Here is a 72,089-nt window from a genome sequence, read left to right as displayed (position 1 = left end):
GTTCACTTGAATGATGATTCTTAGAATTCTTGAGTATGGAATCTTAAATCTTGAATTAATTTAGAAAAAGGATAGTGGAATCTTGTAATTCTTGAGGTTGATTGTTGAAGCTTAGGGTTTTGGTTGAGAGGTATTTTTGAAGAATATGAGAATAAAATTCTTGTAATAGGTTTAAATCTTGTGTTTGGATGGAATTGGGGGCTTTGAAATTGACCAAAATACCTTCTTGGGCTTTTAAACAAAACTGGAAAACATAATTTTTTTCTGATTTAGTTGGCCACCGTGATGTGCTATTATCGCGGTGGATCACTGTAAAAGGATGAGTAGGAACTAGGCTTTCTCCTCAACGCGGAGCTATCACGGTGCCCTATAGTTTTGCCATTTTGGCCACTAGCGCGACATGCCATTATTGCATAGGCTTGCTGGAAATTAACAAATGTGAAATAGGACTCCTTCGCGATGAGGTGGTATCATGGAGTCTCACGGGAATTTGACAACTGCCAATTTGCTTAGCTCCGCAACACACTGAGAGGCCGGGTGACATACTATCAACTTAAAAATGTCATAACTCCTTCACCGAGTGTCAGATTTAGGTGAATTTGGTATCGATGAAAAGCTTGTTCAATTTCTCATACAATGAAAAGTTTAAATCTTGAAAATTCTACATAGAATAAATATTTTTTATTTTTGAAGCTATCCCTTAACATTCTAGAAACGAATTTAAGCTAGGAAAAATATGGGGTATTACAATGATAATCTAAGAAAGGTTGCATAATGTTTCCACCATCCTTGGTATTTATAGACCTACATGAGTCACGCATGATCTTCTAGAATGTTCTTTCTAGAACCTTCTAATAAATGCTTTTAATAACTTATGTAACTACTCAACTAACTAATCGACTAGAGTAGCTAAAATAGAGAAAAAATTGATGCTACAATACACATTTTAACTGACTTTGGTAGTTATGTCCTATCATCTAATAGAAAGAAAAAAGGATGAGTTTTAGGTCTTGGCCTCTAGGGTCATTATGACAATGTGTGTAAGCAATCAAAATCTGTATTTTCAAAAAGAGTTGATGAGATTCGATCTAAACTTTATTCTTTAAAGAGATAAGCATCTAGTACCCCCTCAAACTATGGTCAAAGTTGATAGGACACACTCTAATTCACATGGGTCCTATTACCCCCTAAACTCAATTATAGTATATTTTTGCCACCCTTTTGTGCTAACATGGCATGTTTATTACATAAAAATAAGGCCCATATCAAAGGTGTCATATTAGCTAAAAGGTGCCACATCAGCTAAAAAGGATGAAAAAATACACAAAAATTGAGTTAAGGGGGTAATAGGACCCTTGTAAAGTTGGAGTGTGTCATAGAAAATTTGGTCATAGTTCAAGGGGTTACTAGATGCATTTATCTTCTTTAAATTCTAATTTATATAAATGAATAGATGAAGCGTAATGTGAAAACAAATATGAAGCACCAAACAAGAATATGAAGAAGGAGTTAGGTGACATAAATGAGAAGTTAGAAACATTGATAAAGCATATGGGTTTCTTCAAATTTAAGTCCATGATATGCCATAGTTTCATGGTACTTTCGACGTTTAAAATAACGAAATATGCAAATACTAGGTATTTTTGTTAGATGTAATGTGCTTTCATGCTGTTTTTGCTGGAAAACAGAGTTTAGAGCAGAGAACAAGAAAAAAGTGATGAAGAATAGCATGAAATCTACCTATAAGCCTACCTATAGGCCCATAGGTGGCCCACATAGGTTGACTTCTGCAGATTCTTCAAGTTGATATTGCTTTTTGATTTCTATGAAGACTACCTACTAGGTGTAGGTACTACCTACGGTCTATAGATATACCTAGTAGGTAGGTTTTTTGAAGCCTAGAGATTCCTACGGACCTACTTGTGTCCAATAGGTACTACCTATGGCCCTTAAGCTGGGTCGTAGGGTGGTGGCAACTCTAATTTCCTACTTTGTTTAGGATAGGTTTTTGGATGTAACTATAAATACCCATTGGATGTTTCTTTGTTATGTTATGCACTTTATATACTTATTGCATTATTTTGAGTTCAGAGATACACTTTTGGTCTTGGAATTCTTGTTCTTGCTTTTTAGGGTTTGATATTAATATGAGATCTTTGTTTTAATTTTTATTATTTGTGAGATCATTTGTATGCTTTAAATTATGAATTTTATGTGTGTTCTTGCAATAGTGAGTAGCTAAACTCCATACCTAGTGTTATGGGAATCTTTATGGATTAACAAAGTAGAGAAAGTACAAAGTTATTCTTTATTGGTGTTCTTACATGTATTGTGGTTTTGTTCGCTTTGATTGCTTTCTTAATGTTTGCAAATGCTAGGAACTCGCATGTATTCGATACTAACTCAAGAGAGAAAGAGATTCAGAAAAAAAAAATATCACAATAGTGATTTAAAGCTACAAACCTTAATCTAATTAACTTGAGACCGACAGGAGATAGTTAATTTAAGTTCCAAAACAAGGGTTAGTTATGCAATACTCAAAGATCGAGAGGAGATAAATGAACTTCATCCAAACCAAGGTTGAGAGACGGTTAGGTCATACATAAATTTTTTGATTTTACATGCAAGACACCAATATAATTCGATTAGTATGATAAGTATGCAAAGTTAAGAAGTTAGGGGGAGCACAATCCAAGTGATCGTCTCATATTTATAACAACACTACTTGATGGAGCACTATTACTATTACTTTTGTTCTTCCCAAAACCCTCCATTTAGTTCCTGCACTTTCCAGCTACATTATTAAGTTCTTGACAGGCTTCTATCCTATTCCCTATGAGATCGACCCCAACCTTGTTGCATTCTATATTTGATAAGAAACCACATTATACTATCTTAGAGGTGTAATTTAGGCAACATAAAATTTGGTCATTATTGCTAGGTAATATGGTTATGAACTGATTGATTGAATTTGTTGAGGTTGCTAGTTTTTGGTTTTCTACTTTTCTTCGGTATATGCTGGTGAATATCTAGTACTCAAAGTTAAGGAAATCCCCTAATTTTACATAACTTGAGATTAAACGTACCTTAAGATAGAATTGTAAGATGGAAAAAGGATAAGATCTTGAGTATGGAGCTCAGCACGAAGAGGATCATAATGACCTTAATGTATTGAATCAACCATCTCAGCATTGTGTTCAAGAAATTATCATGAAAAACCACTGCTTGGTTAATAGTTGAAGAAAATATGAGATAGACAGCTGCCCATCATGTAGCTATTGAGAAGGAAAGAGTTGGACAAGAATAAAATCTTTGAGCAAAACTCAACAGAGATAGAGCTACAAAGGACAAAGTTTAACCACCTACTTATAAATACTTGTCATTTTATGATAATCCAAAAGAGGATATGGGGTATATTGAAATAATTGAGATGGGGCTATTATTTCTCTAGAGTTTCCCTAAGGAACGAAGTTTGGTATTACAAATTCACTTTATACAATCTATCGGGGGCTTATCCAAAAGTTATATGACTCAGGTTGGTCACATTTTCTCTCACAGGTGAAGTGGCATTATGGTCAGGATAGCGGCCTCATGGGTCTATTACTACTTGGAATAAGCCAAGGACACAATTCTTGGATCGATATTTCCCACTATATATAATATTGCAATTAAATGATGAGATTTATGATTTTTCAGATAGTTACATTCAGAGGTATTGTATGAGAATAGTTGAGGTTCAACAAAAAGTTGATGAATATTTCAAATCACAGAATTTTAAGAAGGAACTTACTAGCGATATTTTATAGAGCCTTGAATTCAAACACCAGGGATTCTGTTGATACTATCGGTGGTGGGGCTTTCATAAGTTTTTGTTGGGAGTTAGTTCTTGAAATCCTAGATTGAATTTTAAAAACCAATCAAGTGTGGCATACTCAAAAGATGGATCGGTCAGTCGGTACATATGCCATTGGTGATTTTAGTGAGTAGAAAGCCCTAGATGAGACAGTGGTTCAAGAGGTATCATAGCTAAGGACTAAGATTGGGTTTCTTACCAAGCAATTTACAGCTATTAGAGTAGAAAAGGTGAATGGTGTGGGCACACAAGGTAAATCTTCTAGACATTATGAATCTGATACTAAAGAGAAAGTGAAGTGATTGGATAGAGAGATGGCTGGTTTTCGAGCCAAGGGCCAAGGGTCTTCTCAAGACACTTGAAACTCGAGGCAGGGGAATCAAGGTTAAAACTACTATAAAGACATGTATAGGGGTAGGAGTGGAGACTATGATGGTGACTAGAAGAGAAAGGGTGATTATAAGAAAAAGAGTGGTTTGTATGCTCTACTAGGGAACCATGATGCTGACTCTAGAATAGAAGTGTTGCTTACCAAGCTTGTGATGGGCTTAGAGAGCTACGAGAGCTACCTTAAGGAAATTAAGGCAGATATATCAAGATGGAGCCAGAAAGTAGAATTGTAGGCTACCATAATTAAGAATACTGAGCAGCAATTAGGTAGATGTCAGCTATATTAAATCAATGTTCATCAGGAGCTCTTCTAAGCAATAATGTTTAGAATTCAATGAACGATAGTTACTACCTAGCTATCACCACTTAAAGTGGTAAGGCTACTATTAATTCTTCTATGCATGTGGTTAATAAGATAAGGAATGATACCATAGATGTTGATGATGCACCCAAAGTATTAAGAAGTTGGTGACTAAGGGTGAGACATTGCAAAAATCAATAAGTGCAAAGGAATGAGCTGAAAATGATAAAGAAAAGGGTAAAGTGTTTGAACTAGTATTGAAACCTATCTCATGACCTCCCTTATGTTTTTCTCAGATATTGAAAAAGAAAGTAAAAGAAGGGAAATATAGTAAATTCATGTCAATATTGAAGGAATTTTCTGTGAGTATCCCTCTTATGGAATCTTTGGAGAAGATGTATGGTTATGTAAAATTTATGAAGGACTTAGTGACTAAGAAGGGAAGGGTGAGTTTTGAGACCATTGATAACATGCACCACTACAGTGCAATTACTTCCTGATATTTGGTTGAGAAAAAGTAGGATCCCTGAGCTTTTACTATTTTATGTGTTATTGCCTACTTTTATTTTGCATAAGCATTATCTGATTTAGGAGATAACATAAATTTGAGATCACTAGTTTTGTACAAGCAATTGGGGTTAGAAGAACCCAAGATGACCTGTGAATTGATGGTTGATCACACTATAAAGAAGCTAGTTGGCATATTGTGTAATATATTGGTTAAGGTGGATTCTTTCATATTCCCAGCTAATTTTGTGATTCTTAATTGTGAGGTAGATTTTGACAACCCTATAATTCTTGGAAGGCCCTTTCTAGCCACAGGTAGGACATTGGTTGACATAAAGATGGGACATATGTAATTCAAGTTTAATAATGAATAGATTACCTTTAATGTATGCTAGTAAATATGGTAGCCAAAAAATATGTGGGTAGTTTTTTTGATAGGCACAGTGGATGAATATGCATTGATCGGACCCATTGAGGAGAAATTTAGTGTAGAGGCATTAGAGGTAGTGATTATAAATTTTGACAGTGATGATATCGATGAGTATGATGAGATGGTGAATGCACTTGTTGGTAGAGGTTCTTAATCTTATGAACTAAAGAAGTTGGATTTTAACTTGAAGAATAGAGCAACCCTGCCAGCTCGACCATCTATTGAGGAGCCATCCATACTGGAATTGAAGGCCCTCCCCTTTCATTTGTGTTATGAATTCTTGGGGGACAACAATAAATTATTGGTTATCATCACAGGAGATTTACTAACATGCAGGTTGAGGCCTTGATTTTAGTATTTGTAAGGTATAAATAGGCTATTGGTTGGACTATTATAGATATTATTAGGATTTTATCTAAAATTTACACTCATAAGATTCAGCTTGAACCGAAGTGTGTTCCTATCATTGAGCATTAATGTCATTTGAATCTACCTATGCAAGATGTGGTGAACAAGGAGGTTATATAGTTGTTAAAAATATGTGTGGTTTAACTTATTGTTGACAGCAAGTAGGTGAACCCAGTTCTGTGTGTGCCGAATAAGGATGGGATCACTGTGGTCCCTAATAAAAAACAAGTTAGTTTTCATATGACCAGACACATGATGGTGAATTTGCATGGATTATCAAAAGTTGAATACATAGACACAGAAGGATCATTTTCCAATAACATTCATGGACCATATGTTAGAATATTTTGTAGGTAGAGGATGGTATTGCTTTCATAATGGTTACACGGGGTACAATCAGATCAATATTGCCCTCGAGGACCAAGAGAAAACCACTTTCACATATCTTATTCAAGAGGATGCCTTTTGGTAGTTGAAATGATATTGCTACTTTTCACTGTTGCATGATGTCTATCTTTTTTATATGGTAGAGGATACTATCAAGGGCTTCATAGATTATTTCTCTATTATGGATGATTCATCAAATGACTATCTTTTCTTACTTGGCTAATGAATTTCTTGAGGGTGGAACCTAGTTCTGAATTAGGAGAAGTGTCACTTTATGGTTAAAGCGGGGATCATTCTTGGGCATAAAATTTTGAAGTAGGGGATAGAGGTTTACAAGGCAAAGATTGAGGTTATTGAAAAGCCTTCACTAATTTTAGTGAAAGGTATTCAGAGTTTATTAGGTCATACAGGTCTTTAAAGGTGGTTTATCAAAGACTTCTCTATGATTGCAAATCCATTATATAAGCTGTTAGAGAAGGAGGTGAAGTTTGTTTTTGATGATGCTTAGCTCAAGGCTTTTGAGTGCCTTAAGGATTGATTCATCTCAATTCCCATTATTGTGTCTTTGAATTGGACCCTTCTAGTTGAGGTGATGTGTGACGCCAGTGGTGTAGCCCTAGGAACTGTCCTAGGCCTAAGACAAAAGAAGAATCTTCATCTCATTTATTACGTGACTAAATCACTCAACACTGTACAGAATAAATACACAGTTATTGAGCAAGAGTTGCTTGCGGTGGTGTTTGCTTTTAAGAAGTTCTGGTCCTATTTTATTGGTAACAAAGTCATTATGCATACTGATCATGCAACGCTTAGGTTCCCTATAGCGAAGAAAGATGTTAAGCCTAGATTGTTTGATGGGTACTATTGGGGCAAGAGTTTGACTTTGAGGTTAAGTATCGCAAAGGCATACAAGATCATGTTACAGACCACCTATCTTACCTTAAAGAAGAGGAAAATTAAACTTGGAGATGATCATAAGATTGATGATATTTTTCCAAAAAAAGTGTGTCTTGGCAGCATCAAAAAACTTAATCCCCTGGTTTGCCAACTTTGCCAATTATTTGGCAAGTGATAGCATCCTAAAAGACATGTCATTTTAGCAGCAGAAATGTTTTATGCATGAGGTATGGAAGTTCTTTTAGGATGATACTTACTTATTTTGGGTGTGTACTGATGGTGAGATTCATAGGTATATTCTTGAAGTTGAGATAATGAGTATTCTAGAAGCTTATCATTCATCTACAATTGGGAGTAACCATAGAGGTACTCGCACTGCCCATTAGATCCTACAATGTGGTTATTACTCCTAACAATTTATAAAGATGCATATGTCTAGGCTCGGTCTTGTGATCAATACCAAAGTCAGGGCAACATTTTCATGAAAGAATAACACTTATTCTTGAGCTTGAGTTGTCTAATATATGGGTTATTGACTTTATCGGTCCATTTGTAAGTTCACATTGTTTAAAGTTCATATTGGTGGCAGTTGACTATGTCTCTAAGTGGGTGGAAGTAGTTGTGCTTCCCAATAATGAAGGTCAAAGTGTCACTGTATTTTTAAAGAAGATGATGTTTTCTCAATTTGGTACTCCATGAGCTACCATTAGTGATGGTGGGTCCTATTTTTTTAATCTTCTATTAGAGGCTCTACTTGAGAAATATGGTGTGAAACATAAGCTTTAAACACCTTAACAACCGCAGAAAAGATGATAGGTTAAGGTCTCCAATTGTGAGATCAAGTCCATTTAAGCAAAGACTATGAATGCCAACTGGACTAATTGGTCAAGAAATCTAGATGATGCACTCTGATCCTACCATACAGCTTATAAACCCCCATAGTACCTCACCTTATAAGCTTGTGTATAGCAACGCCGGCCAATTTCTCGTTGAACTTGAGCAGAAGGCATTATGGGTGTTAAAGAAATTGAATTTTGAGTAGGGTGATGTTGTGCACTTGAGGTTGGATAAGATAAATGAGTTAGATGAATTCCACCTTTATTCCTATTAAAGTTCAGCCTTATATAAGGAGAAGATGAAGTTGTACCATAATAATAAGATTGAGAACAAAATATTCCAACCCGGTGATGTGGTCTTGTTTTATAATTCAAGACTTCGCTTATTTCCTGGCAAGCTAAAGTCTAGGTGGTCTAGACCATTCATCATGGTTAGAATATTTCCACATGGTACAATTAAGCTAAAGCGAGATGGAAATTCCCCATTCAAGTTAAACGGTCATCGTTCTAAACATTTCATAGGAAGCATTGAGGAGTTGAAAGTGTGTGAGAATATTAGCCTTGGCAAAGTCTGAGAAGCCAAGGCAATTAAATCGTGCCACGACATTAAATTAGGAGCTTCATGGGAGGCAACCCATGGTTTTTTTGGAGAATTCTGAGTACCAAACATATCCACGTTGTGTTTCCCACTGCTTGGGAGACAACCTAAGGTTTTTGTATTCACTTTGATTCTATTTTTTAGATTAAAAGCATGGAGAAGGACCTGGAGAATGTAAAAATTGCAAATTTCAGACTAGTTTATGTAAGTGGACCTACAACTCTACCTACAAGATCGTAGGTCTAACCCATGACATGTAAGTTGAGTTGTGGGAATCGGATAAAATGTTGGGTCACTAAAGTTCAACCATCGGCACCTACCTAAAGCCCCATAGGTACAACCTATTACCCCTACCTATGGCCACATAGGTATAACCCACGACCCCGTAGGTTGGGTCATAGAAATTAGAGTAAAAAGGGTTGTAGAACCCTAACTACAGGCCCACGGGTTCGACCTATTATCCCTAATAAGGCCCGTAAGTAGGGTCACTACTTGGGCAGGATTTTATTGAATTTTAATGTGTTGGACCCCTTAAGATCCGACCTGATCAGGCATCTCAATGCATTTAAATCCAAAATCCAACCCTTTTAATCCCCACCTCTTCAGTTACCAAACTTTCACCTGAATTTAAACTTGTGATCTCCCATTCAAAAGCTTTAAAGGCAAACCTTACCCTCACCGTACCATACTTATACGTAGTATACTCAGAGTTTGGACCTAAACCACTTGTTTATCTTTGTCTACTATAATCTTCATTTTAGTTAGGGTTTTTCATGATCCAAACTTAATTAAAAACTTGATTTTAATTGAAATAACCTATGCATGCACTTCCAAGTAGAGTACAAGTTGAGTAATTTGAATAACTCTTGAAATACATAGGAAAACTAGATTGTTACAAGTTGTAGTGATCGAATTTCGATTGAAAATTGAAAATTTATCTTAGTTGAAGGGAAATTCAGAAAATAAAATTGAAATACCTCAGCTTGAACCCACAAAACCTACCTATGAGTTCGTAAGTTGAACCTACGATCCTGTAAGTGGTTATATAGGTGTTAGACTTGAAGCCATGAACGTTTAGGGCTTTGTTTATTACCTACGAGGTTACCTACGGCTTGGTAGGTAGGGGTCATAGGTATCCCCTGAGGTGAAAACTTAAATTTTATTTTCGTGTCATATCTTGATATTGGTATTCAAGCACTAACAACTCTTATTACAAGTACTATGGCACCCAAGGCAACATAAAAGAAAGGAGTCCAGTCTAGGATGAAAGATGAGTCTCTCGAGTGGAATGAATCCATGAAGAAGTACCCCATGAGATAAGACAGTGTACCCTTATCCCCATGACAAACTAGGTTCTAGATACAAAGACAGGCAAGTACCCAGGGCTACATCCAGGCACTCATCCCATACCATCACCGTTATCTCAGGTCAACTCCAAGGCTACTCAACCATATGGTATCCAGACTATACTGATGTGTCATGGAAGTAAGGAACTTTTAATGCTTAAAATCATGAATTTATTTGGGTACTTAGGTTTTTTTAATAGAAATGAAGAACTTTTGTGTTTATTTCAGGTAAAACAGATCTACAGTAGTGTTGGGATGAAAATAGAAGAAAAAGACCTGGAATGAACAATTATGATCAATATACGAGTTACCCCAAGATCCATCAACACTCGATACAAATCATAGGATGACTCATAAGAACAACAGAACCCAAAGCCAAACATAGAATCTAAGAATGGACAAGATACGACTGGAGGATCTGAGTCGTACACGAGGGTACGAGCCGTACCATGAAGTCATAAGCATAAAAGAATCTAAAGCTTCCATTCAAATTTGATGTCTTAGAAGTATATGAGTTGGATTTCTGAGTACGACTCGTATAGGGAAACCATAAGTAGACTAGTATTCAAAGCCTGGAAAGATAGAAGTCCCACGTAGATACAAGTGATGGACACGAGTCATGTGAGTATGTATGACTCATGAGCAGAAGTTGTATGATGAATAAAAAGTTGAAGCCTTGGGATATCAGACAATAGAATGGATACGAGAGGCCCAAGTACGACTCGCATGATGATGGTACAAGTTGAAAAACAAGTCATACCTTGTACCAATATAACTTTACCTTTTCTATTTTTATTAGGATTTTTGAGTATTTTTAAGATATTATAGATATCCTAGGGTTTATCTTTTATTTAGTGACATACTTTGACATTATTCTTATTACTATTCATATAAGCCGGTGTATGTCAAACACTAGGAGAAGAGGCAATCCCTTACTCTTTTTTAGTCAAGAGCTAGAAAGAATTCTTCAAACACCACGAAGAATGGCAGAACAAGTTTGTAATGGTGTTCCTTCTAAGGGTTAAGACCCTCAACCTTTTGATCCAAATGCGGCAATCCTGCTTGCTCCACTTGATCCACAGAATGTTGCATATATACAGATGCAACAACTTCTAGAGTGAGAGAGATAAGAAACTAAAGAGGCTAGGTTAGATGAAGAGGCTTGAGAGCTCCGAATAGAGAAATAGTAAGGATGAGACAAGTGGGTGATAGAATTCAGAGAGGTAGAGTTCCAGTGATCCCTACATATCAGCCTCTGCAACTATATTGAAATTCAAGAGAGGGTAAATTTAAAATTTTCTATGAGTCGACTACTTGCTCCTCACAGTCAACTCTCCTATAGATCTGTACACTTCAAAAAACATATTAGACTTGAAATAATTAAGAAAATAAATAATCAAACGTAAAGTAAAGGCACAAAAATTTATCATAGTTCGAAACACCAATGTGGTGCCTACTTCTAGTCTACTTGGGCTTTAATGTTTTATTAGATTATTTAATGTCAGGCTCGAGTAAAATGATGGGAAACAAGTTTCAAAGACTTATTTTGTTCTTCAGATCTTGTGACACAGCTTCAGTTAGTGTTATAAAATTTATTCGATCGTACTCTTTACGCAACAATTGTAAACTAAAGTTTACAAAGCTTCATGAGACTAAGATTGAGACACTTTGATATTCTTCTTGAAGTTGTGTAGTGTCTTCTTTCTTCCATTTTAGACTTTATAGTCTTCTATTGTATTTGCTTCTTTTCTCCATAAGAAAACCAAAGAGATTTTTCCTCAATCAAGGATTTAAGTTGATTCCTTTATTGAAGGAGTTTTCACCTTATGGTATGTCCATATCATATATGTCCATACATGGTGCAATTTTTCTTTCTTACATATATACATGTCCATATCAGATATGTCCATATAAGTAGTGAGATCTTCTTTTCCCTTTGATCTAATCGTGAGGTTCGTCCAATTGCCCTGTGTATTGAGATCTTTAATTGATATGATTTTTGTTTCCTTATCAATTGATATTCTACTTTTGATGTGGCTCTAGATTTAGCACAATATTTTTTGAGAGAATATTACTTGCCTTGTGCAAGATATCCTCCTATGATTTGAGATCTTTAATGTTCTTTGTGTGAGATCTCCTTTCATCTTTAGGGATCTTTAATATCTTTAATGTGGACTCATATTTGGTACGATAATATTTGAGAGAATATTCCATGCCTTATTTGAGATATCCTCCCATGATTTGAGATCTTCAGTGTCCTTTGTGTCAGATCTCTATCCATCATTAGGGATCTTCAATATCCTATAAAGTTCACTTATTAGTTTATAATTATTAAAACATAAAATATAAATATAGGAGGCTAATAATCTCCCCTATTTTGATAATGACAAACAAGTATAAACATCAGTTGACTTTCCTGTCTGTCACTGTAGTCAGCTTGCTCCCCCCGATTTGTAGGCCCTTCTGATGTTCCTATCATTTTCCCCCTTTTGGCATAATCAAAAAGAACCATAGAGTATCAAAAAGAGCAGTAGACAAATAGTAGAGATTTAATCTATTAACTTACTAGTACTAGGAAAAAAAATAGCATGGCAGATAGTGTATTAAAAATTATTTTACAACCCAAAAAAAAAATAAGGGACAAGACCCTCTTTTGAAAACCAATTTTCTAGTTAAAAATAGACGAAAAAAATTGGGAAAAATAAATGACTTTTTTGTCCAAAAATAAAACTCATAATTAATTAATGCTGAGAATACCAAGTCTTTTTCTAAGGTAACAAAATCTTTCTTCTAACAGGGGTTTTATAAAAATATCTACCGGTTGATTTTTGGAGTCAACAAATATTAACAAAAATCAGCATTTTTTACATAATCCTGAATCAAATAATACTTAATATTAATGTGTTTGGCCCTAGAATAATGCATTGAATATTTTGATAAACTAATGGCATTGGTGTTATCATACAATATGGGAACAAATTTAAAGGACAAATTAAAATCAAGTAGTTGATGTATAATACATAAAATTTGAGTACCACAACTTTCAACGGCTATGTATTCAGCTTTAGTTGTTGAAAGAACAACTAAAGTTTGCTTCTTGTTGTGCCATGAGATCAGGGAATCACCAAGAATTTGACACATTCCACTAGTACTTTTTCTATCACTTTTATCACCTACAAAGTCTGCATCTGAATATCTAATTAAATCAAAATGGGAAGAACAAGGGTACCATAGACCAATCTCTTGAGTTCCTATGAGGTATTGGGTGATCCTTTTGATGGAAGACAGCTAAGACTCAGTGGGAGTCGACTGGAACCTAACACACTTACATACATTAAACATGATGTCTATTCGATTTGTGGTCAAATAGAATAGTGATCTAATCATTCCCCTATACATTATTTCATCAACATCCTTCCTAGACGAGTCTGAATCAAGACTTATGGATGGACTCATTGGAGTTCCATAGGCCTTTCTTTTTTTCATACCAAATTTTTTTATGAGTTCCTTTGTGTACTTAGCTTGAATGATGAAGTTACCATTGGGAGTTTGTTTGATTTGTAATCCAAAGAAGAATATGAGCTCTTCCATAAGACTTATTTAAAATTCTCCTTTAATCAAATTGACATAATTCTCATATAGAGAGATGTTAGGACTACCGAAAATGATATCATCAACATAAATTTAGACAGTAAGAAGATTTGAATCAATCTTTTGTATGAACAGGTTTGTGTAAATTTTACCATTTTTGAAAATTGTTATTTAGTAAAAAAGTACTCAATCTCTCATACCAAGCCTTTGGAGCTTGTTTTAGACCGTAGAGTGTTTTTGATGATTTGATAACTTGATCAGGATAGATGGATTTTCAAACCCGGGGGTTTATTTTACCAAAGCATTCTCATGAATGAAAAAAATTTAAGAAGGTGCTTTTGTTATCCATTTGATATAACTTAAAACATTTGAAAGAAGCAAAAGCAAATAAAATTTGAATTGATTCTAACCTTGCCACAAGATCAAAGGTTTCATCATATCAATACCTTCTTGTTGGAAGTATCCTTTATCTATAAGTCTTGCTTTGTTTCTGATAACCTTACCTTCTTCAATCAATTTGTTTCCATAGATCTATTTAGTTCTAATTACTGAGCAGTTCTTAGGTATTTTAATTAGAGCCCAAACTTGATTTCATTTGAATTGGTCCAATTCATCCTTCATTGCTTCAACACATGATTCATTTTTAAGGCCTCATCGGTCTTCTTTGGTTCAATTTGAGATACAAAGGCAACATACACTTGCTTTCTCAATGATGCATTTGTTTTCATCTTATTATTTGGATTTCTGATAATAAATTCATTTGGATATCTAGAATTGTGTTTCCATTCTTTTTGAATAGTAGGTTTGACTATTTCTGCTATGGAGTCAACTCCTAAAGTGGCATAGATAACTCATCTTATGTGAGTCAGAGGTTATGCTAGCATTGGCTCCAGATTAAACATCACTCACCTTTTCTTCATCAATATTCAAACTCACAGAAGGGTGATTAAATTCATCAAATACAATATGCATAGATTATTAAACACATAAGGTTCTTTTATTGTAAGCCTTGTAAGAACGACTAGTGGGAGAATACCCAAGAAAAATACCTTCGTCACTTTGTGGATCGAATTTTCCCAAGTTATTCTTATCATTATTATGGATAAAGCACTTGCATCCCAAAGGATGAAAGTAGCTAATGTTAGGCTTCTTTTCTCTCTATAGTTCATAAGACATGTTGTTTCTACCCAAAAATAATCTGGGAGAATCTATTCTAACATCGTGGTCCAGACAGTTTGTTGGAGATACCAATTCTTTCTCTCCACAACACCATTTTAGTATGGATTTTGAGGAGATAAGAAGTTCTAGTAGTAGCCATTCTGAGAACAATATTCCTCAAATTCCTTATTTTTAAAATTCTTTTTTGTGATCACTGAGAACATAGGTGATAAGTGTCCAACTTCTCTTTGTACTTTTCTAAGAAAATCTCAAGGTTTGTAAAAACCTCGTGTTTATGAGAAAGAAACATCACCCAAGTAAAACATGAGTAATCATTAACTATAACAAAAACATATATTTTTCCACCAATACTTGCGGTTTTGGTAGGGCCAAATAGATCCATGTGGATTATTTGAAGACATTTGGCAGTAGAGACATTACCCTTGACTTTGAATGATGCCTGGGTCTATTTACCCAATTTGAAGGCATCTTAGATGTGATCCTTTTCAAACTTGAGTTTTAGCAGACCTTTTACCAATTCTAGTCTGGATAATTTCTCAATGATATGCATACTTGCATGCCCAAGCTTTCTGTGCCACAAAAAAATATCATTGGTTTGCACAGTGAGGCAGGTTATAGTAGAAAATTTAGGACTATTTAATGCATAAATATTATCAACACATTCAATGATGAGAGAGATGTCTCTTTTTTCGTATTAGATTAAGTAATTTTTTGGCTTTGAAGAAGACTCCAAAACTGGCATAACACAGCTCACTGATGCTAACCAGATTATGTTTGAGGTCGTCCACTAGATATCCTTCAGTGAATTCCTATATTGAGCTAAGTTTTACTTAGTCGACTCAGATGGCATTACCTCTAGCATTGGCACCAAATTTGACTGATCCCTCATATATTTTCTTTAGAGTAGAAAAATTTTCCTTATATCTGGTCATGTGTCTATAAAATTCTCTATCAATGGCCCATATTCCCTTCTTATAGCTCTTGCGGACCTATTCCTCACTAGATTTACCAGTTGCCATGAAGCACATATTGGCAGCCTCTACTACTACTTCAGCTTCATGTTCATCACTCCAGGTTCCAAAGTTTTGATTCTTTCTAGATAGTCTTCTTCTTAAATCTGGATAGTTTTTTTAAAGTGTCCAGGAATTTAACAATGATAACAGTTATTACCATTTCTAGTGGAGTAATTATTTTTTATTTCTTGGGATCTTTTGGTCTCTGTCTCATGATCTGCCTTACTCCACGGTTTAATAGGGTCATTCCTTCTCTATGGGCATCATCCAAAATGTCCTCTTCTTTAGTTTGAGCAGTATTGAAGGCTACTGATTTCTTCTTTTCCTCCTTGTGGTACCTGTTGATATAATTTCTTTCATATGTAATGAGGTTACCTCATAGTTTGACATATGTCATATTATATAGATCTCATTTTCTAAAATGGCAGCCTTGGTTTTCTAAATTTTTGGAAGACTTCAGACCAACTTCTGGACTCGCAGGATATATGGATAGACCATCCCCAGAGGTTTCAGTTCACATACAATCTTACTAAATCTGCCAAACATTGTTTCAATGTTCTTATTCTCTTCCATTTTGAACAGTTTGTATTCATTGACCAGGTCAGCAATTTTGGACTTTTTGACTTTTGTGGTTCCTTTATAGGTTACCTCTAATTTGTCCCACATTTCTTTTCAAGTCTCCCAATTTGATATCTTGTCATATTCTTCACCACTAACTGCATAAAGCAGTAAGCTTATAGCACGTGCATTAGTTTGGATTATCTCTTATTGTTCTATGGTGACCTTAAAACTTTCAAGGTCTTCAATGTCAGTACTGCTAGATTCTTTATCTTTTTCCTTTGGCTTCTCTTTAAGCCATGGAATCGGCTTTAGACCCCTCTTGATGACAACCTAAGCTTGAAAGTCATTTGATTGGACAAAAATTTTGAACCTATTTTTCCAGTAAGAGTAATGTTGCTTATTAAAGTATGGTGGTTAGAGGAATAAACATCCTGGATATGAGCACTGGTAATTTGATAACTTTCCATTTGATATTTGCTCACTTATGGTTAAGCAACACTGGGGGTGAGACCCGCTCTGATACTAATTAAAATTCAAGAGGAAGGGTGAATTGAAAATTTTTTGTGAGTAAACTACTGGCTCCTCATAATTTACTCACTTGCAGATTAGTACACTTCATAAAATAGATTAGACTTGAAATAATTACGCAAATAAATAACCAATCGCAAAGTAAAGACACAATAATTTATCATGGTTTGGAACACCAATATGGTGCCTACTTCCAGTCCCCTTGGGTTTCAGTGTTTCTTTAGATCATTCAATTGGCTTAAGTACAATAATTGGAAACAAGTTTCGAAGACTTATTTTGTTCTTCAAATCTTGTGACACATCTTTAGTTGGTGTTACAAAGTTGACTTGATCTTACTCTTTACACAACAATGGTAAACTAAATATTACAAATCTTTGTTAGACTAAGATTGAGATACTTTGATATTCTTCTTGAAGTTTGTAGTGTCTTCTTTCTTCTATTTTGGACTTTATAATCTTCTGTTGTATATGCTTATTTTCTTAATAAGGAAACTTAAGAGATTTCTTCTCAATCAAGGATTTGAGTTGATTCCTTGGTTTAGGGAGTTGTCACCTTATGGATGTCCATACTTGGTGTGATTTTTCTTTCTCACATCTATACCTGTCCATATCAAACATGTGCATGTAAGTAGTAAGATCTTCTTTTCCTTTGATCTTTTCATGAGGTGCGTCCATTACCTTGTCTATTGAGATCTTTCGTTGATATGATTTTTGTTGCTTTTTCAAGCAATATCCTACTTTTGATGTGGCTTCATATTTAGCACGATATTTTTTGAGAGAATATTCCTTGCTTTGTGTGAGATATCTTCCCATGATTTGAGATCTTTAATGTCCTTTGTGTCAGATCTCCTTCCATCATTAGGGATTTTCAATATCCTTGATGTGGATCTATATATAGCATGATATTCTTTGAGAGAATATTCCTTACCTTGTGCGAGATATCCTCCCGTGAATTGAGATCTTCAATGTACTTTATGTGAGATCTCCTTCCATCATTAGGGATCTTCAATATTCTGTAAAGTTCACTAATTAGTTTGTCATTATAAAACATAAAACATAAATATATAAGGCTAACACATATGAGAAAGATGATGAGGATATGGTATATATTGTACCGGATGAGATAGGAGTGATCATTCCTCCACCTCTACCCCTCAATGTGAAGTTTGACATTACTAATGCTATGATCCAGCTGTTGAACTTAATGGGTGTGTTTTTAGGAGCAGCAACTGATGATGTGAATCTGTATTTTGATAACTTTATTAGGATCTGCACATCTTATACCATTTTAAGGGTGGACCAAAAAGCTTTGAGGTTGAGTTTGTTCCCATTTTTGTTTATTAGAGAAGAATTACTATGGTTAGGGAAACTTCTAGGAGGTTCAATAACTTTTTGGAATGAGTTGTGACAATAGTTTCTTAATAAATTTTTCCCTCCTGCAAGGATGTTACAGTTGAAATATGAAATTTATAACTTTAGACAGTTACCTGCAGAATCCTTGTATGAGGCGTGGTTTAGATTCAAGAAGAAGTTGAGCATGGCACCTAATCACCAAATTAGAGGGTCAAATTTGCTTGAAATCTTCTAAAAATCACTAAATGTCAGTTCGAGAGAAATTGTAGATACTATTTTAGGAGGTGGATTTATTCAACTTCGGTGGGATTATGTGCAAAAGATGCTAGATGATATTTTAGTGACCAATAGAGGATGGCATGCGAGAAATGATGAAAATGGTGCAGGATAATATGCTATTTGAGAAGCTGGTGATTATGGAGTTAATAATGATTTGGTAGCACAAGAGGCTTCTTAACTTCAAAGATATATTAGGATTCTTACTAAGAAATTTGCAGCAATGGGTGCTGAAAAAATAAATATAGTTGGGGCTCAGGCATCTACTTTGAAAACTTTTGAGATTGAATCTAAAGAGGAAACAAAGTATCTTAATCATAGGTTGGAGGATTTTTTAGCCCAAGGGCAAGGGAATCAAGGTTGAAACTATTATAATGATAGATATAGAGATAGAAGTAGAGAGAGATGGTGATTGGCATCGAAAAAATGACTACAAGGAAAAAAGTGATAAGTATGTTCCACCTGGAGGTCATGATTTAGAATCCAAAATGGAGATTCTTTTGTCAAAATTAGTCAAAGGACAAAAAACTCAATTAAGTTCGAGTTAAGAAAATTATGGCAGGTCTGTCAGGACTAAATTAGAAATTTGAATCACATACTACAACAATCAAATAGTTAGAGAAATAATTTGGTCAAATATCAGCCATAGTAAATCAGAGATAGTTGGGAAATCTCCTTAGTAATATAGTTTAGAATTTGAAGAATGATGCTCATTGCCATGCCATTACCACTCAAAGTGGTAAAGCCACCACAGACCCACCTATTCCCACTATAGATGAGCATAAAAATGATGATGATCCTATTGATGTAGAGAGCAGTAGTAAAGAGGACAATGAAAAAGACAAGGTTGAAAAACCTATGTTGAAGCCTATTTCGAGACCTCTATAAGAGGGTAAGTATTATAAATTTACTTATATGTTAAAGGATTTGTTAGTAAATATACCATTTATAGAGGCATTAGAGCAAATTTTAGGATATGAAAAATTCATGAAAGATTTAATCACCAAGAAAAGGTCAATGAGTTATGAGTCGGTCAACAATATTCATCACTACAGTGTTATAGTTACTCGATCATTGGTAAAGTAGAAGGACAATCCTGGAGCTTTCACCACATCTTGCAATATTGAATCCTTCAACTTCACTCAAGCATTATGTGATTTGGGGCCTACAATCAACTTCATGCCCTTTGTAGTATTCACACAGTTGGGGTTGGGAGCCCCCAAAACTACAACCATCAGACTAGTGATAGCGGCTAGGATAGTGAAGAATCCAGTTGGTACTCCATATGACATATTAGTAAAGGTGGCTTCTTTCATCTTTCCTGGTGATTTTAAGATCTTGGACTACGAAGTGGAATTTCATGTCACAATCATTATGTGATGACCATTATTGGCTACAGGTAGGACATTGATTGTTTTGGAGAAAGGACATTTGATGTTGAGAATCAATAATAAACAGGTGATATTCAATATATGCAAATCTATGAAGCAGACAGATGAGTTAAAAGTGATATCTACGATTGATATGTATGATAAAGCGATGGTTTCATTTTATGATGTTGACTCAGTTTTATTTTATGATGTTAACTCGATGACTATTTGGAATGATGATGTTGATACTATTCCTATTGATGAGAGGTTAGGCGTTGAAGCTTTTGTTGTCCTGATAATGAACTTTGATAGCGATGGTATTAATGAGTATGATAAGATGGTATGTGCATTGTATAGGACTGGTTTGTATACTTATGCACTAAAAAATCTTGATTTGGATCTAAAGAATAGAACTAGACCACCTGCTTGTCCATTTATTGAGGAGCCAATTGTCTTAGAATTGAAGACTCCCCCTTTTCATTTGCGATATGCATTTTTGGGAGAAGACAACACTTTTTCGATAATCATTTTAGCTGACTTGAGTGAAACAGAAGTAGAAGCTTTGTTATTAGTATTATAGAGATTCAAGAGGGCTATAGATTAGTCCATTGCAGATATTTTGGGTATTTTGCCTGGAATTTATACTCATAAAATTCAACTTGAACCAGACTGTATTCTAAGTAATGAACATTAGTATCAACTCAAACCTCATATGAAGGAGGTAGTGAAAAAAAAGATAATTAAGTAGTTGGATGTTGGTGTATTGTATCCTATTGTTGATAGTAAGTGGGTCAGTTCGGTACAATGTGTTCTATAAAAGTGTGATGTTTCTATTGTGCCTAATGAGAAGAATGATCTAGTGCCAATAAGACCATTCACAGGATGAAGAGTATGCATAGACTATAGAAAAATTGAATGCATAGACTTACAAGGATCATTTTCCCATGCCCTTTATGTACCAAAAGTTATATAGGTTAGCCGGCAGAGAATGTTCTTGTTTTCTTGATGGGTATTCATGTTATAACTAGATTATGATTGCACCTAAAGAACAAGATAAGACCACCTTCATATGTCCTTATGAGACCTTCATATTCGGATGTATGCCATTCAGCTTATGTAACGCTCCAGCCATATTTTAGAGAAGTATGATGTCAATTTTCTCTGACATAGTAGAAGACACCATCGAAGTCTTTATGGATGTTTTTTCAGTTGTTAGTGATTTTTTTATACTACTTAGTTCACTTGGAAAATTCTCTAAGAAGGTGTGAAGAATGCAACTTGGTACTTAATTGGGAAAAGAGCCATTTTATTTCCAAAGAAGGTATAGTTCTTGGGAATAAATTTCAAAAAAAGTTTTTGAGGTAGATATAGCATAGATCGAAGTGATTGAAAAATTAGCTCCACCAATTCCTATGAAAGGTGTTCGTAGCTTTTTGGACCATGCTGGATTTTATAGGCATTTCATCAAGGACTTCTCCAAGATAGCCAATCCACTTTGTAGGCTTCTTAAGAAAGAGATGAAATTTGAGGTTACAGAAGCATGCTTGAAGGCTTTTGAATGTCTTAAAGAGAAGTTGATGACTGTTTCTATTATTGTATCACCAGATTAGTCCTTGCCTTTTGAAATTATGTGTGACACAAGTGGTTTGGCCTTAGTGTTTGTACTAGGTCAACAAAAATAGAAGATCCTTCATCCCATAAACTATGCTAGCAAGGCACTAAATCCTTCTCAGAAGAACTACACCGTGATGGAATAAGAGTTGTTGGCAGTAATTTTTGCCTTTGAGAAGTTTAGGTCTTATTTGATTGGGACGAAGGTGATTAGCTCACTGATCATGCAGCACTGTTGGTACTTAGTGGGAAAAATAATACTTAGCCTAGACTCATTAGGTGGGTGCTATTTCTAAGGAAGCTTATGCATAATATAAGGAAATTTTTCTAGGATGAGCCTTATTTATTTAGAATTTGTGTGGATGGGATTATTCATACATGCATACCTGAGGTGGAGATGATGAATATACTTGAGGCTTGTTATTCTTCACCAGTTGGGGGTCATCATAGACGAATCAGCACAGCCCACAAGATCTTGCAACGTGGGTACTATTAGCCAACAATATACAAAGATGCACATGATTTTGCTTCTACTTGTAATCAATGTCAATGACAAGGTAACATCTCAAGATGACATGAATTTCCTATGACTCCTATGTTATAATTGGAAGTGTTTGATGTATGGGGTGTGGACTTCATAGGATCTTTTGTGAGTTAGTTTGACATGAAGTATATACTTGTGGCTATGGATTATGTTTCAAAATTGGTGGAAGTAATTGTGCTTCCCAACAATGAAGCACATAGTGTCACTGCATTCTTGAAAAGAATATCTTTTCTCTATTTGGAATGCCTCATTCTATAATTAGTTACGGAGGGTCATATTTTTGTAATTATCTATTCAAAGGTATTCTTGAGAAGTATCGAGTGAAACACAAGGTGGAAACACCTTATGATTTATAGACTAGTGGACAGGTGAGGTGTCCAATAGAGAAATCAAATCAATCTTGGCAAAGATAGTTAATGCTAATAGGAATGATTGGTCATGAAAGCTAGACGGTGCATTATGGGCTTATCGAACAGTATTCAGGACTCCAATTGGGGCTTCACCATATAATTTAGTGTATGGAAAGGCTTGTCACTTGCCTATTGAGCTTGAACATAAAGCACTATAAACTTTAAAGAAGCTAAATTTTGAGTGGCAAGATGCAGCCAAGCCAGGGATAAAAAGTATAAATGAGTTGGATAAACTCCAACTCCAGTCATATGAAAGTTCAGCACTTTCCCAAAAAAAAGATGATGTTGTATCATGACTACAAAATTGAAAAAAGAATCTTTGAAAAAGGTGACCAGATATGACTCTACAACTCAAGAATTTTATTGTTTTCAAGTAAGTTGGGGTCTAGATGGATTGGTCCATTCATGGTTCTAAAAGTTAACAACTAGAAATTACCATGAACTTTTTGGTAAAGGTTAACAAACCATTACAATAGGTGTTCTATTACAATGGTTTCAAACATTGCCAAAAATAATTGTTCTATTATCTATAATTTAACACTATAAGCGTCACTTTTGAAATTAACCATTGCAATAGATAAATAAAATAAGTTATAGAAACACTTATTTTATTCTCTTAAATTAAACCTACTACACTCGCTAAAATCACTACAATTGCTACAGCTTGTGTAGACAGCCATGGAGATCGGCGGTCTGGTAGTGAGCTCTATCGACTCTTCTATAACTAATGTGTTCTTCCAAGGAATTTGTGTTGTTCATTATTAGTAAGTTCTTACATAGCTTCTTTTTTCTCCTGTAAAAATTTAGGTGTAGTTTGGTTATTGTTAAGGAAATATAGTGTTTGGTTGGTCATATAAGAACAAATAATTACCATTTAGCTTTAATTTACTAGTTATAGGGATATTCAGACCAAATTTGCACTTCAATTGCTTCAATTTGGGGATTTTAAGGTTAGTGTGTTCTTCTACGACTTTGATCGAATTTTTAGGGATTTTGGGTTTTTCTTCTCCTTAGAGAATATTTGATTGCTGGGTTCATTTGATTGCATGAGAATTTTTTATTTCTCCTTGATTTATTTTTTGATTTCAGTGGGTTTAGCTTCTTTTGTTGTTTCTCTATTATTCTTGAATCTAATGCAAAAATATTCTAAGATAGGTGAGGTTGAAGATGACCAGACATGGCTAGTGGATGGTGAGGTTTTACTATGAAAGTAGGACATAGGATATAGTACAAACAACATGGAATTAGTCAAGGTGTGTTCAAGTTAACTTAGGATTTATAACAAGAAGAAAAGAGTCCTTGTTTTTTGTTCTGTGCTTGTGAATGTTTAAAGTTTTTTTGAATCTAACAAACTTTGATTTGTTGCTCTAATAACATGATGAGTTTTAGAGAGAAAATTTGCAATTAGAAAATTTTCATTCAACTGAAAAACTGAAACTACAAGTGTAGAATTGAGTCATATATACAAGAATCTATAATTAGTTTCTTACCTGGTAGCTTAGCAGTCCTATCAACTGTACTAACGAAGGTATCAACTAACTAATCAACTAACTACTAATTATGTCTCAAATACATTGATTAAATAATATAACTACTACATCTAACTGTTGCTATCTCTAAAGAAATTTATATGTGCAAACATTTTATTTGGCTTAACAAATTAAGAGTTAATTAGGATCGATTGGTAGGATGTATTAGAGATATAATATGTATTTTTAAGATAACATTCAATATCTTGTTTGATATTATTTTCAATGTATTTATATCTTTTTTAGTTAAAAATATATTGGAAACACTACCAAATAAGTTTAGTAATTAATTGGAGAAGGGCAGATAGGCGAAAGCGTTGTCCAACTTTTAAGCTACTATTCTTGAGCAGGGTTTTCCCTGTGCGCACCGAAAGAGTAGTTGCTACGGTTCCCTTGTCATAATAATTCTAGAGTTAATAAATACATGAATAATCATGGTTAAATATAAAACTGCCTTTGAATACACTAGACCAAATAATAGCTAAGAAAATATCTCCACATAACTAATTTCAAAATTAATCTCAACATTACTAATCCTCTGTGCACTTTAGGTGTTTTTGTTTTGGTATAAGTTCTTTGAATTTTTCTTATCTAACTGCGTTAAAAAGTTAGTTGTTTAGCTATAATTTGTGTCCACTCTTCTATATAATTTTTTTAGTTTCCAAATCTAAAGACAAGCAAAGAAAAAGAAGGAACAGTGCAATGGATAAGAAACTTACAGTTACTTCACTTTACATTTGAATATTTTTTCTTTATTTTTGGATTTCAATATTAACTTCATATTTTAGCTTAGCATGAATCATAATTTTAGTGATTTCGTTGTGTTATGTAGGATTTTAATGGATAGTGAATAAAAAAATTAGATGAATTGTTTAATATGGTCTGATGAGTTCGAGCGTAGAGTGAAATATTCTTTAAAAAGGCGTTTGAAAGAGCTGGTCAAGGAAATAAGATATTATGTTCTTGTAGAGACTGCAAGAATCAATATTGGTGTTATATAGATGTGGTGGAGGATCACTTACTTTCTAGAGGGTTTCTTCCTAGTTACACCAAATGGACTTTCCATGGAGAAAGTGCTTCCTCGAGAAAGACACATCATCAAATCAATGATGATGAAGGTTATAATATGCATGATGATATTGATAGACTACTTCAAGACACATTTAGAAATGTAGATATTGAATCGAGGCATAGAGAAGGAGTTGGAGAGGGATTAACTGAAGATGCGGCTATATTTTTTAAATTATTGGAGGAAGGGAAACAACAATTATATCCAGGGTGTGAGACTTTTAGTAAGCTGAGTTTAACCATTCAGTTGCTCTTGTTTAAATTATTACATAGGTTGAGTAATTTATCATTTTTAGATCTCTTGATGTTGATAAAAGAGGCCTTTCCCTTTGCTCAGATACCAGAGTCTTTCAATAAGGCTAGAAATGTGATAAGAGATTTGGGTCTTGATTATGAAAAAAATACATGCATGCTGTAATGACCCGATTTGCTGAACCGGGGGTGCTCATGACCCCGAAGGACCACAAGCTAACCCATGACTTATATTTATACTTGTATACTGCATAAGATAACATAATAATGCAGAAACATGCACTGAAAGGCCATAAAGTTCAATCATGAACATAACAAAATAACGTAACATCTATGAGGGGTAATAGAGTACCCAAAAAAAACTTAAGTCTAAAACATGATAGTTTATATCTAGTATGCATCTAATTTGAAAGCCTCCACTGTCTGAAGAATCTGAATAAGGAATTGATGGGACATGTCCCCAACTAACTCTAACTAATAAGCTAATAAATGAGATACTAAAAAAATCACAATGCCCTCGAAGGATGAGGACTCACTTCTACTCTGACTGTTGAATCTAGAATCTACTACTGATCTGAAACTCGTGTCTCTAAACCTATGGTGTAACATAAAAAGAAAGCACCATAGTAAAAATACATCAGTACAATGGAATGTATTGAGTATACATGTGAGGTAGTCTATGTGCAAGGGTTTGCATTCATGATCAATACTAACTGACTGTCTAATATGAACATGAGAATACATACATAAATACGCAACTATAATTGACAACATGATAACATGATACTGATACCATGGTAGTATAACTACTGAGTCTGGATAGTGATAACATGACATAACTGATAACATGAATGACTGTATCTGAATATAACTGATAACATGGGTGATTGTGTCTGACAGTCCTGAATCTGATAGAACTATCTGAGTTTTGTACTATGTTTGAGTTGACTGTGTTTGACAGTCCTGAAATCTGAAGAACTATCTGAGTTCTATTACTGAGACTGATTGACAGTATTTGACAGTCCTAATTCAATAACATGAAACTGTAGGAAGTAGTATTTAACTGACATGCCCTAAATGTACTATAATAGCTGAGCTAGGGCCCAATCTATGCCTTGATTCGTGGCTGATGGAATACTACTGATATCTCATAACTGACTAAGTCATGAGATCATGGAGATTTTTCCTGAGTCATAAGACTATCTGAAGTCTAAGAGTTCATAGATTGACTTAGAGTATCATGAAAACATGAGATGGATCTAGGCATACAGCTAATATTTTGGGTACGAGTACTCCCAGGACTCGATAGAAGAAAACTGACATAACATGATTTACTTGAAGACTTGACTATCATGATAATACATACTACCTTCATAGGAGCATTTCATCAAACATGTAATAGGCATGATCTTGTGCATACATGGGGATTTCATGATATCATGCTAGTTAGATAATATTCCTTCATCTAGGCATTTAATCAAACATATGACAGGCATGGTACATGTAAACATCATTATTTAATTCTAATTTTATCATTCAAGGGTTTAATCTTAGGGTTGCATGAATATATGGCTATAGTAATTAAACTCACATCGAAATTATCAACAATCATGGAGTAGAATACAATTTCACATCTATCAAACATGAACATGAGTAGCCAAAACATGAAAACATATAGAAAATCCATAACTTGAGTTTAGAAAAAGGATTCTTGATCTTCATGACCGAAAAGAGTACATGAATGAATACTATGCATCCCTTAGTTCGTGATTTCGTGAAGATCGATGGAGAAACCTTCTTTAAATTGGACCATCAATGAAAATCCTAGCTTGAGTTCTTGAGAGTATTTGAGAAAAACATCAATATTTTGGATGAATAAGGGCTAAATCCCATGTTTGGAAGTTTATATAGGGGGGAAATTGACCCTTTTAACCCCGGACACATAATTTAATTTTCAATGAAATATCCTGAAATGGGCCCTGGCGCGACGTGGCATTATCGCGTTGTGTCACTGGAAATTGATAATTGGGAAACTGCACGGTGGCACCATGCGAAGCTATCACGTTGCCACCTTGTCTATAAATTGAAAGTTTGGCGCAACGCACCAGTATCGCAGAGCACCACTGGAATTTGACAATTGACATTTGAGCTATCTCCACGACGTGCTGAAGGCTCTTGTCAAACACTATCTCACTAAAAGGACCAAACTCTTCGTCCGGGTGTTGGATTTAGGCGAATTATATATCGATGGAAAGCTTATTCAATTTCCCATGTAATAGGAAGTTAAAATTATGAAAATACCATATGTATAAGAATGAATTGTTATTTCAAAGAAAGTTCTAACATTCTTGAGAGGATTTTCAAGATAAAAAAAAGCACGGGTATTATAATATCTTTTCCTTGAGAACATTCATCCTCGAATGAGACTGAATGAGAAGGGAAACAATGAGATAAACATGAATAACTGGAACATGATCTCATGACAGACGTGTCTGACAAGATGAACATAACATATTGAACATGCATATCTGATGCATGTGTTACTGATTCATAAATTCATAACTGAAAGTTCTGAAGAACTAAGCATTCTCACAATGAGAATGCATTTCTGATGCATAACTATATAACTAATCTGATACATGAATGCATGAATGAATATGTGGTGTTACTTGATACCAAGATTATCATGGTATACTAAGTTAGCGATGCACACTAATCATGAAACTTAGTAAGCTTAAGGAGAACTATTACCTTGAGCTTAATATGAGTTGGCGGGGAAGAGGTGAGATACTTGGTACGCATATTTGCTTCAGTTTCCCAAGTAGCTCTCTTGACGAACTGATTTTGCAAAGAACTTTAACCAGGGGGACTTCTTTGTTCCTCAATCTTTGAGTCTGATAGTCTAAGATTTCAACTGGAATCTCTTTATAAGAGAGGCTATTCTGAATATCAATGCTCTGAATAGGGACTATGACTGATGGGTTACCAATACACTTCTTGACCTAAGAGACATGAAAGACTGTATGAACTGTGGCTAGATATGAAGGAAATTCGAGCTCATAAGCTATCTTGAATAATCGACTGAGAATATTGAAGGGACCGATATATTGGGGACTGAGCTTTCTCTTCTTGCCAAATCTCATCACTCGCTTCATAGGAGAGATCTTGGGGTAGACATGATCACCAATCTCAAACTCGAGATTTGTTCTATGAATATATACATAAGACTTCTGTCGGCTCTGAGCACCCTAGAGTCTTTCTCTAATTAACTTAACTTTCTCTAAGGCGTCGAATACCAAGTCAGGCCCTATGACTGAGGCCTCATTAACTTCGAACCAACCAATCAGAGATCTACATCTCCTACCATAGAGAGCTTCAAATGGAGCCATCTAAATACTAAAATGATAGTTGTTGTTGTATGCAAACTCAATCAAAGTCAAGTTGTCATCCCAACTTTCCTTGAAATCAGTTGCACACGCCCTTAGCATATCTTCTAACGTTTGAATGGTCATTTCTGCTTGACCATCTGTCTGAGGATGAAAGGTTGTACTGAGATGAAATTGTGTACCAAGACCCTGTTGGAATGCTTTTCAGAAATGAGAAGTAAACTGGCTACCTCTGTCTGAGATAATTTATAATGGAACATCGTTCAATCTGACCAACTCCTTGATGTAGAGTTTGGCATAATCCTCGGTTGAATAAGAGGTATAAACCAGAAGGAAATATGCTGATTTTGTCATCCTGTCTACAATGACCCAAACTGAATCATGTTGATGAATAGTTCAGGCAAAACCCGCCATAAAGTACATGTTCACTTCTTCCTACTTTCAAGTAGGAATGGCTAACTCCTGCATAGGACCACTAGGCTTGTGATACTCTATCTTACATACTGATATGTAGATCACATAGCCACAAACTCTATAATATCTCTCTTCACCCACTCCACCAATAGATCTCCCACAAGTTGCGGTACATATTAGTGCCCCCTGGATGAATAGAGTAGCATATAACATGCATTTCTACAAGCATTCGCTACCTTATGTCATCTGCAACTGGAACACAGAGACGAATCCAGCAACGAAGGACGCCATCTCCCCCTTGGGAGAAAATCTCTATTTTCTAATTCTGAACTGACTCTTTTAGCTTGACAAGGCTAGGATCCTTATCTTGCTTTTCTTTAACCTCAAGAACTAGATATGATTCTGAACTACTTTGAACATATACACCACCCTCTGAAGAGTCGAATAAGAGAACTCCTAGTCTAGCAAACTGGTGCACTTCTTGAGATAACTTCTTCTTACTATCCTCAACATAAGAAACACTACCCATAGAGATTCTATTGAGAGTGTCGGCCACTATATTGGCCTTGCTCGGATGATAAAGGATACTCATGTCATAATATTTCAAGAGCTCTAACCACCTTCTCTAACAAAGATTGAGATCTTATTGAGAAAAGACATACTGCTGGCTCTTACGATCTGTGAAGACGTCTGTATAAATTTCGTAGAGATAATGCCTTTCAATCTTTAAGGCAAAGACTACGACTACTAACTCAAGGTCATGAGTAGGATAATTCCTCTCATGGGGTTTAAGCTATCTGTAGGCGTAGGCTATGACCTTACCATGCTGCATGAGGACACAACCTAAACCCACTCTAGATGTATCACAATATACTACAAAACTATCTGAACCATCTGGTAATGCTAGAACTGGAGCTGAGGTGAGTTGAGTTTTTAATTCTTGAAAACTCTTCTCGTATGGATCTGACCACTGAAACTTGACTTTCTTCTGAGTCAATCTGGACATAGGGGATGTAATAGAAGAAAATCCCTCAACAAACCATCTATAATAGCCAGCCAGACCCAAGAAACTCCTGATATCTGATGGAAAGGTAGGGTGAGGCCAGTTGCTTACCGCTTTGGTATTTTAAGGATCTACTCTAATGCAATCACCAGAAATAATATGTCCAAGGAATGGTACTGATCTTAGACAAAACTTGCACTTACTGAATTTGGCGAATAACTGATGATTTTTGAAAGTCTTAAGTACTATGATTGCGCTCAGTGCTGGAATAGACCAGAATATCATCTATGAAGACTATGAAGAACATGCTTAAGTACTGTTCGAACACATGGTTCATCAAGTCCATAAAAGTGGCTGGAGCATTGGTAAGACAAAATGACATGACTAGAAATTCTAAGTGACCATACCGCGTATGGAAACCTATCTTCGGGATGTCACATTCTCTAACTCTGAGCTGATGATAGATGTATCTAAGGTCTATCTTAAAGAAATAACTGGCACCTTGAAGTTGGTCAAACAAGTCATCGATTTTGGAAAGAGGATACTTGTTCTTAACCGTGACTTTATTGAGTTGACGGTAATCTATACCCATTCTGAGTGAACCATCTTTCTTGCACACGAATAAGAATGGTGCACCCCACATGGAAATGCTGGGTATGATGAATCCCTTATCTAAGAGATTCTTTAACTGATCTTTCAGTTCTCTGAGTTCTTCTGGTGCCATTTTGTATGGCAAAATAGATATAGGTTGATTGTCTAAAAAAGATCAATATTAAAGTCCATTTCCCTTTTGGGGGGAATTCCTAGAAGATCTTTGAGAAAGACATTTAAATATTCATTCACTGCTGGGACTGATTCGAAATAGGTATCCTCAAAACTGGAATCTCTAACATTAACTACATGATAAACACATCCCTTAGATATTATTTTCCTTGCCCGAAGGTAGGAAACAAGTTGACCCCTGAACACTAAAGTACTACCCCTCCTCTCAAGGACGAGTTTATTCAGGAACTGAAACCAAACTATTCTGTTTCTGTAGTCGACTGTGGCATAGTAGGAATGAAACCAATCCATGCTGAGAATGACATCAAAATCAGTCATCTCTAATTCAATAAGTCTGCTGAAGTGACTTTCTAAAATATCATAATCGGGCAGTTCCTGTATACCCACTGGGCTATGATGGTTTTACCCACTGGAGTAGAGACTAAAAAGGGCTCTACTAGAATTTCAGGACTAATTACAAAATCAACTGCTATATAAGGAGTAACAAAAGACAAGGAAGCTCCTAGATCTAGCAAAGTGTAAACATGCACATGAAATATCTATAATGTACCAGTAACTACATTAAGAGAACTTTCCTGATCGTGTCGAGTCTGAAGAGCATAGAGACGATTTGGGTGTTGCCCGCTAGTAGCAATGGAAGTGTCACCCAACTAATTTGGGCAACTAAAATGAGCTGAGAAGAGATTCTATTGATCTTAAGGACCTGGCTGCGAATAGTCTCTAACTCTATAGCCTGGTTTGCCACAACTAAAAAAAATGCCACTACCTGTTCTACACACGCTCTATCTTTGTTACCCTCTCTGAACTTAGAAACTGAAGCACTGGCTGTAGAGGGGGCTGGAACTGATTACTTAGGAAAAAATTGGGAACAGTTTCCTCCTTCTAGCTTAGGCTGAGCAAAGTTGAAACTACCTGTCTTTGCTCTCTTATTTTATTTCTCTCTCTGCTTAATCTTTTGCTCTTCTCTCTGTTAAGCATAGGTAATAAGTCTAGCTAAGGTCATGTCATTATTCATTATGGCAGATCTGCACTCATTAACCATGCTGTCGTTCACCTCTGAAGAGAACTTACTCATCTTAGATCTACTGTCTATAACCACATGAGGGGCATACCTGGCTAATTGAGTAAACTTAAAAGAATACTCTTTCACTGTCATATTACCCTGCCTGAGGTTGATGAACTCTAGCACCTTGACTTTTCTAATCTTTTGGGGACAGAATCTATCTTTAAATGCAGTGGAAAACTCCTCCCACTCTATAGGACCTGCATCATCTGATCTTTTGGACTTCTACTATTTGAACCAAGCTTGAGCCACATCCTGCAACTAGTATGCAGCTAGCTCAGTACTCTTAACAGTAATCACCCCCATGGCATCCATCATTTTTTAAACTTGATCTAAGAATTCCTGAGGGTTTTCATCTACCATAGACCCGAGAAAGATTGGAAGATTCATTCGGGTGAAGTCTCAAATCCTCACTGTAGCTGAATTGGCCACTGGGTTGGCCGGAATAACTGTTGGCCGTTTATTATAAGCAACAACTGATTGAGCAAGAGTGGTAAATGTGGTCCTAAACTCTACATGAGCAACATGATCGCCCAAAGGTTTATTGGGCTAAGGGGCTAACTGATTTCTTCTCTTAGGAGTCATGTTCTGAAATAAAAAGCAGAAGCAAATTAGACTGAGAGACTGACTTGTGATTATGCTCACAGGCACAACATGAATACTAAAAGAAGGGAAACTGTTCATAGAACATCTCAGAGTCTATTATACATAAATATGGTGCACAATACTCCCATGTACAAGACTCTACTAGATACGGCTTTCAGACTTCCTAGGACTCTATTAAATCTTAGGCTCTGATACCAAGTTTGTGATGACCTGATTTGCTAAATCAGAATGCTACACGATACTCATGGCCCCAAAGGACTACAAGCTAACCCATGACTGATATTTGTACCTGTGTACTGCATAAGATAACATAATAATATTAAAACATGCACTGAAAGGCCATAAGGTTTAATCATAAACATAACTGAATAACATAACATCTATATGGGGTAATAGAATACCCAAATCAAAACTATAGTCTAAAATATGATAATCTATATCTAGTTTGTATCTAGTCTGAATGACTCTACTGTCTGAAAAATCTGAATAAGGAGTTGATCGGACATGTCCCCAACTAACTCTAACTAATAAGCTAATCAATGAGATACTAAAAAAATCATTATGTCCTTGAAGGATGAGGACTCACTTCTACTCTGCCTGCTGAAGCTAGAATCTACTGTTGATCTGGAACTCGTGTCTCTAAACCTATGGTGTAACATAAAAAGAAAGCACGATAGCACAAATGCATTAGTACAATGAAATGTACTGAGTATACATGTGAGGTAGGCTATATGCAAAGGTTTGCATGCATAATCAATACTAACTGACTGTCTAACATAAATGTGAAAATACATAAATAAATACACAACTGTAACTTACAATGTGACAACATGATACTGATATCAGGGTAGCATGACTACTGAGTCTGGATAGTTTTAACATGACATAATTAATAACATGAATGACAGTATCTGAATATAACTGATAACATGGGTGACTGTGTCTGACAGTCCTGAATATGATAGAACTATCTGAGTTTTGTACTATGTCTGAGTTGACTGTGTTTGACAGTCCTAAAATCTGAAGAACTATTTGAGTTCTATTACTGAGACTGATTGACTGTATCTGACAGTCCTGATTCAATAACATGAAACTATAGGAAGTAGTATTTAACTGACATGCCCCAAATATGCTATAATAGCTGAGCTAGGGCCCAATCTATGCCTTGATTGGAAGGTTGTCAATACCACACCACTGGTAAGTATAACATGTGAGTAACCCTCATATAATAGGTAAATCTAGCGATAATGGTAGGAACCCTCACATAACAGGTTAATCTACCTCATTTACCCTCATATAGTAGGCTATGATGTCTCAACCTATCCTGGCTACATAGTTCTAGAACGCAAGGATTGCTTCTAAGAATCACACCCTTATAAAACAGGTGAGTCCCCATCCTTGGGTTCACTCGGTGCTAATTCCTACTCCCATTTGAATGGAAACTGCACATGATTTACTGAACTGAACTGAGCATCGACTGAGTTACTGAATTTTCGTGGCTGATGGAATACTACTGATATCTTACAACTGACTGAGTCATGAGATCATGGAGATTTTTCCTGAGTCATAAGACTATCTGAAGTCTAAGAGTTCATAGATTGACTTAGAGTATCATGAAAACATGATATAGATCTAGGCACACAGCTAATATATTGGGTACAAGTACTCCCAGGACTCGATAGAAGAAAACTGACATAACATGATTTACTTGAAGACTTGACTATTATCATAATACATACTACCTTCATAGGAGCATTTCATCAAACATGTAATAGGCATGATCTTGTGCATACATGGGGATTTTATGATATCATGCTAGTTAGACAATATTCCTTTATCTAGGTATTTAATCAAATGTATGATAGGCATGGTACATGTAAATATCATTATTTAATTCTAATTTCATCATTCAAGGGTTTAATCTTAGGGTTGCATGAATATATGGCTATAGTAATTAAACTCACATAGAAATTATCAACAATCATGGAGTAGAATCCAGTTTAACATCTATCAAACATGAACATGAGTAGCCAAAACATGAAAACATATAGAAAATCCATAACTTGAGTTTAGAAAAAGGATTCTTGATCTTCATGACCGAAAAGAGTCCATGAATGAATACTATGCATCCCTTAGTTTGTGATTTCGTGAAGATTGATGGAGAAACCTTCTTTAAATTAGACCATCAATGAAAATCCTAGCTTGAGTTCTTGAGAGTATTTGAGAAAAACATCAATATTTTGGATGAATAAGGGATAAATCCCATATTTGGAAGCTTATATAGGGGGAGAAAAATTTACCCTTTTAACCCTAGACACGAATTTAATTTTTAGTAAAATTTCCTGAACTGGGCCCCTGGCGCAATGCGGCATTGTCGCTCCGTGTCACTGGAAATTGACAATTGGAAAACTGCATGGTGGCATAACGTGGAGCTATCGCGTTGCCACCTTGTGTACGACCTGGAAGTTTGGTCAGACGCACCATTATCACGGAGTAACACTGGAATTTGACAATTTTCATTTGAGATATCTCTATGACGCTCTGATGGCTCAGGTCAAACCCTGTCTCACTAAACGGACCTAACTCTTCACCCAGGTGTCGGATTTAACCGAATTATATATCGATGGAAAGCTTATTCAATATCCAACATGATATGGAGTGAAAAATACAGAAATACCATGCGTATAAGAATGAATTCTCATTTTAAAGCAAGTTCTAACATCTTTAAGAGGATTTTTAAGCTAAGAAAAAGCACGAGCATTACACATTCCCTAATGATTGTATGTTATTCTCGAAGGACCATGAGAAAGCTGAGATTTTGTATATATATGGGACTTCTATATGGAAGAATATATGTGGTTCCCCAACCAATGCAAGCTCTAAAATTCCTACAAAGGTTTTAAGGTACTTTTCCTTAAAGCCTAGGCTTCAGAGGATATTCATGTGTCCTGAAACAGCTGTTACAATGAAATGGCATACTAATGAATGACCGAATGACAGAAATCTAAGGAATCCCACTGATGGACAAGCAATGAAGGATTTTGATCATTTGTATCTAGACTTCTCTAGAGATCCTCGTAATGTTAGATTAGGTATCTCGAGTGATGGTTTTACTCTATTTCTAACCATGAGTATTTATCACAGCACGTGGCCTATTATTCTCATGAACTATAATTTATCACTATAGATTTTCAATAAGCCGAAGTATCTTATGTTGCCAATGATCATTCCAGGCCTATCTTCTCCTGGAAATGATATAGATGTTTATTTGTAACCACTACTTGATTAATTAAATGAACTATGGGAATCTTGAATAGATATATATGATGTTGAAACCTAACAAACATTCAAAATGGGTGCAACCATAATGTGGATAGTTAGTGACTTTCCAACATTATAAATGCTTTCAAGTTGGAGCACTAAGGTAAAATTCGCATGCCCTACTTGCGATCATAAAACCTTCTCTTAATATCTCAAACATAGTCAAAAGATGTGTTAATTGGAGAATTAGAGATTTTTGCCTCTTGATCATCCACTGCGAAAACATAGGAAGTCATTTGATGATAAGGAGGAACATAGACCTGTACCCATTCCTTTGCCGGGTATAGAAGTGCTTGAAGAGTTGGATGAATTCAACAATGTTTTTGGAAAGGGAAAAAAGTAAAGGACGAGATAATAAGGGTCTTCGGAAGAAAATATCTATTTTTTTGAATTGTCATATTGGCCAGATAACAAATTGAGGCACAATCTTGATCCAATGCACATAAGAAATAATATATGTAATAGAGATAGATGGAAAGTCAAAGGATCTTGTAAATTCTCAATATGACTTATAAGAAATGGGAATATGAGAGGAGCTACAACTGGTAGAAAATAGTAATGGAAATGTAAGTTTGGCTCAATCTTCATTCTCCATGGAACCGAAACAGAAAATATTATTTTACAGCATCTTGAAAAATGTCAAATTACCTAAAGGGTGTGCTTTAAATATATTAGATTACATGAATATGAAGGAGATAAAGATATCAAGGTACAAGAGTCATGATGCTTATTTTATAATGCATCACTTGCTATAGGTTGTTGTTAGAAAGTTCTACCTAAGAATATTGGATTGACATTGATTGGGTTGTCCAATTCTTTTAGAGCCATATATAGTAAGATAATTAGGCTGACAGATCTTGAGAAACTGGAGTCTGAAATTAGTGAAATTACATCTAACCTTGAAATCATTTTTCATCTAGTATTTTTTGATATAATATTGCATTTGCCTATTTATTTAGTAAATGAAATTAAGCTTTGGGTCCTATTCATCTTCATTGGATGTATTCCATTGAAAGGGCCCTATGTAACCTTAAGAATCTTATTCGTAATCGATCATGTTCAGAAGCATCAATAGTAAAAGGTTATTTGGTTGAAGAGTGCTTGAATTTTTGTTCAAGATACCTACATGATAGTGTGAAAATATAATTAAGTAGTTATCAAACTGAAGATGGGGAATCCATTTTAAATTTGTCCCCTATATTCCCTAAGAATGGTCATCAAATTAAAAGTGAGAAGAAAAATGATTTGCTTTATTTATGGATACAAAGTTACGTTATGAAGCACATCGATATGTCCTTTTTAACACCGGAGATGAAGAAGTGGAAAAGTTCATCGAGTAAGCTATTTACATATGAAACTTCAATTATTTGTTTATGATAAGGTACATAAACATCTATTTATAACGAACTAGTAATTATATTTTCAATATTCTTGATTGCAGGGACCATAAAAATTCATTGAGTAATCATACTAGATCCAATTCATAGATAAGAGCAAGGAATCATAGTCGTGAATTCAGCAGTTGGTTTGAAGAGAAAGTTAAAAATATTGAAGTATCCCATCATTTAAAATGGCTAACTAGGGGGTATAATATGGTGGCCAATGGATATAGCATATATTTCATCAATGGATATTGATTTCATACAAAAGAGCGGGATGCTCCATGCAAAACTCAGAATAGTGGAGTGACTTTATCAGCAACAACTGATAGTTTTGCTAGTGCTAAGGACTAAAATTCCATAGATGGAGAGGTGGTTTATTTTGGATTCATTCGATATATCATTGAGATTGATTATTATGGTTCTTTAGTGTTGTATTATTAGATATGATTGGCATCAGAATGAAGTAAATGAGTATGGGTTAACTCGGGTATACTTTAACAAGTTATGCAGTCAAGATGGTTCTTTTGTGTTGGCATCACAAGTTTGTCAAGTTTTTTATGTTGTGTATCTAATGAGAAAGATACTTATTATGCAAGGAATAAAGCCCCTATTGATTTGTATGATCTATAGGAAGAGATTTACCCTAATATAGGAGATACATTTTGGATGGAGCATAATAAAACATTGGTACCTCAACTAGATTAGATGAGGGTGACTTTAGATTGGCAAGAGAATATGAAGCAATTGTTATTGTTGATACTCCATCTACTGGAGAACATTCAGAAGATATAGTTGTGGAAACATCGAAAGACGAGGATGAGTTTGATGATAATAATTGGGATTGGATAGAGACAGATGATTAGACAAAAAAGTTCTTTTAACTATATGCTTATTATTAGTTTTATTTTTTTAATTGTTAAATTTTCTTTTTGTACATATTTTATATCCATTCTTGTTTAGAAAGTTAATCACTTTAATTCTCAATATAGAGAGAACATTACATCTCAGTATTTGCACTTTTATTTCTTTCACATGATTCATCTGACTATGCAACATTAGTTGCTTCTTCTAAGCTGGTAGTGGTTGTTTTAAGATATCAATTTCAAGAATGTTAGGGGTATGATAAGTTTGTTTTATCTTTATTGAGAGCAAACACTAGCCATTTATGAATAGCAAAAACAAAGATACGGTGTATGCTGAGAGAAGGGGGTAGATAGTGCCTTGAGTACCATGTACACTTTCATATCACCCTGGGTGTATGCTCTTTCATTGTGGAACATTATGGACACCTTGTCCTTCATCAAGATATACTTGTAAGCTTCGTTGCATAGTCATACTTTTCCTTTTTCTAATATCATATCAGTTTCCTGTATCTCCCATGAAGAAAAGAAAAAGAGGGTAAATTTATAATTAGATGGCTCTATTTTTGTTTATATTAGTATTAATTCAAGGTAATGAATTTTGGTTTCTCTTGACTAGGGTATTGCATTGATCATCACCATTCTCCAGGTTGTGCAAATTCCAAACCTTAAGGTAAAACAATTTATCTGCTGGTTTTTATTGTGTTACAGCTGTATAGTTTTATGTAATGTTTTGGGTCTAGGAAATGGTACGATTTTAGTAACTGCTTGGGATTCTATTAAGCAGTGGTGGTGATATTTGGGATTCATTTCTTATCCTTTTTCGCTGAACTGAGCTTACAATAAGTGAAAACAATTAGTGTATCTATCTTCTTTTTCAATATTCTATTTTTAGTTGTTCATTTCCAGTTGGGTATGCATATATTTTTGTTAAGTCAATAAAACATGCTTCGTTTTCTTAGTTTTTTAAAGTGTAAGAAACTAATGTTTTGGAAGGTTCAAATTTTGATGGAGTCAAAATACTATAGGTAATTTTTTCTATCTACTTGTGGTTGGCAGGTAGAGTGTTACCATATACTTGTTCTGTTAGGAGGTAGCAGGTACTTGGTGGCATAGTCGAGGTCAGTGCAAGTTGCCTCAAATACTACCATAACAGAAAAGACTACTATTTGGATGCACTTCTCACTTTTACCACGTCCATTAAGCTTTTGCCTAGACATACTTGTACTAGCAGCAGGAAAGTGCTGAAATTGCCAAATAGGTTGGTTGATGGTATTTATGCAATTTTATCACGCACATAACATTAGTTACAGAATTGGTAACCTCCCTGTTTGCAGATATCTTTGGTAATACATGCTCCTTTGGACACCAACCACATAAAATACGTACCTTGATTTGGGCCGGTGATTTCCATATCTTTTCGGGATTGAACAGCGAAGCAGTTGGTTCCTGGTTTGCACTTTGTTATCATACTTAGACTTCATGGAGGATTTTTCTTTTTCCATCTTCATTTACCTTCCATATCATTCGGTCTGCATTGCTATTGAGACCCTGGTATTGTATAACACACTAAAAATTTCTTTCATATGTTCTAACACCCAGGCATTCAGATATTTCATAAATATATTCTTAAAACTATCTATCACTTCCTGTATTGGTTCACCCACTGTATCCTGTTCTAGTGATGGATTCACACTAATCAAAAATAGGTATCCCATTAAGGTACCTTTCCTATCAGTTAACAATAGTACTACTACTGGTCATGTTTACACTCCTTTCTTCTTGTGTTGTTCCTTTTCCTGCCAACTATACACTATAAATTGAGGCGTATCTAGTTTCTTTAACAGCCTTCTCATTAATAATACTATGAGTTGTGACTTAGTCTAGTAGCACAGTCAGTTGTTCGTGGCTACTTCCCTTTACTAATATTGAGTTTACTCCGGTATGATTACCTGGTAATGCACTAAGACTTCTAGCTTTCCGCCTCAATTGTTGTATCTCTCCTTCTATTATAATGTCAGATACTTAAATTTGCATGTGCTTTAAAGACTTAAATGTGCTATTTATACAATGAAACCAACAAGATTTATATATACCACAACATCCCGATGTTTATTTTTCTTCAGAAAGATTTGATTCTTTAATTTACAACGCTAGACAAAATTACTCCATGACTGTGTACAATTTCATAGTTTGGTGTCATTCAGAGAAATTTTGATGTTACAGAAGATTCATCGAGGAAATCCATGGACTATTTGCTAGTATATCTCATTCGAAGATACTTTTGACCTAAGATATGCACATATCTGAGGACAAATGTATCAAATTAGCATGAGAAACTTAGAAAAATTATTGGCTTAAGTTCATGCCAAATCTTTATTGGTAGAACACATCGAGGATACCTACTATAAAAATAAGAAATTGTGTGAATATTGAAATGAGGTTCTAGTGAGTACAGACACGAATATGACTCTTAGTAATTATGTTTTTTATGCTAAGTGGATGGTTATGTTAAGAAAAAAATGTAAAACTCCTGAAACTTTGTAGACATAAAGCAGTGGTGGTGATCTTTGGTTTCCTTTTTGGATCTGCTTGGGTCATTACAGTCATCTGCTTGGAGTTTTTGTGTTCTTGATAAGATTTATGGTTTAACATGGTCTTAAAATCAAACAAAATGATTGTGATTCATCTTTTTTTCCATTAACGTTGTAGATTGATTCTGTGTAAACAATGAATGAATTATAATTGGAACAGAATTCTATCCATGTATCTTACAGGTTGTTATTGCTAGTTCATTTATGTGCTCTCATCAGCTCCTCTTTGTTCCCAGGGAAATAGTGTTGGCACTTCTCCATCTTTATTCCTATTTGAGATAAGAACTATGTCATTTTCTGTTACTTATTCTACATATGTAAGAACTGTGATGTAGTAACAAGATATTTTAGTTTGATCAATTTGTTGTGCGTGTAATGTATTCTTTCATCAACAGGTTTTTTAAATACAATAATCTAGTGTTATTCAAATTCTATTCACTTATTACCTCACCCAGAGTAGCTTCTTGTACGTTATGTGTCTAGGTTTACATATTTTGTTTCAAACAACAAATCTGTTCTATTAGTCTTGTTTTGTATATGATATTAGAATAGTAGACATCCTTTAGCAGGAGAAATATCAACTCTTTAAATAGAATAAATTAAGTTATATGGATCATTTGGTGATTCAGACTCTAGATAGTCATTTTATTAGAAAATTTGTGTACATCGTAGGTCAGCATAAATAAATTCATGATTGCTCTTCCCGATTGCTTTCAGTTCTATATTCTTATAATTCTTGATTATCATCATTGGTAATTCAGATGACATCTTGACATTACATTTTTGCTCTTAATCTCAAAGAGACTTAAAGAATCATGAATCAACAAGGGTGTTTGAGAAATCATTAGAAAGCTAAAAAATTTCTTTCAACGGGATCACTAGCATCTCTATGAAACAAATAAATACTAGAACACAAGACGAAGAAGAGCATAGGCTACATAAATGCAAAGGAAAAAAATCAAAAGTACAAGGATAAGTCAAACAATGTTCCACATATATCTTAAGTACCAGAACAAGTACAACAGGTGCCAGCTATATCTCAAGTATCAGAACAAGTGCAACAGGTGACTTCAGATTTTACCTCTCGTACAGCACTAATAGAGGAGCAAGTACAATAAGAATTGCCAAACTCCACCATTCATGCATCACAACCCACAGTTGAATAAGTGCAGCAAGATCAGTCACAACTTCCTAATTTATAAGAAAATAAATAATCTGAGAAGGCAAGAATATATATATTTTAGTTCATACTATTTAAAAAATTATCTGTATTTCAGTAATTTTGTTATTGATATTATTGTAGGCTCTTCAATTAATTAAAAAAAAAAAAACAAGAGGCACTACACAAATGTAAGTAGTACATGGACGGACTGACCATCAACTGATAGTGCGAAATGAATTAAACCAGCCTATTAGTCCACCTAAAGCAGTGGTCACTGTATTTTCCAGCTTTCTTGATACATTGGCATGGAATGGGACATTTTTTCCTCTTAACCTCAGTTGGACAAAGTTGAAGACATACGATGATATGTGGAGCTATATTCAGGTTCTATGTTCTCAATATTTTTATTTCTACTTGAATGCTTTACAAAGTTTTTACACTAACCTATTTCAACCAAATTATAAGAGAATATGACATTCCCAACAACGGGAGAGATTGGTCTATGAGATTAATTGATGCTGTGTTTAGAGGGTATAAGTTTAGTCTCAAGAAAGAACACTTCTATAGTCATGTACCTCGGTTCTTCTGGAGGTTAGTTTTTGAAGACATCATGTACCTCAAGTGAATCCAACCCATACATCACCTCTATATTCTCTAGTCCCTTCCTAGTTTGATGAGAAAGAAGACAAGTTCATTTCTAGTGTTGCTAAGAAGGAGTCAGCCATTCTCTAGACTTAGGAGGGGGAAAAGTCAGCTTTTGAGATAAGAGATCATGATACAGAAGCACCTCAGTCTGAGGGGGGTGCTAATACAGTTCAGGGTAATCAAGAGGTTTTTGCTTTAGAACAGAGCACTCAGGATACTTTGATTTCAACTTCTGTCGCCTAAGAGTCCACCCATATCTCTGTAGTACCACTTGATCAAGCCTTTATGAGATGGTGTGTGGAGGAAATTTATATTATTTAAGATATATATAGTGTAATTACTAAGAAAGGTAGACCAAAGTGCAGTATTATTTAGGAGACTCAGATTAAGCTAGTCGCTTTGGTAGGAGCTTCAGACCTGCTGGCTGCTTTTGACATATATTAACTTAGGATGATGGATCAGCCCTCAGGTTCTTACTTCCCAAAGATTCTTTGAGTGTTTTATGCTTGTTATGCAGCATCGATGTACTTAGTTATCCCAACTAAGGAGAGAGCGATGGACCAACCCCCACTAACTTACATACTAATCAAAGGGGTTAGGGTTGATGTATCAGAGGATACCATTTGATGTTTCTTATTAAGGACAAATTTTATATGCTCATAACTGTAGAGTTTGATTATAGGCTAAAGCTTGTAAGGAGTAGGTGTACTATGAGAGATGTCGAGTAGAGAGAGCATAGGATAGACTTGGCTAGATGGATAGCCAAGCAGATTTCTTAGATGGGTACTGATGCCCCTTAGGTTGAGGGAAAGGCAAAGACTAAGAAAGCTTTGCTGTATTTTGCAGCAAAGTTTTGCTATACTATTGTAAGGCACCATTTTAGTTTGACAAATGCAGACAATGTACACACATGGGATAGAGTTATACTAAATCCAGCCTCATAGCTGGCTATGATATTTATTTTTCTAGGTAGATATGCGTTGAGATCCACAAGAGTGCATTTCGAGAGTTCACTATTATACACTTCCCATGCTTGATACAGAGTTTATGCGATGAGGAAGAGGTACCAAGTATTTTGGAGGTTGACCACATGGTAGAGGTTACCTGCACGGTTGATGTTGTCTTAATTAAAGATGCTTCCAACCAAATTATGCTACATAGAGTACAACCATTTACATATTCCCGTATGGGGACCTTTAAAGGGACTTCTATATCGGTTGAGCATGTTGATAGGCTGAAACTAGTTGGCGATATTGCTACAGATAGTAAGAGGGTAGAGCCTACGACTAATGTAGATAGTGAGGGGGATACGGGTACTTTAGCTCCAGCTTCTACTTTTATATTTCCCCTGTGTTTGCTAGTTATAGATTTGGTTACTGTACTTTAGGAGTTCTTACAGCATCTGAAGGATCGACAATAGAAGATGAATGATTGCCAACCATATATAGAGACTCAGTTGGATATTTTTTACAGATAGATCCATTCATGGGTTCAGACTACTTTACAGGATTTCAAGGCGAAGGTGGAGGCTAGGATTATGATTGTCATAGATCAGTTCATGACAGAGCTACATAGGTGTATTTACAATTTCGAGGCTCAAATAGGAGCACGACATTACAAGTCACAGGCACCTAACTTATCAGACCGGTGTGGGGAGGCGGCTAAATTAAGATCTGAGGTGTGTTTATCAACTAAGAGCCATATTCTAGTCGTCTCTCTAGTGATTCCTTCTTTCACACAGTCACTGCCTAGGCTACCACTATTGATTTTTAATCTTTTTTACGGAGGCGGATGAGGCCTAAACTAATGGGAGCAAGAGAGGTCATAAGTAGGAGGAGTTAGGGACTTTGAGAAGTTTCACTGGGCCTTGAAAAAGGCAACCAAAGAATCTATGCTACAGCTTGAGGTCAACGAGAATAGGCATTCCTATCTTGTTTAGGGTGCCTCTTCTAGTCGAGCACCATCACCTTCTCCTAGAGATGATCCACATAATGCCCCAATAGGGGGAGAGCCTTCTTTTGAAGCCTAGAGCATCCTATGTATATCCCTACACCCTTTTGTTTGTTATTTTCTAGTTTGCTCTAGGGATAGTGCATTAGCTTTCAATTAGGGTGAGGGTGTACCAAACTACTTAAGGTTTTTATCGACGTGTCTCTTTTCCCTAGGGTATGTTATCTTAGTAGAGCTTGCATGTTTAGGTATTGTGTCATGTCATTTATATGTGTTATGTGTTGTTTATGTTTAATTGGAAGAAGAATAAGGAACCTAAGTGCAGTTGACATATTTTGTTTTGTGTTTTTAAATGTTTGAAAAATATGATACCCCTCCTAAAATATTTGTGAATTGTGTTTTGTGAATATATGTGTGACCAATTGTTTGAATTTATTTAAGGTATTAGTAGTAGGGACAAAATAATGAAAGCTTAGTATTGCATAAGCCGGATAGGTAGTAGTTTGATAATATATCCTATATACTAAGTGTGTGGGGGGCATTTACCTAGTTCACTTTGAGTATTTAATCCATAACTTACCCAGTTAATCTTACCTAGGTTATTGGATAGTTGGTTGGAACATGATCATAGGTTTTGTTTGAATAAGTCCACTCTTAGCCGAAAAGACCGACCAAATAAGAATAAGTATCTCTTGATCCCTAATTTGATCCTAAGCTGACTCATTCTTATTTTAACCTTTTCACCTTCCCATTTAATTCTAGTCAACTTATTTTGGACCTGGTTCATCCTTGGATAGTGTGCACCTCAACTCAGGCATATTACCTAAGTTGAGAGTGGATATTATAAGGGTGTGTAGTTGAAAATGGGTATGAAGAAAGATGTTGAATAGAAGAAAAGAAACTAGGGTTGGGTGTGGTAGAAAAGTGTGAAAATGAGGAGAGAAAAAATAAAAAAAAAGTGAAAAAAAAGTGAATAAATGAAAAGAATGAAGAAAACCAAACCCAATTTGAATAATCAATAAAAGAGAAGAGAAATAAAAGAAGCATGGTTATGTAGTGGAGCTAATGGTGTAAGTGTAGTATTAAGGAGGGTGATTCATGATTTCCTATATATACCATACCTGCCCTCAAGCCTACATAAATAATCCTAGAAAAATCCTAGAGGGATCCCATTCCAATTGTCCGAAAAACTAAGGTATAGAAAATAAAGAAAGGCCTATGGTATTTTATGCACACTGTTTGAACTTTTTTTTAGAGCATGAGTGTCTTGATATAGTCCCTTTCATTGACATAAATAATCATATTGTGAGAGTTGGTACTTCCTTATTATGAGGGTACATGGGTAGTATTATTAACTATTTATTTGTTTGCGTAGTGTCAATTGCATATATACTTGTTTATTTATTACTAATATAATTCCATCACTTGATTCCTTTGTGTCATGTTGTTGTGCTATATGGATTTACACAGTGGTTTTGAAAGATGTAAATAAGAAATGGTAAGAAATTTGAGCTAAATTAAGTTGATTATTATAGGTGCCTTAGGTTTCTTTTAGTTAAGCATTGCATTTTTCTGGTATGTATTAGTCTCCTGAAGAAATATAAATATTCTAAGTTGAGGGTGTTGATGTGTTATGGTTTCATGGAACTTTCGATGTTTAAAACAAGGAAATTATGCAAGTACTTAGGTCTTTTTGATAGACGTGATAAGCTTTTGTGTTGGTTTTGCAGGAAAATAGAGTTTGGAGCAGAGAAGGATAAAAACGTTATGAAAAGTAGTAGGAAGGCTATCTACAAGCCTACCTAAGGGTCGTAAGTAGTAGCTACGGGCACGTAGGTGACCCACGTAAGTTGAGTCCTGAAGATTCTACAAGTTGATGTTATTTTCTGATTCCTATGAAGACTACCTATGAGGCGAAGGTAGTACCTATGATCCGTAGGTACCCCTAGTAAGTAGGTGTTCTGAAGCCTGAAGATTCATCTAATTCCTACGAACCTATATACAGGTTGTAAGTGGGGTCGTAGGGGGGTGTCGACTCTAATTTCCTACTTTGTTTATAATAGGTTTTCTAATGTAACTATAAATATCCATTGGATGTTTCATTATTATGTTATGCACTTTATACACTTATTACATTATTTTGAGTTCCGAGATACACTTTTGATCTTGGAATTCTCGTTCTTGATTTTTAGGGTTTGAGAGTTTGATTTTCATTCTTATTATTCGTGAGATCACTCGTATGCTTTCAATCATGAATTCTTTGTGTGTTCTTACAATCATGAGAATCTAAACCCCATAAATAGGATTGCGGGAACCTAGATGTAGTAACAAAGTAGAGAAAGTACAAAGTCATTCTTGATTGGTGTTCTTGCATGTATTGTGATTTTGTTTTTTTATTGCTTTCTTAGCGGTTGAAAACATTAGGAACTCGCCTGTATTTGATACTAACTCAAGAGAGGTAGAAATTAGAAAAAAATCACAATTGTAATTTGAAGCTACCAACGTTCATCTAATTAACTTGAGACCAAGAGGAGATATTTAATCTGAGATCCAGAACAAGGGTTAGTAATGTGACACTATAAGACCGAGAGGAGATAAGTGAAATTAACCCAAACCTAACGGATAGGAGATATATAAGTTGTTAGGTTTTGTATGCAAGGCATTGAGATAGTTTGACAAGCACGATAAGTCTGTAGAGTTAAGAAGTCGGGGGAAACACAATCCTAGTGATCGTCTTATATTGATAACAAACCTACTTGTCCAAGAACTGTTACTATTACTACTGTTCTTCCACCCCTACCCCCCTTACTTTCTGAACTTTTCAGCTACATCAGCAAGTCTGTGACAGACTTTCGCCCTATTCCCTATGGGATTGATCCCAACCTTATTAGGTTCTATTATTTGACAAGCAACTGCATTATACTTTATTGGAGGTGTAATTTGGGCGGCATCAGTCCACAATCATCATCTTTGGAAAAAGATCAAGATTCTGATAGGAAATTTCCTAATGGGGATTTCCATGCATAAATTTGCTACTGCAGATTTACAAGGGGAATTTAATAGGAAATTTCCTCTGAAATATCCAATAAAATTGCAGAAAATTTCTTTTTCCATAAAATGTGTGCCAACATTTTCATGCACATTTGCTTGGGGTGTTCTTGGTAACTTACCAATTTACATGCACTAATATACCCATAAAATCCTCAGTAAATTTCCTTACTTTTTCAAATCTTTTACCAAAATTTTTCTGTGCATTTTTTATAATTTTTGGGGATACCGCATGTGATATACCTAAGCATTTTAAATCTCTAATTACTGTATCTGAGAAAATATTATACCTAAATAATCTATCTGGGAATGCAAAAATCCACAAGTAATAACTATCCACAAGGTTATTGCCTTTGAATTCGATTGCATGAACATCTACAAGAAAGTGATACCTTTAAGATTTACAGTAAAATAGCTAGAAAAATTCCCATGAAAATAGCACTTTTCTAGTAGTGAAATATACCAGAGAATCGAGTATATCATAAATCAAGTCCAACCCCAAGGAAAATCGAACAGATATATAAGAATGAGTGGATCATGGGTCAAACAAAATAGTAGTTATCCGACTACAGACGAGAATAGTACCTATAATGATGGCATCAAAAGCCTCTTCTTGGTCTTTCCTTGAAAGGCATAACAGTGATCTCTATTGTTAACCTAGGAAACCTCTCTAGCAAGATTCATCCCACATCTCTCTACATTACCACTACCTCAATTTCTACCATGTATTTCTTAATGATTACCCCACCCACCATGTGGACTACCCTTACCATTACCTCCACCACTTCTACTAGTAGAAACCACCGCTCTAGCCTGTTGCTGCCCATGAAAACCAGCCTATCACTAAGGACAATCTCTCTTGAGATTCCCCATAGAACCACAAGCGTAGAAACCTCAATCTAAGGAAGGCCTATTAGCAAAAGAATAATAAGCACCTTGGCTTCTAAAAACTACGGGTTGTTCAATGGCCCCTGACTAATTCCTTGTAAAAGCTGGAATAGCTGACTAAACAAGTCAAGCAAATAGGCCTTATGGCTATGACCCTTAGAGTAAGAATCACCATAGTTGTACTACATTCTGAGAATTCTTTGCTAAAACCTTTGCCTGACTAACTTCCTTGACCCCTTTTACCTTCTTCATATAATCAGCAACCACATTGAAAGTCTTTTCAGCAAAAGTTATATGAACAAACAAAATTTATAAGTCAGTGTTCAGCCATTCACAAACAACTGAATCCTCTCATCTTCCGTACCAAGCAACAGAGTAGCATAATAGGACAAGGCATGAAACTTGGCCTTGTAGACCACAACAGACATATTGAGCTGATTAAGGACCAAAATCTTATCCTTTTTTGTGATCACAAAAAGTGCGGGGTACATACTTCACCAAAAGTAAGGTGTGGAACTGATCCTATGTCAGTGGAGGTAAAGCTGGTGAATGGAACTCCATATAAGTCCTCCACCACTACTTTGATTACCTTGTAGTTAAAAGGTAACAAACTTAACATCATACAACTTCACAATACCCATTTAACACAATCTCTCAAAATAGTCAACAATGAACTGAAATAAATCCTTAATTTTTTTGCCAATAAATTAGGAGTTTTTATTTTTTAAAACTTATCCATCATGTCATGTTCAATTTCGATCATGACAAAACCTAACACCGGGCGAGAAAAACTATTAGTCCCAAAGGTCTCATCGATTCTGGGAGCAATAACAACAATCGGTTGAACACTTGGAAAATGATAAATAGGCATAGCAGGAGTGGCCCTAGTACCAGCTAGCCTACTAGAAAAACACATATTGACTCATCTAAGAGGAAATCGGGGGAAGATTTGCACCCCTAATTAGTGCCACCTCCTTATGTTCAACAACATTCTTATTTATAACTTCAACATCGTTATAATGATCCTAGGGTGGGATGGGAGAGGTTTCACTGACCTCTAACGGGCTTGATTAGCAGCTACTCGATCTTCACCTATAGTGGGTGTGGCTCTCCCTCTCTTTCTTCCCTACCCTTTTCTCATCTTAGATAAGTTGGTTCCGCAGTTAGAGTTATTGGTGCGAGAGCTATCGCTCTAGCTCTATTAGCTCTAGTGTTTAACATATGTGTACAAAAGAATAAAGAGGGTCAGACACCAATTTGGATCATCAGATACTAATTGGAATCAAGTTATAGCACGAAAGAAGAAAGAAAGTAATAATTTTCTAATGTACTATAGCCTCTCAAAGAAAAGTACAAACATCTTTGTACCATTCTACAAGACTCTACTAGACCTATTTTGATATAATGGGATCAACGAATCTAGGGCTCTAATAGCAACTTTGTTATGACCCAAATCTATTATAAGTGGCATCCACACTAACCATTCGATGGGAGAATCATTTAGCCCAACTATTCAAACATAACACTTAGAGGAATTTTAGCATAAACTAGTTACTTTACTAAATGATCCAATATCTCAAAATACTTCTAATAGCAATATCAAATGCAAAATTTGTGAAAGTCTAAACAATTCACTAAAATCGTTATGTAAAAACCACTACAAATGTCAATAAAAGGGTTCAACTCAAAACAACTAAAAATATTTGATTCTAAAACAAACGAACTAGAAACTAAGTAGATGATATATGGCTACCCGAAAGATGAAGCTCACCTTTGATCGGAATGTAATCTGTTCTAAAGTTGAGGTCTCGATGCAGTTGCTGAAAAATGCTTTGTACTCAACAATATTAATAATCACTAATCTCGTTCACTCAAGAAATTGAATATAACAAGTCAATACATAAACCTAGTTCACTCAAGAAACTAAATATAACAAGTCAACACATAAATCAGGTTTACTCAAGGAACTGTCACACTCACTAATACCTTGTAGAAATATGATTAAGGCCTTATGATCGCCCACTAGCCATGACCTACTAAGAATGAGCTCTTGTCCATATACCAAATCTCAGATATCTCTTGTTCCTGCCAATCTTATACAAACCAATCCCATGAAGATGTCCAAAAACCACTACATTCCAGAATAGTCAACAGATATCACAATAATTACAACCATTATTATAATAATAATCACACTTCTAAAACCAACAAGCTTTTAACATAATTTCATTATATGTGATTAGTACTTAGGGAATTAATTATCTATTCACTTTTCTTGAATATGATTACAACAAGTATATGAAAAAATAGTTAACATGCACACATAAATTAAGTTGGATTTCAACTACATTAAACCATCACCTACCTTAATAGCTTGCACCACTCTATTGAACTTAAGCCTTGCCTTTCTGTGTAATTTTCACTTAATTGTGATCTAAAAACAATAATGTGATCACAATTCAGACCAGGACCTAGTATATTCTAGGATTACAACCTAATCCTATAACTCCAAGGTCAAACTTATGATTATTCCTCCCATTCTAGGATTTTCTACCTTAATTTTATTTATTTCATGGATGTGATGGTGAATTCTAAGCATGCAATAGTAATTTAACTATTTTTAATGAAAATCCAAAGGCTTTCTACTTAATTTATGTAGTTGTACTAAAAAAATCACCTAGGTAAGTTAAATCCTCCTCAAAATTCATAAACTAGTGATTCTAAGTATTAGAAATTAAAAAACTAGTTAATGGAAGGGATTAACTTCCCTTTACGAAGAGAAACAATGAATTTTTTGTTGAAATAGCCAAAAATTGTCTCTCTCATCCCTTAGACAAATAAAAAATTAAAATAACATTTTTGAAGTATTTTTTGTATTATCAACGCATGTCACGCTAGAGTAGTCTTATCTCGCTATGGCCTAATCCGACTATTATGGCAGGATTGACCAAAGCTAACTCCACTACAGCTACGTAGTGGTAGCTATTTGTCACCCGCTATAGTGGGGTAGATGAGATAGAAACTCGAGATTTCTTCCAGTTTTTCCATTTTCGCAACACACCCTTAGATTTCACCATCACAAATTGATCACTTTACATCAAATTTGATATCGAGAGCTCTACATAGCTGAATTTAGTTTTGAAAGATCCTACCAACTCCTTATCATCTAGATATCATAGAATCAACCTAAAATATCTAATCTTTAGTTAATCAATTCCTTGATTACCTTAGACTATACCAAGCTCGAATTTCGTTCAAGACTAGTCTAACCTAAAATTTCTAGCTCTCCATGTGGAAAAAACTTTAACCCAAATTTTACATGCAAGATTTATCCATAACGATAGAAAGGGTCATTACAGAAACCCGCTGGTCTTATATATATATTCCAAAACCTTCATATGAAGGGAATGAACTTACTCTCTTACTTTGTATTTCTATCCAAATTCCTCCAGCAAAGGAAAATATTAACTTTTTCTTTAATTTATTTATTTAAATAAACTCTCAGAATGCCAGTCTTCCTCCACCACAAGGAGGAATTAAGTAGAACAAAGTTGTAGAGAATAGCAGAAGAAAGGTGTAAATAGGGAGACCTTCTGCTAGCCCAAGATCAATTACAAAGATCAAAAGATTTAATTAAGAAGAGGAAGAACTTAGATTTGGAAGAACACTACTTGAATTTGCTTGTATTGGATTTGTTTTTTGGATTCTTATTTTTTGGTTACAAATGTACAAGACTATCCCTATTTATACTTGTTTATGGATGGTTCTAGAAAATCTTCTAGATACCTCTACAAGAAAAATCAAGTGATCTTTATCTTTTGCTACTCTAGAATATCTAGATAATTTTAAGATAAAAAATCTAGTAATCTTTATCTTCTACCACTCTTCTAGAATATCTAGATAATTCTACAATATTTATTCAAGATACTACTCTAGGATATTCTAGAAAAACCTATGATATTTATTCTTTCAAAAAATCTACTTTAGATATTTTTCAAACTCCCCCTTAAAGTGATTTTTGAAAGCTATACCAAGCTCGTAGTGGAAGAACTCAAACGAAGTTTTGAACCATGCCTTGGTGAAACTCTTAGCAGCTTTTCCCAACTCATCTTTATTCTTCCAACGAAAAAGACTTTCCGTCATCAATTTGTCTATGCTAAGTTTTACGATGTTGACTTCTCGAGCTCCCCCTTTCTCTAAACTCCTCTACAACTTTATTGTCTGGACACACATGTGATGAAAAAGTTTGGAGCCCTAGAATTCAAGATTTTAGAACTTAATTCAAGATTTTAGAACTTACTCTTTCTAAAGCAACTTCATAACAGAAGCATATTTTTTTGGTATCAGTCTCCTCATTTGATTTGATGATGATCTAATCAATAATTTTATCTGAAGCCTCAGTAACATAATAGGATCCACCACTAGATTCCATTTCTAGCTCTTTAATCATATTGTATGTCTCTTCATCTGAAATAATGGCTTTAATCTCAACATTTTCATCTGTTTGATCTTTAGCTTCTTCATCAGCTTTTAATATTTCCTCTGAGCTAGTAATTGACCTTGATATGATAGATGATTGATAAAAGACTTCAACTTATACTATATCTTCTTTAATGCTTTTGTCGATAAATTCATTACCAGCATATAGAGTTTCATATACTGTCTGCTCAAAATTTACTTCAGTTTCCTCCACATCCACACTTTTATTACCTTTTTCAGGATCTACTTCTTTGATTTCCTTGATAGCAGCAACCACATTTCCGGTGTGAATATTTTCAAAATTTTCTTGCTTCTTAACAGTACATTTTTTCTCCACATGATGGATTATATTATATCTGATCCAATCTCTTTTCAAATTTATAAAAGTCAAGGTTTCTATTGCTCAACTCTCAGCTTCTAAGCATCTTTCCTAGCCTTCTTCTTCTTCAACAAATTTTTTAGTATGAGTCATATTTCTCTCCGTGGCTCGATAATATCTTCTTACGTGTCCTATTTTGCCACACTGATGATATCTGATATGCTTCTTACTATATTTGTTAAAAGACTCTTCCATCTTTCCAGCGGAACTTGAACTAATTGAGAATCGAGAGTGAGCATATCTCTTATTTTTCCTTCAACATTCCTCTTGTCAGCTAAAGAGCATTTTCTTTCCTATTTTTGACAAATTCACCAGCGAATTATTGGGATAGTAACTCCTGTGCCGATAACAAATTCTCAAATTCTCAAATTCCTCCAGAGATGGTTGTTTAGCCCATCCCTAAATTGATGTCATAAAGGGAATATACTTTGGTTTCAAACCACGAATGATAATTCTTCTTATTCGTGATTCAGAGATATTCTCATCCGAATTTAATAAAGAGATCTCAGAACATAAATTCTTAATCCTTAAGAAATACTCAACAATAGAAAGATTACCTTGATTGTCGTTAGTTAATTCATTCTCCAATATCTGTAGTTGAGCTTCATTCTTCTTGTTGAATAGTTGATCGAAAGTCCTCTATATTTCGTGAGCTGATTTATATCTTATGATGTGGTCAAATAAAGTGGAGGAGATAGACCTCTTCAGTATGAACTCTGCCTTCGCATTAATCTACTTTCACTTCTTGTATAAATTACTACTCTCTGATTCGTTATTTAGAGGACTTGTACTACTCCCATTAATAACATTCCGCAAATCCTCTCCCATAAGGTATGATTCCATATAAGTCTTTCATACCTTGTAATTGGACTGATTCAACAACTCCATTCCCAGTCCATTAACGCGACCGCTTAAATCCATTAGGACAAATCAGTTGAATCGACCACAAATCCGATCTTAAAATAATCACAAGTCAACCAACAACTTTGACTCAGATACCATGTAGAGAATAACAGAAGAAAAGTGTAATTGGGGAGAACTTCTGCTAGCCCAAGATCGATAACTACGATCGGGAGATTTAACTAAGAAGAGGAAGCTAGAAAGGAGAAGGAAGATATTGAAAGGAAGAACTTAGATTTGGAAGAACACTACTTGAATTTGCTTGTATTGGATTTGTTTTTTGGATTTTTGTTCTTTGGATAGTTACAAATGTACAAGGCTATCTCTATTTATACTTGTTTATGGATGGTTCGAGAAAATCTTCTAAATACGTAGTGATCTTTATCTTTTATTACTCATCTAGAATATCTAGATAATTCTACAAAATATTCATTTAAGATACTACTCTAGGATATTCTAGAACCTGCTATGATATTTATTCTTCCAAAAAATTCACTTTATATATTTTTAACACCTAAAAAAAATGAATTTCTTGGTGATATAATCATATAAATGGGTTAACCATATATATTGATATTATAATTTTTTTTCCTGTCAGTTTATATAAACGATAATTATATAGTATTAAGGTTGATTCGAAGCCCAACATTACAAAGTAAACAACAGCAATGGAAATATTCATTTATTATTTTGAAAAAGCTGTAAATAAAGTGAAACCCTTACAAGCAGTTGCTATTACAGGAAACCCTTAGCAACTACAGAATTACGCTACATGGAACAGAGAAAACTATATATAGACATCATTGACTTATATGATCAGGATTCAACCATACCATTAAGTAACACAGAAAAATGAAATATATGGTACATCAAACTCTCTTGATGATTCAACTAAACCCAAAATATTCCCAGTCAAAGAATAATATATGCATCCAATTTTTGTTGGTCACCATGATTTTGCTGATAAGTTTGTGATCATCAAACTCTCGCGATTCCCTCAGTTGAAGACACCAAGTTGACACCATTTGGTTGGGCTATACAAAAGGAGAAAAATTAAATTAGTGATGTTTTCCAAAGAGATTTTAGGAATTTGTTCAATTATCCTGAGCAGCGAAATTATCAGTTATATACTTTTTCTTTTCAAAAATTCTATTACACCGACTATTCAAAAGTGAAATTCCATTTTGCTGCTTGTGGATATAAATTAAATTAAAAAAATAGATGGAAGGCTTACTTTGTGGTTTGTTGGTGACAAAAAAGCATGCACCAATGACAATGTAACAGAGCAGGAGGACTAATCCTTTAATATAGTGAGAGGTTCCATCCTGCAATTTTTAGTGTGTGTCATTATTCACTTTGATATGTCACCACGGAAAAAAATAGTAATTAGCACAGAACACATTACATAGTTAAACAAAAAATTGCATGGCTAATTCTATTTAGAAATAGATAACCAATGAATTATATTTCAATAGATATCAACAGTGCCAGAGAACCAATGGATAAAGGGAATTCAGAAAATATACACAGGTATTAGCTGAAGGAGGTTCAATATTTAATATATATATATATATATATATAAAATATTTTTAATCATATATAAATTGTATAATTTTCTACCTAAGAGAATTCAGATGAACCCCTGAGTCTAAGCTAGCTCTGCCTCTGGCTACGAGTAATTTATCGATGGATTAACAACAAAATATATAGCTATTATATATTAACCTAAAATTACCTGTAGAGTGAAAGCTGTGACAATAATTGCCAAAGCAAGGGAACCTGTCTCAAGAAGATTAAAATCAAGATCCATTCTCACACCAACAATCCATGCTACAATCACACATAACGGAACCTGAATGATGAAAATCACAAGATTGTCATAATTAGTTGAATAATGAAAAATGTAAGATTCTTTGATTAAAGAAAATACTTATTTTAAAACAACTGGAAATGATAAAACTTCATATATTGGGGTGAAAAGGAGTACAGGCTAAAGATTTAATTGGAAAAGTACGACTAAATGGACTTAACTTATATGCATATTTACAGTATAAAGAATACTGTCAATATATTTAACATGTTATAGCAGGTAACTTGTTTATAATGCATGTTACAACTACAAACTACTCTTTATTTTACTTCTTGTTCGAGACTGTTGATCTAATAGAGTAAAAATTGTATTAAAATATAGAGTATAGAAATTAATCTCGAAATAACTTGGGATAAATTAAGAGATCGACTTACCACAAACATGGCAATTTGAGTTGCAGAGCCTAGGGCAACTCCCAAAGAAATGTCCTGCATTATGCATAAAATTCCTTTATAAATTCTCTTATTATTAGTGCATGAATATTTTTAAAAATGAAAGAAATATATGGCTGGTTTTATTATTGGGTATTGAACGTACCAACTTGTTCTTGAAAGCAAAAATGACAGCCCCAGCATGTTCAGCAGCATTACCAACAATTGGTAATAAAATAACACTAATGAAGCTCACGGAGATTCCCCAAGAATCTGATGCTGACTGTTTAATTAATTTCAAAGTAAAAAAATTAATAAACTGTCTAAGTCTTCAAAATTTAAAAATTTCTTCCTAGTTTAATTAAAAAAGGTTTCTAACTTATGATTAAAAAAAATGATAAATGGTTGATTACTGACCTCAATGGTACCAACAACATATTCAGATAATAGAGCAATGATAAGAGTCATTCCCACCAACCATGCAAATGCACTCCAAAATCCAAGCACTGCTTCCTCTTCCACTAAATCGTCATCTTCATTTTCTTCCTGATTAATTATCATCCATATTTATAATTTAGTCAAAATTCAAGATGAAATAAGGAAGGATTTAGCTTATATACTCTGACATTATAAAGAATTTTTTTCATAATCCTTGTATTTTAGGATTTCAAATGAACATAACCATCAGGGAGGCGCACATAGCATATCAATAATGGGTTCAACTAAAATTATTTCTTTAGGTTGAATTTCGAAAGCAAAGCTCCAATTGAATTTTTTCTCATTTCGAAAGCAAAGCTCCAATTGAATTTTTTCATACATATGACTGAAACGCGAGACCTGTGATTAAAAGCGGAGGATTCCAACCATCCTAGCCTAAGTCTTATTATAAGTAAAAGATCACTAACATCCAAGGAAATTTTAAATTTTAAACTCATAATTTGGAAAAGTGATGAATAGAATGGTAAGAATCTAAACTTAAACCCATCATACTTAAATCTCAAACACGATCAATGTTGGATCTAGAGCTAAATATAAGAGTTCAAGAGAATCCAATAGCTTTTAACTCTAAACTCAATTATTATTTTTCACTAATTTGACGCCGTTTTAAAAACACAATAAAGAAAAGTGTTATATACTTACTGTTTGTGAATCAAAAAATTGGCGGTGAGTCCACAATTGAAAAACAAGGTAACCAATGTAGGCAATAAGCATGACAATGCAGCTGACTCTTGATAGCTGCAGTGTAGCTTCTGCTGTTATTGCTGCTGATTCTCCAACTCCGGCATATCGAAACATCAATGGTAGCACATGACACAACAGTCCCAACAACAAAAGCAACGAGTTCACATCTGCTTGTTTCTGTTCAATGGCATAAAAAACCAAAATAATTTAACTTCTATAGTAATGGTATAACATTTAGATTCACGTGTTACATGTTAAAATATAGTATAACAGTGTAAAAATTGTTTGATTGTTTGTATATGTATATAACTTAAATTCATTAAAAGTTGTTGTATGCAAGTCATCACTTAATCAGAATTGACACAGATTCTGAGTGACGAATTCATGATTTTAGGATACTAGTGCATAACTATGTATAGTGCAAGTTCATGATGATAGGTAATGATCCATAATAAGTACATAAGACTATTATCTAAAAAATTATTTCTGTTGTAAATTTATATCAGTGAAATTCATTAAAAATTATTGTACATAATTCTCTTCTTTGACAGCGAACATCAATTAAGAGCTACTAAGATCACTTTAGAATTTGAAAGTATAAAATAGTCTCTCTGACTTCAAAATAAATCATGCGCACGTGCACCCATTTCTTATATATTAGGCTGTGAAATTTTTATACTACTGAGAAAAAAAAAAAGCAGCTAAACAGTAGAATTCATCGCTAATTTTATTTGCTGATGAATTATCACAGAATTCTGTTAGCTATACAAGCAAATTAGCAACGGGTTAATGACAAAAGTTTGTAGTAAATTCCGTTATTTTTTTGACAGTGTTACAACTTTTGATGTGATTAATTAGGTAATCAAGATGATAAAGCGAGAGAAATTAATTTACTTACTCTGTCATATTTTTGTTCCTTGTTGAGATTTGCAATGCCACCACAAAAGAGAGAGGTGCCAAGAACCAAAAGAAGGTTTGAAAGAATAGATCCCAAGAGGGAGTATTTCACAACATCTACTTTGTGTTGGATCAGAGCAAATATTGCTATTATGAGTTCAGTGGCATTTCCACATGTTGCATTTAGAAGCCCTCCAACTGATCATACAACAAATTAAACATACAATAATTAGAATCAAAAGCCTAATTTCTTTGTTTCTTCTTCTCTTTTTATGTCAAGTTAAATTAAACTAGCAATAGATTGTTGATTATATATTGTTATTGATTTAAAGAAAGAACAAACAATGGTATTCTTAATTTTACATTTGTTCATTTCAGTGGCAGACCTACATTTACTTGAAAATAGTCAATTCATCACCTTTGTCAGAAAATTATATTACATATTTAAAACATTTTAATGTGCCTATATAAATCCAATATTATTTTTTACACGTTAAATTTGAAGGTCCTTAACAAAACTCCTGATTACAGTATTGATTTTATTTACGCTTTTCAAATTTAGTTGTGGTCCTCCTCTATCATGTTATAGAAAGGAATAGTATAAGAATGCACTTCAATCTTTATCTTTTCTTTTTCTTTTTCACATCTTATCTTTTTTTTTTTTTTTACAGTTTCATGTTCCGGATTCATGTTGTCCATGACTCTATCTGGATTAGTCAAAGTTTGTTATCAAGTTCCAATTTCAACTTTGATGTTCATGTATATTGATGTGATTTTTTTTTAATAGAATCACCATTGATGGAGGTTTAGAGAGTTAACCAACCTTTATTTTCTCCAAAAAAACATCAAGTACAGGAGGATATATTTATGTGGTTGTTCTTTCTTTTTGATGGATATAGACTATAGAGTAATTGATGACCCTTCTTTGATTTTTGGTGGATTAAAAAAAAGCCAAGAAAGGATAAAAAGGATGGCAAAAGTACCTGTTGGACCAGTGAAGAAAGCTATTTGTCTGCAATTCAAAACGATAAAAAATAACAATAATAATAATCTGATCAGACTAGATTAAATAAATTAAATTAGTTTGATTTATACAATGAAAAACAATTAATTAACTTACTCTGTCAAAAAGCTGACACGTTCAGCCAGTGGAGTGAGTCCAAGTAAACTCAATCCAAAAACCCATGACTGATATTATAGAGAAAAATTAAGAAGAATGTCAGTACTATATGAAATAAATTAATCAAAATTCACAAAAAGCATATATTAAATAATATCTTCTCAGATCCGTATCATTCAACGGCTCTTTTAGTTGTTCAAAAAGAAGAGAAAAAAAGTACATTTGCTTGCTTCAAAATGTAACTAACCATCAAATATTGCTCAAACAATGAATAGACTTCTTTTAAAATGTTTTTGTGCTAATTGATATCACATTCTCCACTTCATAATCGATTGAGTTTTTGTAACCATCTCATATGAAAACAAAACTTATTAAATAAGATATACTTTCAATTACTTAGCTATAGTATTATGTATTCAACAAATTTCCTAAGCCGAGGATTCATCCAAATTTCTGTTGCTGGATATATATAAGGCTAAAATTTGTATGCATATATAGTTGACATTGAATTATGCTAACTTCTTCATTGTGCAATTTTTTTAATAATTCGAATTCCCCTAGTAAAAAGTTCTGCCACTATCATCACGTGTGTAACTAATTTCGTTTAAATGACTCTTTGATATCATATTAAATTGTGTGTTTACCCGATGAAATAGTAATACAATTGAATAGAATCAACACCAAAAAAAAATGTTGGAAAGAAAGATGAAGGAAAGAAAAGAGAACTTACACTTCCAAAGTTTTTGTTATGTGCAAGGATGGCAAAAGGGATGGCAATGAATAGCACAAAAAGCTTAGTTCCAAAGATGACCTCTTGAACATTAGCAAGAACATCTCTAATAACGGCACATGGCACTTTCCGGACAAGGGTAAGATCGGACTTTTTCCGGAGAGACGAAGACGATACATTGTGGGCGGTACGGCCATAGCTGCGTCCATGACCGTGCCGCATTTCCTTGCTTAAGGGCTTAATGTTTCCATTTTCCAAGAGCCATGTTTCTGCTGCCGGTGCTGATGAAGACATTGTGTATTGTGTTTTTGGAAAAAAACTTGTATATTTTTCTTATTTTTTGGTGTGTGTGTGTTTGATTTTATATGTGGTGATGATGCAAATAGCTTCGAATATTACGTAATGATAACAAATTCTGTGAGAGATAACTATGAGTACTATTATGAAGGTTTATCAGTACTGCTATATATATATAGGTTATAATTTGGCAGATGCAAGCAATTTCCAAGAAATTTCGTTTTTTTTGTTTCTCATTCAATAATATTTATGTCGGGACACTGCTAAACTTGAATTCGGATCCAAATATTGGGCTGTTAAGCAATTTCTAACGAAAAAAATGGGTTGGATCTGTCATTATTTAATTGGTTTGTATTTATTAGATTGAAAAAGAAAAAGAAAATTAAAATCTGGAGAAAAATGTGATACTCAAAGGTTGAGTTTTCCGATAATTGTGACCTTTGCGTTAGTAGGGTAAACTATTTGTGATTTTTCTATTAGAAAACATAGTTACGTGATATTGATGAACAGAAATAATAGTTACATGACCATTTATAAAATTTACTCATTAATCTTTTGGTCCATATAGATTTTCACGGTTATCTTTTGTTTCAAATATATTCCTCCTCCTATTGATTTCTATCATAAAATCTTTTCCAGATTTGGGGTATTGCAAGCGATATAAGGATGTTTATATATATATATATATATATATATATATATGATTTGGAATACTATATTTATCTTATCTTTTAAATGTAGATATAACCTTAATTATATCAAATTTTGAAGATGGCTTCAAAATTTTCAACCGAATTTACAAACTTTAACTTTTCTGTTAACCATCAACATATATCCTTACCCATCTCTTTGTCGCAATTTGATTGTCTATTCTTGATGTGGTACATAATTTTTTTAAAAAAAATCGAAATGTTAATTGTTTCATGGTTTTCTAAAACATCTATATATGTGGAGGGTAAAAGAAATTGCCTATGAAGCTGTTTTAAGAAGGTAAAAATAGAACTCTCACGAGTGTTTGTGGTTAGTTAAATATATAAAAAGTTTCCTTATAGAAAGAATCTATATGTGTATATATATATATATATATATATATATATATATAATCTATATCTATAATATATTAAAAGTACGAAGATAATTAGAAGAGTAATTTGAACTTTTTGTCATTTATTCCTTTAGACAAAATTGTTTTTTCACTATTTATTATTTTATTATATTAACTAGACTCCTAAAATATATGAAAGGAATGAGAATCAATTAATATTTTCCTTTGTACTGATTAATTAGAAAAATAATCTTAAAATATGATAGAAAAATACTCCTAAAATAGGACTTTATTAAGGAAATACTTCTATAAATATTAAGATGCACATTAAACTAGACTAGAAACTGATTTACTTATTGGAAAAATATGATTGATGTTCATCTAACTTGATTCGGTTGCATGTCTAGATTGATGGATACTTAATTTTCTAATCCTCAACTTCTTTACTATTTGTGTCAACATAATAGAATTCAAGGTGTGTGTATATATATCTTCTTTATTTTCATTCAAGTTATTCTTTAGTGTCAAAATTTTCGCTCAGACAAGAATTATTTCATCAAAACTAGAGTTTTGTGATCATTATTGTATTATTTTGTTGTAGTTTACAGGTCGAGATGAATTTACATGTGGTAGATGAATGTCGGTCGACTTTGAGAAATTTTTAGGTAAAGGTTAGGTTCAATTGTATTGTTTTTATATCTCTGTTTTGAGAATATTTTGGGTAAAGGTATAGTTTAGTTGTATTATTTTGATATTTCTATTGTCGTATTATTTTATTATAGTTTACAGGTGGTAGAGTGTCGGACGGCTTTACGAAAATTTTTGTGCAAAGATTAGATTTAATTATATTGTTTTGATGTCTCTATCATCATATTATTTTCTTGCAGTTGATAGATGATAGATGAATGTCGATCGGCTTTGAGAAATATTTTTGGTAAATGTTAGGTTTAATTAAATAAATTCTCCAAAGATGTTAAATTTAATTATTGTATTCACTTTTATTATTTAAACAAATATCCTAACGTTCGAACTCAATAAAGTGAGGTACACGCGCGGGATGCGTACATCTAAACTAGTAAATATATATATTCACACGAGTATTTAAACCAATCAAAGTGAATTGCCATAATTAGTAATTTCATAAAGTAAAAATATACATCAATTAACCATGATTATGTGAAATTACATATATATTCCAACATATGCCACAAATTTTGGTGTCAATGTACAGTGTGAATTAAGGGGTCGTTTGGTAGAGTGTATAAGACAATACTGAATAGGTTGTATTAGTAATGTTGAGATTTAGTGCAGGGATTAGTAATGCTGGGATTAGTAATGCTAGATTATTTTTTATGCAGTGTTTGGTTTGATGTATTGAAAAGAATATGTATTGTTATATTTTAAAAAGAATATTATTTGTTTACAAAAATACCCTCGATATATTATAACTTTGTGTATTTTCTTTGCAAAACTTTATTATTTTTTTAAAAAATAAATAAATAATATAACTAATTATTTACTTTAAAATTCTAAGATTTAATCATTCACTTGCTATTTATTGTTGTTATCTCTACTTTATTTGTTCAGCATTTTCTTGTTGTTCCGACTTTTTTATATTTTTAAGTTGGAGGGAGGTACGTGTAATTTTTGAATGAGACAATAAAATCATTATTAACATAAAATTGTGTTCCGTAGAGTGTTAAAGCTAAGTAGAAAAATTATTTTTATTTATGAATATCCTATTTACAAAATTAAAGTTTGTATGCAATCATGTAATTTATTTTTGAATTTTGACCAATAAATATTTTTTAAGTTAATGGAGTAGCTTTTTTATGACTAAAATTATTTGAAGGGATATTATTATCTTCATAAATTGAAAATAAGTAACTCGCATTGAATAAAATGAAAAAGAACAGAAAAAAATTAAAGAAATTTGAGGGCATTTTTGTAAATAATAATAAAATTTGTAAATTAATTTATTTAAATAAATTTATTAGTTTAAATATAGAAAATTAAATTAAGAAAATAAAAAAATGTTTAAAAGAATTTGAGAGATATTTTTGTATTTACACATATTAGTCCATGGTATTAAAACTCATGTATTACTAATACCACCATATGGGATGTATTAGTAATACCCTCTATAATACCATGTAGGGTATATAACTAATACATGGTATTAGTAATACATAGGTTCAAAATCCTACCAAACATAGTACTAAGTAATACTATACCTAATACATGGACTATTTTTCCTAATACGTCCTACCAAACGACCCCTAAGTGTTTACACCAACAAAGTGCACACAACTAAGAAAACAATAAAAATCAACCTAAACGACCAACTTCCCAAATGAGACTAAAAAAATCGACCTCCAGAGGTTGGTTTTCTAGTGCCAAAAATCTGAAAAATGCAAATCGGCCTCTGAAAGTCGATTTTAAAAAAATAAACTTGCAAAAATTGACCTCTAGAAATTTGTTTTTACAAAAATAAAAAAATTAAATAAGTTGTTTGTAGATCAATTAGTTGACTACATAAACACTTACTTTGTTGATGAGGGTTTTGATCCTTCATGTTTTAATTTCTCCCCATTTTTCATTCCTCGTTCCCTAATTTAAGAAAATAAATGATATCTCTGGAGGTTGATTCTTTTTATGAAAAATACATTTGAACAGTATAAATTAAAAAAATTAAAATCTTAAACTAACAAGGAGAAAATTAAAGGAAAGAACTCTATTAAGTCTCCTTTTAAAGTTTGGTGATATTGACCTAAGACAAGGATGAAAAGCCCTTTAGAAAAATTGATTAAATTAATTGAGACCAAATTAACATTTTTAAAATTTGATAATCTTTTTCAAAATACAAACCAACACACAACTCTAATTTAATGTGTAATAAAAATGAAGGAACCAATCAATCATTTCCCATCAAGCATCAGTTTAAAAAAAAATCAAAAGTTTTCCTCCTTCCCTCAACAACTCAACTATCCTCCAACATATTGCCTCAAACAAGACAACAGGTCGATATTTCTGTCATTTTCGACCACTATCAGTCTTTTGAGAATCCACATTCAACTTCTTCATCTTTCCTTCTTCCCTTGTAGTCGTTACTTTCTCTCTCTTTGCATGTAAGAATCTTGTAGTTGTTGATTTTAAAAAAAATTAGGGTTTTTTAGTTAATGAAGAAAAAGAAGAACTTTAGTTGCATTCTTTTCAAGTATGAGTTAAAAATTTTGAGTTTTGATGCTCAAAAGAAAGAAGAACTCAAGAAAACCCTAATTCATGATAGTTGTTCTCTTAATATGGTTGTTGATGTAGATGGAATATATTTTTTGACTGAAATATGATTTTTTTTTATTATTGTTGTTCTTATTCTCTAACGTTGCTATAAAAATAGTGAAACTTGAACTTTAATCCTTTTCGGAGATATTACTGTGATAATTTTATCTTGTTATTTGTGTTGTTGGTGGGTGTTGTTGTTGGTATTGTTTGTTTGTTTGGTTGGTTGGTTGGTTTTGTTTGTGTTCTAGTTATGTTTGGTTGGTGTTGTTTATTTTCTTGGCTTTCTTAGTGTTGTTGGTGCTGGTGATATTAGTGTATTGACAAAACTAAAACCATTGGTGTTGTTCAAGTAGTTATATAGCTTGGTGTTGTTGTTGATATATAATGTTGCCAAACAGATATGTAATATATTGCAAAGAATAAGAATCTGTTTGAACATGTTAAGCATCTGTTGAAAACAATAATATATCTATTGGTTTACTGATTTGATTTATTCCAACAAATGACTCATCTGTTGCAATAGATGGATCATCTATTGAAATAAATTAAAATAAGTCATTCATTGGAAGAAATCAAAATAGGTCTTACTACTGGTTTGTCTTCTTCCAACAGATGTTATTTGTTTTTTTTTGTTAGTGTTGTTTATATTATAGGTATGTTCTTAGTTTTATTGGTGTTGTTGGTATTGTTTAGAGGTGCCAAATGGGCGGGTTGGGTTGAGATTGAAAATGTTAAATGAGTTGAATTGGATATCCGATGGGATCATGACCCGCTCAAATTTACTTTGAATTGAAATGGTTGGGATTGAAATGGATAAAAATTGAGTTGGGTCTTTACCCATCCAATTTGACTCGCTTAGTCTAAAAAATATTAACATATTGATATTTACCCCTTGTAAACCTAACTCAAGAAAATAGATTTGGATGGGATTGAAAAGTTGAGTGGGTGGGCGGGTAGGGAGTGGGGGTGGGGTAGGAATATTTTTTAAAAAATTTAATTTTTTTAAAAAATAAAAATTCATTTTTTGGGGAAGGGTATGGGGTAGGGGCCGGGGGTAGGAGGGCTGGGGTTTAGGATAAGGTTGGGTGATCTGAGGTGGAATTATTCACCTCAGAGTTGTAATCCGAACTTACTTAGCTTTGTTTCGAAGACTTCTTGTGTACTTAATGAGTTAATAATGATATAAATGAGCATATAAGTTTTAAAATACTTGATTACAATGTTTAAGGTACTTTTTAAACAAGTTAGGACTAAAGTCACTTAGAGTTCAAATGAGAAAACTAGTGTTACTAGCTTGAGCTAGGTGTTGTTCTAGTTGATCTCAGTGGACTCTAGTGTATGCAATGAGTTCCTAATAGTATGATTGTGTAATTATGTGTGAAAAAAATTGTTTTTAATGTTTAAGGTTCAATTGAAACAAGACAAGATTCAAAATCATGTTAAAGATTAAAAGAGGCAAAACTAGTATTCTTAGCTTAAGTTTCTAGTTCACCATCTTGGATGTTGTTTTGTTTTGAGATCTAATTCATGACGTTTGATGATAGGATGCTTTGTGAGTTGATTATGATGATATATGGATGATACAAAAACTGAAAATTAAGTGAAAACAACACAACAAGGCTTAGAATGGATGGACAATAGCACGGGACAAGTCTTGGCGTAAAAATGGACACTTTGGAGTTCTTGGCGCATCGCGGACCCAAGCCACTACTATGGGGCTAGTTACACACCTTGGGGGATTCCTAAGGATCCAAAACAGCGTGTATCCTTGATGGGGGCATGTCGCACACCCTAGGTACTGCGATAGAGGGTGTGACGTGAACCCTAGCTCAAAATCGGCAGATTTGACCTTCCATAAATAGGACACTTAAATATAATGCAAAACACCTTGGAAGACTTTAAAAATTGGAGAGGGTATGAAAAATACTTCAATTAGTATTTTTATATCTTTATTTTAGTTTGTTAATGGATTTTATCATGTATTCATCTATCGTGATTATGATATTGTCCATGAGCGGCTAAAAGCCCCTTTTTCGAGGTTAAGGCCAAGAACATGATTACTATTTCTATGAATTGATTTGGTTTTGATTGTTTATCATATTTGGTTGTTTATTCATCCTTTTTATCACTATTTTAAGTCTTAGCTATCCTTGGAATACATCCATAGTCAACTAATGAACATGGGAGGAGGAACAAGAAGATAGGATGAATAAATTAGGATTATAAGCTTCCACATAACGAATGTTGTATCTAGGATAGGAATATACTTAGGTGACCTATTTGTTTCAATTATGGGATGAAATATAAATGCATTTAACTTAGTTCTAACATCCCCACTCAATGATGTAGTTGTGGGTCTAAGTTAGATAGAGGATTAGAGGCTCGAAAGACCATAATCATAATACTAACCCTGTGAATCATCAACCAAGATAATTAATCTAACCATTGACGTTCAATAGCATAGTATGATTGTTCACAGAGCCTTAACCCTAAATTTCTCTGAATTGATTGTCCAGCCCTTTTCTTTACTGTATTGTTTACTTTACTTTCAGTTTATAACTCTCAAATTCTTTTGGCTATGTTTGCACTAAATTAATCTCAATAGTGAGCTATAATTTGATAGCTGTCAACAAAAGTCTCTGAGGGATCAATATTCGGCTTTATTTAAGGCCATTGTATTACTTGGTGAGACTATGTTCACTTGCATGTGTGCTTGGGCGCAACATTGAGGTAAGACTTTTTTAAAAAAATATAATTTTTTTAGAAAAATAAATTTTTGGGGAAGGGGTATGCCATGAGGGTGGGGTGGGATGGGGGTGGGGGTGGGAGTGGGGTAAGAATTTCTTTTAAAAAAAAAGAAAATTTGGGAGTGGTATGGGTGTAGGGGTGTAGGGATGGGGGTTAATGTAAATTTTTTTTTCAAAAAAAAATGAACTTTTTTTTAAATTGATATTTTTATATATTTGGGGTGAATGGGGTACTGTCGTATAGGGGAGGGGGTGCGGGGGATGTAAGGGATAGGGGAAGAAGGGGGTTGGGTAATTTTCTTACATAAAAAAATTTTTTTTTTTTAAAATACTCTCTCTGTTTCAAAAAGAATGACCTACTTTAACTTGGCACAAAGTTTAAAAAAATAAAAAAGACTTTTGAATCTTGTGGCCTTAAATTAAAGTTGTGTCAAATATACCACAATGCCCTTTAATCTTTTAGTTCTAAACATGCCATGTGGAAAGTTGAAATAAAAGTATTACGAAAAAAGAAAAGAGGTCATTTTTTTTAAATGAATTAAAAAGAAAAGTAGGTAATTCTTTTTTAAATGGGGGAAGTATCTTTTTTGGGAGGGTTGGGGGATGCCGAAAATGGGGGGTAGGATTTTAACCGTGGGGTAAAAACTTATTTTTAATTTTTTTCAAACAAAATTAAGAGAATTAATTTTTTGGGGTGGAGGTAGGGGTGGGGGCTCGGGTAGGGAGAAGGATAGGGATGGGGTGGGGTGGGAGCAAGAAAAAAAATTATATAAAGCTTTTTAAGAAATAAAAATAATTTATTTAATAGAGGTGGGGAGGGGTAGGGTGAGATGGGGGTATAGTGGGTTTGGGGTGATGTGGGGTTGTGGTGAGGTGGGTGAGGACACATTGTCTCTTATTTTCCCTACTTTCATTAAGAAAATCATTTTTCTATTAAATGGGTTGAAGTGGAAATTGAATTGGGCTCATTTGAACCCATCTTTAAAATGGGTTGAGACTTAATGGGTTGAGATTTACTCAATAGTAAATTATCTTGAACCCAATCCATTAAATATTGGGTGGGTTGGGCGGGTCAACTCAATTTGAATTTATGTTGGCACCCCTACTGTTGTTATTGTTGGTATTATTGACGTTGTTGGTGTTCTTGATTTTCTTAGTATTATTAGGATTATTGGTATTCATGATTTTATTAGGTGTGTTGGTGTAGATGTTGTTAGTATTGTTGGTGTTCTTGATTTTCTTGATTTTGGCGGTAGTGTTGTTAGTGTATTGACAAAAACATAAACAGTGGTGTTATTCAAGTGGTGATATAACTTGATGTTGTTAGTGGTGGTGTTCTTGGTGTGTGATATAGCTTGTTCTTAGTGGTGTTGGTGTTCTTATTGATATATAATGTTGCCTAATAAATATGTAATATGTTGCAAAGAATAAGAATCTGTTGGAATATATTAAGCATCTATTGGAAACAATTATATATCTGTTGGTTTACTAGCTTGATTTATTCCAACAGATGACCCATATGGGTTATCTGTTGCAACTGATTGGTCATCTACTAAAAATATTTTTGTACTGTGTCGTATTTATTAAATTTTCTGTTTCTGTCACATTTTTTAATGATGCATAAATCAGTTGTAATCTTTTTTATTTTTCTCTTATTTGTAGATAAAAAATGACTTACAAAAAATAAAATGGATCAAGTTCTGACAAAGCAATTAAAATAGCTAAATTACAAACACCATCAGAAGAACTTGTTGAACAAGCTCTTTCAAAAATAAATGAAGTGTTATTATCTGCAGATAATGACGATATGGAAAGAGATATTGAACAATATACTGAAAGAGAATCAGTTTAAATATCTAGTAATGATCTAGAAAAGAAAAGTGAGGGAGATAAAGAATAGGTTGTAGAGGGGAAGATGAAAATAAAAATGTGAAAAAAGATGGAGATAATGAAAAAAAAACATAAAGAAGATGAAGAGGAAGGTAATGATGAAGAGGAAAAAAAAGTGAAAAGGAGATGAGGAGGAAGAAGATGGATAAAGAGGATGAAGATGAAAGAGCTGATAATGATGTTATGATATAGTTGATCGATCATGAACATAGATAAAAAACCCAGCATGATCTTTCAAAATTTTTAGTATTAACAAGTTCCAAATTGAGATGTCTATAGATAATCCTACAAATTTGTCTGGTGATTTTTCATTTGAATCTATCATAAGTTAAATTTTCGATGATTTTAGAAAGATTTTGAGGGACGAAAACTTAGAGCATTACTTTAAGTCCAGCTGCTTTTGATTCTTTCTTGATCTGTCAGAGGAAAAAAATGCACGCTTTCAAATAACCATGGTATATGGTCTTCTCAAGCAAAGGATTAAGTATAAGAGTGATGATGAAGAAATATTAAAGGATGGGAATGAGAAGATGGATGAGATCTAGATAAACTATTGTCGCACGTCAATTTTTTTGCATGAAAGAATTTTTCATAGTGACTGGCCTGAGATACAATCCTCCACTGAACCTCTTCCAGCAGTAACGCCCTTAAAAAAATCAAAAGCAAGCAGGACACCAAAATTAACCAAGGCATCAAAGAAAGACAAGACACTAACCAAGCCACCCACCAAAATCAAATAAGGCAATGAATAAATAAATGAGATGTTGGCCATTGTTGGACCTAGCTACGAAGCCAGGTAGTTAGTAGTTGATCTCCAGAATAAAAAGTTTTTGAAAAAGCATAAGGAGTCATTATGCTTAGTTTGGTTTGTCCATTTTAATTTATGGGCTAGAGACACCAACAAAGTCATAGAACCCGAATTATTGAAGCTTGATCATGCATTCAACAATTATTCATGGGGATATGAAAGTTATTTCTTAACTGTCAAATATTTATTGACAAATTTATCTCTAAAGATGATTAACTTATACGGCTTTCCTTGGCCTTTCATGGTAAACTTCTTTCCTATTTCTATAGTGTTTTATTTATTTATGCTATTGAATAATTATTTTGACTTTTTATTGCATCATATTTACATTTTTATGCTTGGACATTTGAAGCAATTCCTCATCTGTGGCAGCAGGTCAAGGACTACTCGAAAGAGGTTTCTCATTTAAGGATCCTTAGGTGGTTGTCTGTCAAGAACAACTCAAGGATAAATCCCCTTGATATCTTCACCCCTCCTGATGCTGCAGTAAATCTTCTTATAAATAGAATTTATTTTACTCAAGTTAACATATTGCAACAGATAGATCATCTATTACAATAGATTACCCATTTGCTTGCAATATATGAGTCATTTGTTGCAACAAATGGTTCATTTATTGCAACTTATCTCTGCAGATTACTCATCTATGGAAACTTATGCAATAGATGGGTAATCTTTTACAATAAATGAAGCATCTGTTGCATAAGCTCTCTGAACCTATTAAGAGATTAGCCAATCTACTATAAACTAATGCAACAGATGGGTAATCTATTATAATAGATAACTTATATGTTGTAAATTCTTGTAAATTATAGATTGATTTTAATATATCTACTTTTATTTATAGGTTGTGCATCTCTGGCTTGTACCTACTGAGCAAGAGTTGGATATTCTTGTCTTTATTACTCTAGGTATTGTTGAAACAAAATCAAACCCAAAGGTGGACTTGATTAAGAAAGAATTGATTGGAGCAATAACCATCAAAAGAGAAGCAGTTAGGAAAGGTCAGCTTGTTCTTGCTAAGCTTGTTGCTAAGGTTTTTGGTGATTTGCAACAAATTTCGGTGTTGGTGCGATGATTGTGTCGGTGTTAGTGCTGGTGATGGTGTTGGTGATGCTGGTGTCAAGGTTGGCAATAAGCATGTTGATAATGCTCATGAAAATTGTTTAAAAAAAGGGTTTGACTATAATAATAGTTATACTAGTGGTGGGTATGGTGGATATAGTGGATTTACCTCGTTCACTGGGTATAACACCTCTTTTTATCCCTCTTCAAGCCCATGTTAAGCTTGCAAATGCCAAGAATGCAAGGACAGACATGATAACTTAGTTAAAAGAATTGATGCTCGGACTATTGTTTTCAATGAATTGACATCTAAAAGGAGTTTCATACTATCAAAGAAGTTGACAAAGCCATTCACTCCATTAGTGGTTAAAAGAAGAAAAAATAGCTTTTAATGTATCAGATATTAAATCAAGGACAACTCTTCTTCTATGTACTGTTGAGAAAATTCAAGGGTTCATAAGAGAGTAGGTACAACTGAAGAAGGTGAATATCTACAAATTAGTGAAACCCACCAAGAAGTCTAAGTGAAACATATTGATCAAAGCTATAAAGGTCCCAAAAGTCTACTCTATGCATAAATTTGGACCAAAAGACTTCAAGAACATGGCAGATATGGAGCAGTGGTATGAGGACTAGGTAAGTTTACTTTTTTAACCTTCTCTCTATTCTATTTCTAACCTTTTA

General features: G+C 34.0%; 1 protein-coding gene across 1 annotated transcript; it reads right to left on the bottom strand.

Annotated features, from left to right (window-relative positions):
- Positions 1–54,749: 54,749 nt before the first annotated feature.
- On the bottom strand, positions 54,750–60,723 carry LOC107842673 (vacuolar cation/proton exchanger 3). Its single transcript, XM_016686625.2, has 11 exons — positions 60,272–60,723; positions 59,542–59,609; positions 59,405–59,433; positions 58,423–58,619; positions 57,483–57,701; positions 56,760–56,888; positions 56,509–56,625; positions 56,346–56,399; positions 55,837–55,953; positions 55,336–55,426; positions 54,750–55,135 (listed from the first exon to the last, which is right to left on the bottom strand). Exons 1-11 carry the CDS (start codon positions 60,563–60,565, stop codon positions 55,080–55,082), a joined length of 1,371 nt encoding a protein of 456 aa, XP_016542111.2. The 5' UTR covers positions 60,566–60,723; the 3' UTR covers positions 54,750–55,079.
- Between the last annotated feature and the right edge of the window lie 11,366 nt (positions 60,724–72,089).

This window comes from Capsicum annuum, chromosome 9 (genome assembly GCF_002878395.1).
Source record: "Capsicum annuum cultivar UCD-10X-F1 chromosome 9, UCD10Xv1.1, whole genome shotgun sequence".
In the NCBI taxonomy this organism is placed as follows: domain Eukaryota; kingdom Viridiplantae; phylum Streptophyta; class Magnoliopsida; order Solanales; family Solanaceae; genus Capsicum; species Capsicum annuum.
The sequence above is the reverse complement of the archived record's forward strand: the minus strand, read 5'-3'. Positions and strand labels throughout refer to the sequence as shown.

Coding starts and splice junctions, on each gene's coding strand:
- LOC107842673 (XM_016686625.2), bottom strand. CDS start 60,565: ATGTCTTCATCAGCACCGGCAGCAGAAACATGGCTCTTGGAAAATGGA. Junction 56,889..57,482: donor AATTTTTTGATTCACAAACA/GTAAGTATATAA, acceptor ATAATTAATCAG/GAAGAAAATGAAGATGACGA. Junction 55,954..56,345: donor CTCAAATTGCCATGTTTGTG/GTAAGTCGATCT, acceptor TTCATCATTCAG/GTTCCGTTATGTGTGATTGT.